General features: G+C 45.0%; 4 protein-coding genes across 7 annotated transcripts in view; all 4 read left to right on the top strand.

Moving 5' to 3' along the window:
* Positions 1-1,829: 1,829 nt before the first annotated feature.
* On the top strand, positions 1,830-12,470 carry CTSK (cathepsin K). 2 transcript variants are annotated; one of them, XM_067569544.1, is made up of 8 exons: positions 1,830-2,180; positions 4,193-4,322; positions 5,807-5,929; positions 7,132-7,287; positions 7,643-7,861; positions 9,570-9,735; positions 11,172-11,277; positions 11,469-12,470. In XM_067569544.1, exons 2-8 carry the CDS (start codon positions 4,194-4,196, stop codon positions 11,566-11,568), a joined length of 999 nt encoding a protein of 332 aa, XP_067425645.1. In that variant the 5' UTR covers positions 1,830-2,180; position 4,193; the 3' UTR covers positions 11,569-12,470. The 2 variants fall into 2 exon arrangements, with proteins under 2 accessions (XP_067425645.1, XP_067425646.1); XM_067569545.1 differs by lacking the exon at positions 1,830-2,180 and adding an exon at positions 3,817-3,836.
* An 8,296-nt stretch (positions 12,471-20,766) lies between these two features.
* CTSS (cathepsin S) lies at positions 20,767-29,493 on the top strand. The gene is made up of 8 exons (XM_067569514.1): positions 20,767-20,923; positions 21,642-21,779; positions 22,821-22,943; positions 24,164-24,313; positions 24,391-24,615; positions 26,741-26,906; positions 28,132-28,234; positions 28,481-29,493. Exons 2-8 carry the CDS (start codon positions 21,651-21,653, stop codon positions 28,578-28,580), a joined length of 996 nt encoding a protein of 331 aa, XP_067425615.1. The 5' UTR covers positions 20,767-20,923; positions 21,642-21,650; the 3' UTR covers positions 28,581-29,493.
* A 9,777-nt stretch (positions 29,494-39,270) lies between these two features.
* On the top strand, positions 39,271-55,226 carry HORMAD1 (HORMA domain containing 1). Of its 3 annotated transcripts, XM_067569452.1 has the most exons (14): positions 39,271-39,324; positions 39,926-40,070; positions 40,219-40,282; positions 41,567-41,603; positions 42,141-42,161; positions 42,266-42,292; positions 43,041-43,108; positions 46,503-46,654; positions 47,406-47,662; positions 48,910-48,976; positions 50,350-50,426; positions 51,649-51,732; positions 52,923-53,021; positions 53,893-55,226. In XM_067569452.1, exons 1-14 carry the CDS (start codon positions 39,292-39,294, stop codon positions 53,971-53,973), a joined length of 1,212 nt encoding a protein of 403 aa, XP_067425553.1. In that variant the 5' UTR covers positions 39,271-39,291; the 3' UTR covers positions 53,974-55,226. The 3 variants fall into 3 exon arrangements, with proteins under 3 accessions (XP_067425553.1, XP_067425552.1, XP_067425554.1); XM_067569451.1 differs by lacking the exon at positions 53,893-55,226 and having other exon boundaries at positions 52,923-53,128; XM_067569453.1 differs by lacking the exons at positions 48,910-48,976; positions 50,350-50,426; positions 53,893-55,226 and having other exon boundaries at positions 52,923-53,128.
* Positions 55,227-58,319: 3,093 nt separating this feature from the next.
* The window catches only part of GOLPH3L (golgi phosphoprotein 3 like), a 16,292-nt gene continuing 13,663 nt past the window's right edge, over positions 58,320-60,948 (top strand). The window contains exons 1-2 of the mRNA XM_067569458.1: positions 58,320-58,455; positions 59,943-60,143. Coding sequence (XP_067425559.1) covers positions 59,955-60,143 — 189 coding nt within the window. The 5' untranslated portion in view covers positions 58,320-58,455; positions 59,943-59,954. The remainder of the gene's footprint in view (positions 58,456-59,942; positions 60,144-60,948) is intronic.

Raw genomic sequence — 60,948 nt, 5'->3', positions numbered from 1 at the left:
ACCCTGCATTATAGAGCAGCCTGAGAGAGGTTGTAGCTCATGCCGTCATTTACAGCAGTGTGAGAAAGGTGTCAAATGCTGCCAGCTTAATACGGCAGCATTTTTGCACTGGTAGAAATGATTCCACAAGGTGTAGAGCAATGACGTATCGGACCCATGAGAGAAGATAGGCCAGAGGCAATGTGACCTAGCGAGAAGGGCGCCGGGCTGCAACTCGAGAGACCTGGGTTCTATGACCTGGCTCTGCCGGCTGGGTGACCTTGGGTGAGTTGCATTCTGGCTCTGTGCCTCAGTTTCCCCATTTGTACAATGGGGATCATGATACTGACCCCCTCTGAAAAAGTGCTTTGAGACCTACTGGTGAAAAGCACAAGAGAAGATGAGCCAGGCCGATGACATTCGGGTCACCTTGAGGTGCTCGTGTCTGCATGGAACGCTGTACTTTTGTATGAATAAGAGGAAGGTTTTCTGAGCAATTCGAAGGGGAAGCCACGTGACGCATGGCTTAGAGCCGTTGAGGCTGGGGTGATGCGCAATGAGTTGGTCGCCAGGTTCCTGTTAAATTTAATCCAATCCCTGGGGTAGCTCTGAAATTCCCAGGCACAGAGTTTCTAGCTAATGCATTTAGTTAGGTGGGAAGCTCTTTGGGGATGGGACAGTCTATTTGTTCTACGTTCGTGCAGCACCTAGCGCCATGGGAGCCTGGCTTCTAGGTATTACTGTAGTGCACCTAATAAATAAGAGGGATACACATTTGCTGGGTCTCTGTCTGGTTCCTTCTCTTGCTACAACCAGCCTGAAAGGCACCAGCTGACATGTTCTGCAGGGAGACCCAGGCTTCCGCTAGCCATGAAACCTGAATCCTGCCCTTGGAGGCACATCTGTCCAGAGCAGATCTGGGCAAATACCACTTGGCCTTGAGTCCGATCCTCCCTCGCACCTGTGACAACGTCAACCCCACCAGGGGAGCAGCAAGCGACGCAACTGAGTCAACTGTTGGGCAACCCCTTGGCCAGGGCTGGGGACTGAACCTGGGCCCTGCCCTCGCTAGGCGTCTGCGTTGCTACAGTCTGACCTAAGAAGCCTGGGCCTGGAGCAGCTTCAGCAGAGCAGGCACAGAGGGGGACATGTAATGCCTGTTGACCTGCAGGTTATACGTGCCTCCATGGCTGTAATTGGTGGGTTCAATCCCCGGTCCTGCAGCTGGGGGGAGAGGGGGGTGTGCGTGTTTTACATGCCCCCCCCCCCCAGGGCACACGCACAGAGGAGAGGCGTTTGGCACAGCCCTGGCTAGCCAGTTTTACCTCAACCTGTAGCCGCTCCTGCCCTTAGCTCCCGCGGTCCCTGGTTCAATCCCCCAGGGCCTCAGCCAAGAGGTGCCATCACGTGAGCAGCCTGCTGACCCCTGGGGGGCAACACTGAGTCTCGTGTTGAGCCAAGTGACTCCTACAGCTGGTTAGGGGGTTAAATAACCCAGGTGCTGAGCGCCCACAGCTCCCATCGACCGCAGCTGGAATGAGGCCCTTCTGGGACTAATCCAGCCAAGGGGCTGATCTGCCCCAAAGTCAGTGGAAAGGGAGGGTGCTCAGGACCTCCCTGACGTGGACCCTTCACGGGTGGCTCATGGATTCTGCAGAGGATGGGGGTGGTACCGGTGACTCTTAAGGGGCAGCATTAAAAGCAAAGTGTCCTTAGAGCTCCCTAGGTGCCGAGAAGCGCCCTCCCATTCTGGGGCCGGGAGGGAACTGTGCGTTCTGTGACGGGCAGGGAGCTCAGGAAACCGGAGCCTTGGCGGGAGGGAGAGACACAGGCCCCCCGGATTCTCTTCTGCGCCCACTTTGCCCAGGCAGAAATTGCTGCGCAAGGGGCAAGGCCGGGCGTGACTGGGGCCTGCAAAGTCTAAAGTTCTGCAGGCAGCTGCAGGTCATGTGAAACAGACACCCAGCCAGCACCTCTCCCTGCTCTCCTCCACCCCCCTCGTATGCAAATCTGAGTAAACCCTGCCTGAAACTGACAGCCCAGATTTTCCAGCCGCCTGCCTGACTTCCTCAATCCAGCCGGCATAAAACGAAATAGCAGGCGATCGCTGCAGCATCCCGGCTCTGATCTCGGCTCGGCATCTCTCCGGAGCACAGAAGAGGCTAAGAACTTAGGTATCCGAGAGCAGCCACGACTTACAGGTGAGCCTCGCTTTCCCCTTTGCTTCTGGTACTGACTCCTCCATTTGAGGGGGGGATCTCATGGTTCCCCAGACAGAGCAACCAGGGCTGGGTCTGCTTGCTCCTAAATGCAATCCGTGCCTGTGGCATTTGATGCAGAGGCGTTGATTAAAGAGCTTTCCCTGAGGGCCAGGAGAGGCTTTGTAGCCCCTGAGTGGTAGGTTTTACTGCTCTGAGAATAGGTTCTTTGTTCACTTTCACTTCCTTCTCCTCAAGCTTCAGGACTAGCCAGCAGAGGCCCAGGGGAATGGATGCAGGTTAGAAGCCCACAGCCAAAGAACCCAGAGGCCTGGTTGATAGCCCGGCTGTTCAGCCGAACTGGGGGCCTGGCTTGTCGGCAGTGTTACGGGAGACCAAGGCTTCCCTTGGGTTCAGTCCTGTACATACTTGGAGTGAAAAACAGCCCCCGCCCTGAAGGGCTTCCACTCACACCAGGCAGAACAAAGGTGAGAGGGGAAATGAGGCAAGGAGTGGGAGACGTGACTTCCCCTAGGGTCACCCAGCAGCTCCACGCCAGAGACAGAACCCAGGTGCTCTGCGCCCAGTCCAGTGCTCTAGCCATTAGCCCGCGCTGGTGGCCGCTGACTCCTAGAGAGAGGGTTAGCAGGTGGAGCCCAGCATGGAGGAAGCAGGTTGTGGCAGAGCGGGAGGGGCCGTCAGTTCATCCCTGGGTACTTGCAGGCTGGGGGCCAGGCAGGGTTGGAGGGCAGACGTGAGTAGAGGGAGCAGACGAGTTGAGGCTAGCGTAACTGAGCGGTGATCATGCTGGCTGTGATGTCAGACCTCGGGGCTTGATCCTGGGAGCTGTCGAGGGCAGGAGCGACTGACGGGACGCCTGAATTCTGCACCCAGCTCCGTGGCCCTGGGGCGTGTCCTGTCCCCGCACTGCCCCTGCGTGTCCTAGGTTGGGAGATGGAGATAGCAGCGTTAAGGGGAGGCTGGGTGGCCCAGCGGTTAGGCCAGCTGCACTGGGAGCCAGGACACCTGGCAGCTGTTCCCAGCCAGGCCGCTGACTTGATGCCAGACCTTGGGCCAGTCTGGGCCTCCTTCCGTGCCTCAGTTTCCCCGTTTGTAACACGGGGATAACAGTATCCGCCTGTGGGAAGTGCCTTGAACGGAGGGGAGCTGAGGCAGCCGGGAGCTGCGGCGGCTTTAATTCCAGGCCAGCCTTCTCCAGGCGGCGCAGAGTGAACAAGGCTGGGCAGCTCTGCTCTGCATTCCTCCTGAATCTCCCAGGAGCCCTTCAAAGGGCTCTAATGCAAAACAGCTGCTGGGGCTCATGTGATGGCAGCTGGCGCATCCAGCCGGCTGGGATCCAGCTTGTGAAAAAAGAGCCTGGCTTGTGCTGATGTTTTCATTGAACTGCCCCATATTAACACCCCGCCCCCCGCTTTGCGGTTGTCTTCAGGGGAGCGGAGAGCTTCGGAGGGGCTCCACGTAGCCAGAATTCAGGAGCAAAGTCCTCGCTCCACTCCTGGAGCAGGCACAGTGCATGATGGAGCAGGACCGTTTCCCTTCCCCCTGCTCCCAGCAAGGCTAGGCCTCCGGGGAGCTTGCTGCGTTGGCTGCCTGGAGCCTCAAGGGGAGTGCACAGATGGGCGAGCGCTCACGCTGCAGGTGGGATAGAACGGGATATTAACGCCTGCAGGTGTCGTGACACCCCCGCCCCTGTGGTCGTCAGCCGGGTTTGAACCCAAACTTTCAGCACGGTCTTCCGCCGCTTGAGCTAAAAGGGCAGCTCTGTTAGCTGGTAGCTGTAGTAGGCTGTTATCCTCTATGTGAACTAGCCACTAGAGGGGGACCTAGCCCACATTTTGCCCTGTGTTATGCATGCAGGGTGTGCAACTTACTCTGTGTCAAGTGCCAGGGGAATCTGTACTGACCCTGTATGGCTGGAGGTCGTCCTGGAGGGGCCTCGTATCACTTTCACCTGTCCACTGGTGCCCTGTTCATGGCTTTCCCCTCTGTCTTAGCATGATGTGGTGGATCGGCCTCCTGTCTCTGTTGCTGCCGGTGGTGAAAACCAGCGTGTACCCAGAGGAGATGCTGGATTCCCAGTGGGAGCTGTGGAAGAAAACCTACCACAAACAGTACAATGGCAAGGTACCAAGAGGGAGGCTGGCAGTTCCTTAGGGGTCAGGAAGCTGGGGGGAGCGGGGTGCAGCATAGCTGAGGGGCTGAACGCTCAGCGGGCCGGGCCCCCAAAGCAGCAGCGGTACTGCTCGCACGCAGAGAGATCTAGATCCAGAGCTGAGGTCTGCTAAACCCTGTGGGGCTGATTTGCCCTCATGCAGTCGCTTGCACCACTGCAGAGATCCGCCGCTTTCCACCCACTCTGCCCCAGCGTAAGCGGGTGTGGCGAGTCGGGCCCCCTGGTTTCCTGCAGCCGGCGCACTGAGGTTTTACTGAGAATGGGGCAGCTGGTTTTTGGGTGGCCGATCACGTACTTTGGGGAGGGGCGTGTCTGTTGGAAAGCGCTTCTCACGGGCAGTGAGATTCCACTTCCCCAAAGGGGTACGGGGTGGGAGGGATAAGTGGCATAGGCAGAGCGTGTCTTGTGGGGCTTGCAGCTCAGTGACAGGGAGATTAGGGGAGACCCCAGAACGGGTGTAGGAGCTAGCAATGGGGAAAGGCCGAGTGGCTCATCCAGTCCTATCGCCCGGAGGCCAATGCTGCATGACCTTGGAGGGACGTATTCATAGCGTTTAACGCTAGACTGGACCCTGGAGAGCTGCTAAGCCCTGACCTCCTGCACAAGAGGCCCCAAATTATCCCCAGCATGAGGAATATCCAGGACGTTAGCCTGGCCCCATTGCAAGGGCCATCCGCTGCACCACCCAGCTTCTTTTTACAGTTCTGGCCAGCCTGGGGAATTCTAAGGCAGCTTGAAAGCCTCCAGGACATGGCATGGATGTTGGCTGGCCTGTACCGGCCAGGATATGGGTGCTCAGGTCTAGTGGTGGAGCAGGCGTACAGGTCTGGGAACAAAGCTAAGGGTCGGCACTGGAGGTCAGCTGCCAGTTCCCAGAGCCAGGGGTCCGAGCCAGGACTGGTCGCTGAGGATTGGAGGCGAGCACAGTGGGAATGGGAGTGAAGGGGGAGGGCGGGGGGCTGAGGCAGGAGCAGAGCAGGAACCAGGCACAAACAGGGTCCCATGCAGCCAGAACAGGAAACCACATTGTTGCTCAGACAAACGTCCTGTTCCTCCTGGCTTAAATCGCAGTGTTGTTCCAACTGGGGGGAGCCTGGCGAGCCTCCAGTCAGAGCTCCTGTGCGTGCTGCCTTGGCTGGGGCTAGAGCCCTGGTAGCTTCTGGTTTCCACAGCCATTGGGTGGAGACCAGGGCATGGCTGCTGCCAGGGGGCTCCCAGGCCTGGGTTCAAGACCCAGGACATCACGTCATCTACCCCGGGGCAATATGGGAGGCCCAATTCCAGGGCTCTCAATTTCTGCTATGCCCTGGGACAGCGATACCTCTTCCACCCACCACGTGGGCTTCGACGCCAGCACTGGAGCCCAAGCAGGGTCAGGCCGTTGGCGCCCGATAGTCCGGAGCGTTTCCGTTCATCCATCCTCTCTGCCCTGCAGATGGACGAGCTCTCACGGCGGCTGATCTGGGAGAAGAACCTCAAGTACATCAACACCCACAACCTGGAGTTCTCTCTGGGCACCCACACCTACGAACTGGCCATGAACCACCTGGGGGACATGGTAGGTGGAGATGCCAGGGTAGTTCCTGGCCCTCTGGGAATGAGCTCCTTGGCGCTGTAGCCATGTCACCGGCCGTCTGTCTGTCCTGCAGTCATCGCCGGGGTGTCCGGCTGCCTTCCAGGCTATGTGTGTTTCTCTTCCTCTTTCTCCTTCTGCACCGAATGCTGTAGACTGGCCATTTTTACCCAACGCCCGCTGGAGTCCTGGAAAGTTTCCCACTGACTTCCCCTGGTGCATGGCACTCCGCACAGCGCATACAGACCCCTTGGGCTGGCCCTGCCCTGAGGAGCTAGGGCTCAAGGAGCTAGGGTCTGGAAGGGCTCTTGGAAAGGACAGATGGTCCCATGCTCAGGGCACCAGCCTGGCCCACAAGAGACCTTGCTTCCATCCCCTGCTCTGCTACAGAGTCCCTGTGTGACCTTGGACAAGTCACTTAACCTTTCTGTGCCTCAGTTTTCCCATCTGTACAATGGGGTAACAGCACTGCCCTGCCACACAAAGGGTTGGTAGGGTAAATATATTAAATATACTACGGTAACGGGGGTTCTGATTCAGGTAGAACTCTCTATGACATTAATTCCCCAGCATCTCATCTTCTGTTCCCCTTTGACTTCCTCTTTGGGGGCTGTGGTGCTTGGTTCCCATAGCAATGGGTGCTGCAGGTAGATGAACGGAGATTTCCTGCTTATTGTATCACAACTTATTGCTACCTCGTCCTCCTCCACGCCCCCTGGCACAGTAGGGCCCTGATCCTGGCTTGGTGCCTCCAGGTGCCAGCAATAAGGCAAGGAAGACGATCTCACCAAGCGTCTGAGCATTGGGGTTTGCTCCTTTCTGAGCCTGACTGCCAGATTCTAGCCATGCAACCTGCCTCCGTGTCTGTGCACATTGACCCCTGCCTCCGTGCCGCACCAGCTTAAAAACTCTGTGTTCATGGCAGGGCGAGAGGGGAATTCTCTCTGGGGGGGACCTTGTTTTTCTCTCCACCCAGACACTTTCCCCAGGGCATGTGCCAGCCTGACAGGCTTAGCTGCGCTAAAGTTCTCTTCTACTGTGCAATTCCCCAGGCAGTACCTCTGGGTCACTGACCTTCCTTTTCCCCATCTCCCGCCCTTGGCAATGCAGCAGCTTTGGCCCAGCGGTGACGACAAAATTGTACACCAGTGCCCAGCTTGGCCAAATGTCTCTCTCTCCCTCCCTAGACCAGCGAGGAGGTGGTGCAGAAGATGATGGGGCTGAAGGTCCCTCTGTCGCGCCGGCCCGGCAATGACACTGTCTACGTTCCCGACTGGGAGGAGAGGGTGCCGGACTCCATGGACTGGAGAAAGAAGGGCTACGTTACACCCGTGAAGAACCAGGTAAGGGGCGCTGATCTCCGAAGTTGGTGCTTCTTTTTTCACCTGGCTGCTCGCACCAGTCTGAACCGTACGACTGCCCCACGCCACACTTGGCTTGTCGCCCAGGACTTTTCAGTACCTGCTCAGGCAGCCAGTGGCTGGATTCGGGGCTTGTTTACACGGAGGTAGAGCGGCTCCGGATTTACGTCCGAGTAACAGAGATCAAATTCTGACTCCTGTAAGATCCCAGTGGGGAATAACCACAAATGCTGGCTTCTTTCTGCTGTCCCTCTCGCGTCCTGCCCCATCTTTGGCACTGCCCCTCAGGCTAGGAACAGCCTCCCACTTCCGACCATCTCTCTCTCCTCTGTGTCAGGGCCAGTGCGGCTCCTGTTGGGCTTTCAGCTCCGTCGGGGCCCTGGAGGGGCAGCTCAAGCGGCAGACCGGGAAGTTGCTGTCTCTCAGCCCACAGAACCTGGTCGACTGCGTGACCAACAACGATGGTTGCGGGGGCGGCTACATGACCAACGCCTTCGAGTACGTGAAGGAGAACAGGGGTATCGACTCGGACGACGCCTACCCCTACATCGGCCAGGTCAGTGCTCCACCTCTCATCTTGGTGACAGAGATGAGAGCAGATGGGGGGGGGGGAAATGATGGCCGTGCACCAGCCCAGGCGTGAGGTCGGCTCCCCGGCGCTTTCCTGTGACACGGAGGGCAACACAGCCACTAACACCTGAGAGTAGAATTTTGCAAGGCTGGGTGAGAGGGACTCATACTTTCTTGTCCTGAGGACGGCGGTAAGTGGAGCGGGCTTGACCCTGTGATCCAGCCCAAATAAGGGGCAGCTGGTAGCTTGCACTGCCCCAAGAGCAGGGCAGTCACTAGATGGTGACTCTACTGACCATTGGTTTCCTGCTTCCCCCATTGCTCCAGCTGGGGAAGCAACCCTGTGCCAGCCCGGCACAGCTCACTAGGCGCAGCGTCGAGACACCTCCCACTCCCTGCCCACCTGTGCAGGAGGGGGAGGGGCTCCGTTGGCGGCTGCTCTGACACTCCTGCAGGCGCCCGATGCAGGGAGCTGTACCAGGATATACGGAGGAGCTCCTGGCCCCTGTGCAAGCGCGTAGCAGGGCTCCCGTCTAGAGCTGGGCAGAACTTCCAGGGGACCTAATTTATTCCAGGAAAAACGCAGTTTTGGTCGAGCCAAACCGAGTCCCGATTTTGACATGAAGTGTTTCGGCCGGTCACCAAGCAGCTAGAAGAGGTGGTGGGGGCGATGGGGGTGCTGTGCCCCCCTTTATAACTTCGAGCCCCGCGAGGACACTCTCCTGGCGGGCGGGAGCCCCGGTTTCCAGGCCTTGCTCTGGAACAGACCCACCCTGGACTGTTTTGATTCATCAGAAACACCGAAAAATTCTAGATTTGGTGCGATCTGAATTGAAAAATCAGTTGTTCGCCCAGCTTGACTCTCACTGAGCCTCCTGGCTACACACCAGCCAGTGCTACCACTGCCCTGCCCCAGCCTGACAGCCCTTGACCTCTCAGTCCTAGCTCCCATGCCATCTGGCCTTCCCTCTGCAGCCAGCTACCAAAAGGGTTCTGCCTCCAGCCTGCTATTTCCTCCTAAGCCAAGCCCCCTCTGGTCGCATTATTCTCTTCTGTGCTTCGTTCCAGAGCTAACAGTTTTCTCCAGTGCATCCAGGCCACTGGCACTGACCAATCGAAATGCCCCAGCAGGGCAGTTCTCACTGAAAACCCAGGATGGGGTCTGCAGGCATCCTCGTCTCCCTGGTTCGGTTGTTCCAAACTCCTGGCCAGGATGACGGAGGAGGATGTTTTTCTGGGGCATCCGGGGCAGAAAGCAAAGCCCAGGTGTTTTGCCCTTGCCTGGCTCTAATCGCAAGAACAGGCTGGGAAACTATTTATATAGCTTATCTCCCCCTGCACAACGTTTGGATGAAATGAAAAAGGTTTTTTGTTGTCCACAAAGTTTTCCAAGTTTTTGTTGAAAACCAAAATTTAAACATGTTGGGCTTTTTGCAACCGGAAACTGGTAAACGTCAGCCAATCGGGCAAACCTGTTGGTTTTTAATCAAACCGGCCAAAACTTTTCAGGTTTGCTTGCCAAAAACTGAAAGAAAAAAAATTTTTTTTTTTTTTTTTTTAAATGAAACTTGAAAAATATCCTCAGAACCCCCTGGAAATTTCCAATTCGATGAAGCAGCCAGTTTCCATCCCCGCCAAATCCTCTTTGACAGTGAAATTGCAACTTGCTCTTTTGGTCCCTTTGCCCCCTGCAGGATGAAAGCTGCATGTACAGCCCTACCGGAAAAGCTGCCAAGTGTCGCGGGTACAAGGAAATCCCAGAAGGGAATGAAAAGGCCTTGAAGAGAGCCGTGGCCAGGGTGGGGCCTGTAGCTGTGGGCATTGATGCCAGCCTGTCCTCTTTCCAGTTCTACAGCAGAGGTAGGAAGGCTGGAACCTCATGAGCCCCCGGTGATGGTGAGAGGAGAATGGGTGTTGCCCAGATGGTGCGGTCTGCTCCACCTTTAGATTTTGCGGGTGGGAAGGGGCCTCAGGGGTGCTGGGCATTGAGGGGAAGGTAAGACCCCATTCTTTGCATTTCATTCCACTCAATTAATAATCATCGCACCTTCCAGCCTGCAGAGTCCTAATGCTGTGTGCACATGCCATGGAAAATGCAGCCACCTCTGGGGTGGAAGGCAGCAGCTGGGCAGACAAATGAGGAGGAAGAGGGAGAAGTTTTGACCAAGGGCATCCCTTGGTCTAATGCAAAGTCTCAGCAGATTTTTAATGCACAGGCAGAGCAGACAAGAGCTGGGCTCTGACAGCCTCTCCCACACAGCGAGTTGTGTAGAGAGTCCCACCATCTATGCTAGTGGTGCTGGAGCTGTCCCGTGAAGGACACCCTGGGAAGGGGGCAGAGGTGGTATTTGAATGCTTGCATGTCAAAGTTGCCTTCAGGGTTAGAATCCTTCCTTTACAATGAATTTATTCGTGAGAATCCGAATAACAACTAACGACACTTAGCACTGGTTATAATGCTTTGCATGGACAGTTGATGATATTTAAAGGTGACCAAGTTTGAAACTGATTAATAGGAAATAGATTCCAAGACCAGATCGTTGTGATCATCTAGTCTGACCTCCTGTGTAACTCAAGCCGGAGAACTTCCCTGAATTCACTCCTGTTTGGCTGTCTTACTGAGAGAGGCTCTAGTTCAATCTTGATTGTAAAATTGCTTGTGAGGGAGAATCCACCATCCACCTTGGTACGTTGTTTCATTTGTTAATTACCCTCAGAATTTACACTTCACTTCCAGTCTGAGATACTTTTTCACACACAGTGTAAATTAGGCTGTGGAACTCATTGCCACAGGAAGTCATTGAGAGCAAGAACTTAAAAAGATCCAAAAAAGAGATTAGATCTTTATATAGATAACATGAGTAACCAGAGCTGTCATTATTAACACTCATCATTTTTGGAAGGGATATTAAACCTTGTGCTTCAAGATTTAATAATAATAATAGGCACTAAATAAGAGCGAGGGATTGTCATCTGTAGACCACAAAGATTTTACAAAGGAGGTAAGTATCATTATCCCCATTATACAGATGAGGAAACTGAGGCAGTGAGAGGGAATGGGTTTAAGCCTTTCTCTAGCTATTAGAGACCAGGATGATAACTGACATGGCTGGCAGATTCTCACATCTGCCTAACGTGGGGTTCTTACACTTGCCTCTGACACTTCTGATGCTGGCTGCTGTCAGAGTCAGGATTCTGGGCTAGCTGGGCCATGGAGCTGGTCCAGTCTGGCAATTTCGATGTCCCAAAGTGCGGTTTCATTCACCCACAAGTGACTCCTGCCTTCTGTCCCCCAGGTGTGTATTACGATGAAAACTGCAACCCTGAGAATGTCAACCACGCAGTGCTGGCTGTGGGGTATGGGACCCAGAAGGGCAGCAAACACTGGATCATCAAGAACAGGTAACGCCATGCCAGCCAGTGCCTTCGAAGGGCACCTGCCTCCGAGTGCAGCCGCAGCCTCTTCCAGGCGCCCCATGGCGAGGATAGCTGGCACGGGGCCAGAGTGGCCTTACAGAGCTGGGGAAGGGCCACGTGCTTTTAGCCAGTGAATTCTGGCGGAGCTTTTCACTTCCTCTCCTTTCTCGCTGCAGCTGGGGAGAGGACTGGGGCAACAAGGGTTATATCCTGATGGCCCGGAACATGAACAACGCCTGCGGCATTGCCAACCTGGCCAGCTTCCCCAAGATGTGAGTCCACCACCCTGCACCCTGTTCCGAAGAATCGGCTGGATTCCTGAGCTGGCATCGTGGAGTATCAGCATCTCTGGCCACTGAGCAGACTCGACGTCTGGCTCTCTCTTACTCGGCTTCTCCCCCATTTGTAGCCTTTCGTACTTGTCATTTTTTTAATACTCTGCCCTTCTACTCTCTTGACTTGCAAAGTGAGACACAGGATCGTCCCTTGCCTAGGAGCCTCCCCCACCAAAGTGTAGACGCCCCTCTTCCCCCTGGGATGAGCAGGGGAAAGAATCCGTGTCTGCGGACAACAGGCACGATTGTTAATCGCCGCCCTTCCCTCCGTGGGGAGTGGGGACTCGACCTCTCACCCAGCAGTTCTGGAGGAGCAGGCCTCTACTCCCATGAGCTGTAGAGCTTCAGCCACCACTTCCCCTAAATCCTGGAGCTGCTCTGCAGACCCAGCATCCCTCATTTGTGTGCACCAGTCCATTACGGCATGCCTGACGCACGCTCTACTGCTGAGTTCTGTCCTGCCCCATTCCCCCCCCCCCCCACAGTGGGGACAGACGGACACACCCAGACAGCGGAGAGGGATAGCGTTAGCTTCCATTCTGAAACCTTGGGACACAGCCGCAAAGGGGGCAGGTTGCCTGAACTCCATCTCCTGGGGGGAGGAGGGGAGTTTCTGTGTGTGGGCTTCATGTGCCCCTGGCCCGTCTGTCCTTTGTGCTGCTTGAGATTTTGCCTCTCTGGGTCTGGAGTGGGGCGGGTGCTTCGCATGTGTTTTGTCGTATACGGTAGCAGCTGTGCACACTCCGTATCCCAAGCACACTCGGAGCCTTCCCCCAGCGTGACAGGTTCCGGTGAGACTGACGTGTTTTTATTTTTAAATAAACCCAGCTGGGAATAACCTGTGCCTCGCTTGGTGCTTTTCTCTATATCCCGACTGAATTGTCACGGGGGACATTGATGCAATCAGCGTTGCCAACACCGTCTACAAATACAGGCCTCCCGGCCCGGTGTCACTTGCTCAGCGTGAGGGGACACCTCAGCCCTGTTCACTGCCTGCCCGCCCTGCTGTTAAACCTCCGCCGTTCCCTAGGAGCACAGGAGCATCTCCGTGCTCTTTGAAAGCAATAAAACAACCTTGTAGCCCCTCCTTCCTCCTCACCCCAAGATGAGGTGCCTAACACGGCTGGTCAAAAACTTTGCATCCAAACTGTAGGTGGAGAATTGGATGTCTGACACCATGAAATGTTTTGCAAAGAGTCTGTCTGCTTCCTGTGGCAAGTTTTGATTTTACATCAGAAAACCAAATGCCTGAAAATGGCAAAATATAGATTCTCACCCCTGCTACAGTGCCCCATGGGAGTTGTAGTCCAGATGCCTCATGTGCTCGTTCTCCTCTATGGGGCAGGTTCCCCAGCAGGACTTCATCTCCCATGATGCACCGTGGCCGTGGGACTCCTACGATGCCCCGCCTCACCACTCCAAGAGTGCATCATGGGATATGTAGTCTGACTTATAGAGGAGAGTGGGGGCAAGAGGCCTCTGAACTCCGCAGAAGCATTTCTGAATTGAACTATTTTGCCTTTTGCTTTTTTTTATGAAATTGTTGAATTTTATGTGGATTAGGGAGAAAACCATTATTCCAATGTTACAGACCCAAAAGACTGGGCAGCCTAGAGGAAGAGCCAGAGAAAACCACAGGGTCCTCTCTGCAGCCAGCAGCCTCAATAACGATCCCCTTTGTGCTCATGACAGGCCAGTCTCTTCTGCATGTGACAGCACCTATACTGGGCTTGCTTCACCCATTGGTGCAATGCAGCTGCTTGTGGAGGACCCTTTGGAAGCATCCCAGGGCTGTTCAAAAGGCAAGAGGGCTACAGCTCAAGAAAAAGGATTTGCACTGGGTTGTTTTACTGATGAAGCTGCAAACCTGGGCAGCACTGATGAGAGAGCGAGCGACCCAGACAGACTGGGGCAACAGAGAGAGAGAGAGAGAGAGAGAATTAGACCATTGCACCAAATGCAATCCCCTCCCCAACTCATTACACTTACACGTAAGCAGCTAAAACTCCATTGTAAGCAAGACAGGGAAGTAATTCTTCCACTCTACACCGCACTGATAAAGCCTCAGCTGGAGTAATGCATGCAGTTCTGGGCTTTGGGAAAGATGTGGCCAAATGGGTGGGAGGCCAGAGGGGAGGAACAAAAATGATTAAATGTCTAGAACACCTGACCTATGAGAAAAGATGGGAAAAAGTAGGTTTGTTTAGCCTGGAGAGGAGATGACTGAGGGGGGACGCGATAACAGTTTTCTAGTACATAAAAGGTTTTTTGTTTGTTTGTTTTGTTTTGTTGTTTTTTTTTTAACTAAGAGGAGGGTGAAATATTTTTCTTGTTAACCTCTGTGGACTGGACAAGAAGCAATGGGCTTAGACTGCAGCCAGGGTAGTTAATCACTGGAACAAATTGCCTAGGGAGGTGGTGGAATCTCTGCCACTGGAGGTTTTAAAGAACAGGTTAGACAAACACCTGTCGGATGATCAGTTATTATGTAGTCCTACCTGAAGTGCAGGGGACTGATCTACTGAGGTCCCTTGCAGTCCTACGATTCTATGATTCTATCATGTAATAGCTGCAGGAGCCCAGCTGGCAGGAGGAAGTGATAATCAGGCCTGATAAAGCTGCAGCTGGCTTGTGTTTTATGCTGGGTTCCTCTTTCTGGGTGGGCATGGACCAGTTTTGTGTTTATTTTTGCACTGAGCGTGAAACTAGGTTGAGATTGATAACAGGGGAGGGACGGAAAGAAGCTTTGGCAGAAGTGGAAATTGACGCCCAGTACACCAGCTCCAACCAGAGCGAAGGTGCTGTTTGCCCAGCAGTCTTTCGTCTGGCCTGTGCTGGTTTTATTGCAACCTATACTTCCTGATAAGCAATGGATGGCTCAATACCAGGTAGGCTGACCATTTCCCATCATGCTCAGCACCTAGATGTGTTTATGCAGATACAGTGCAATCATGCTGAGTACTTAATTGTACTCATGCAAACACAAAGCCCATGCAGATAAAATGTCCCCGCCCTCTTTCAGCTGCTGAGCAGGGAGAGTGCTACTCAGAGCTTGCTTACACTTGCTTTTTAAATCATGAAGGGGTCACATTTTCAAGTTTTTCTCTGCAATCACAACGGGCGGGAAACTGATGCTTTGGTTTTTTAAACGTAAGATGAAATTCTCATGGGATCCCCTGACTCCAGGAGCTGGGGCTTAAAGAAAAACACCACATATGGCGAGGCCTGTGATAAAATTGTAAGAGTGGGTGATGCTGGGCCGGCGCACGTTCCCACGGCATGAGGTTGTAACGAGCTCACAGGGTGAGGTGAACGTTGCCATGTCTTGATGCAAAGAATCGTCCCTTGAGGCAAATTCCAAGAGAGGCAGCTTGATCTTTTCCCAAGCTCAGTAAGGGAGCCGGAGATCCCAGTGCAACACTTAAATTAAACAGGTACATCAACATAAGGGATGAAATTGGGCCTCTGGGTCTGCAAAACACCAGCCACCACATGTCTCCAGGTCCTGCTTCCTCTTAGATGCCAGCAGGGCCCAGCAGATGGTGCTACATCACATGATATATGTGCATACCCAGAGCCTGATTTTTCAGCCCCTGTGATGTCAGCAGAACTTTCACTGGGACCTTCTTAAACCATTTCAAGCTGTCTTAAAACAGGGTGAGCTTTATGTCACAGCTGAGAGCTAGCTGCACCTCTGACCTCTCCCCTGGCCTCTCTGAGTGCACCTTACATTGTGCCCGTTCCTTTTTGGAGGTGGAATCCTGCAGTTTTTCCACTCTTAGGCAGGTCCTGGGCTACTGTCCTCTGTATGTCAACCATGCTCACAGCACGTCCAACTGGGGTCAGGTCCCAGCGGTTCTTCCCCTTGGGAGCTGTGATGAGTGGTAAATAACCAGACAGTCTTCCAGAAACAAAGTGTGGTTTAAATTTAACAATGGGAACAAAGCATCGCATAAGAGAACAGGATCTAAATCCAGCAAAAGGCCTCCATGCGTGTCTCGCCTTCCCTTGGAAGAGACCTGTGATGGGGTGACTTGCTTGTGGGCTGGAGATCCTGGGGCTAAGCCAGGCCTGATGTGAGACTCACCTGAGTGGAATCAGGTGCTGCCAATATAAAAGGTGGCAGGAAGCTGCAGGAGGGGGCCAGGCGTCTGCTCAGCAGAATAAGTTCCCTGTGGATGGCAGGAGTTTAGAAAATGGCTATGAACTATGGGGCCACTGTGCTGGACGTTTGGGACACTGAGGAGTCTTTCGAATTATTCTGGGGTACTGAGCAAGTTGCAGGGGAGGGCTGGCGTTAGCCCTGAGAGAGACCATCCAATGGCTCTGAACGGCCCTCTCAGAGACAGAGCAGAGGGAGAGCCCTACAGAAACACCTGAGGGCACCTGGGCGAATGGTCATCTTGTTACAAGGCCCTATGCTGGTCCAACGTCTCGTCATGACGAACTCTCTGGGGTCGCACTCCTCCTGTCCTTGAGTCTCCTTTTAAATCGAGCCAAAGTTCCTTGGTTCTGCGTTTTCTGAGCCCGGCTAGGAGCAACAGTCTTGTCAGTCGTCCTGGGTGTTTGCTGAGCAACCGTTACCTGGGCTACAGTCTGCCTGTCTTTCCTGATCAGCCTGTTCTTGCGTCAGCTTGGTAGCAGTACGTTACGCACGGTAGCCTACAGTAAGCATTCAAATAAGCAGGTCACATACTGCATTCATAAATTATTACAGAGCAGCTCCAAAGTGGTCACACTTTACACTGTAGACGCCTGTAGCCCAGAAGGGACCCGTTCTGATCATCCAGTCTGACCTCCCTGCATAACCCAGGGCAGAGAACCTCAGCCATAATTTCCAGGTTTGCCAACCCCGAAAGTTAAAAAAATCAAGAGCCAGACACCAAAAAAAAAAAAAGAAAGAAAGAAAGAAAAGAAAACATGAAATAAAATAAAATAAAAATCATGAGATTGACCCTAAAAATATGAGGGTTTTTTTCCAAAGTTTTTCAAAATTCAGCAGATTTTTCTCGTGTGGTTTTCTCTGGCTCTTCCTCTAGGCTGCCCAGTCTTCCCAGGACTGATGTCCGAAGGGGTGGAGGGACTGATTCACAGGAGGGGAGTGGGGTGGAGGGAGCAGAGCTGTCTCTGTTGCCGGCTCATTCTGCTCCATCTCCCCTTCCTCTCTCCAAAAACGCCTTTTGTCTCCTGACGGGAGGGGGAGGAGGGGAGGAGAGTTCTGCCCACCTCTTGCAGCAGTGTGGATTGGCTGTTCTTCCTTGGAGGTGGGGCAGTGGGGAAGGGCAGCCAATCAGAAAGAGGGGTTTTATTCCTCGCCCCTCCCCCCCCAACCAGGACTGAAATTCATGAGAATGTTGGATTTTCTCCTGTCATCCTGAGACTGGCTCCGGACCCGGCCAAAATCCCATGATTGGTCATGCAATTATGGGAATTGGCATCAAGCCCTGCTTCTGGTTGAGCTACAGCAACTTTTACAGCCAGGCTGGATTTAAAGACCACAGATGTTAGAGAATCTGCCACATCCCGAGGTGAGCTGTTCCAATGGTTAATTCCTCTTGCTGCTAAGAAAATTGTGCCTTCCTTCTAGGCGTGACAGAACTCGATTTTCATTATAATGTCAGTGGATGATATTGATGTTTATTTTTAACCAAGATTCTTTTTCTCTATATTTAAATTTTCACAGTTGTGCAAAATTAAGGGTTTAATACATTTTTTTTTTTTTTTTAGTTCCTTTAAATTTTCACCATTGCGAGACATTCTGGGAGGGTCGGACAGAAATTATTTAATGGCAATAGACGTTAAGATTCAGAAAGTTGAAGCCTTATAACTTAAACACAAATTGTCAACATCACATGTCAAATAAAGTAAATCGTCTTAAATCAAACCGTGGCTCTCAAGCAGCACTGTTTTCTTTCTTTGCCTGTCTGTAAATTTCCGTTATTGATGGAAATGTTTTTTTAATCCATTTGTGTACACAGTAAAATTGGCAATTACCAGAAAGCTAATCACAGAACATGGAAGTGTAGGACTGGAAGGGACCTCAATAAGTCATGTAGTCCAGTCCCCTGCACTCAAGGCAGCACACATCTACTTATTTCCAGTCCTAATTTGTCCAGCCTCATCGTCCAGCCATTGGATCTGGCTGTGCTTTTTGCTGCTCAATTATAGAGTCATTAACTCTCGGAATTCTTTTCCCCATATAGGTGCTTGTAGGTAGTGATCAAGCCATGACTTCTTACCCGTCTCTTGGATAAACTGAATAGATTGAGTTTCTTAAATCTTAAGGCAGATTGTCCTGTCCTTGTTTTCCTAGAGCAGAGGGGAGCCCACCATTGTGATCTGACAGGCTGCTAGTGAGGATCAGGAAAAAATGGTTGGTATATTTAATGAAAAATAATTTTCTCTAATTTTGTTCAGAACACTTGGACACGTTCTCATTTTTCTCAGTGAAAAATCTTAAATTTTTTAAAAAACAAATGTATTTCCCCTCCCCACCAGCTTTCCTTTTTGCCAATTGCAACTGAATAAGGGAGTTCAGGGGAGGTGAAAAAACATCCCAAACTGAAAAAGCTTTTGGTTTCTGTTCTTTCTTTTGAGAAAAAAACAAAGCTAAATTCCAACACATGGTGAGAAACAGCTCCTGCCACACAGAGGATGGAAGGGGAAACTGAGTCACAAAGAAGGGCTGTCACTTGTCCAGTGGATCGTCGGTTGAGACAGGACTAGAACCTAAGCGTCCTGATTTGCCAGGGCCTGTGATTTCAAAGCAGGTAGATCAAAGCTTAGTCTTTGCGCCTATGATGGTCTGAAGGGCCCATGGAGCGCCAAGGAGCGAGAACTAGGTGTTTTATCATACAATTTGGGGTCAAGTTCGGTTACTTAGGGCCATGACTCAGCCCCCTTTGATGAGCAGTTTTTGGTTCCAGTTGCTCGTCTTTGTGTTTTTCAAACCAAGAGTTCTCAGAATTTGAGCTCATTTCTACTCTGTTTCCAAGCAGCTGTTGTGTAATTCAGAGAAGTGATTAGCAGCTGCTGACTTTGGTGTTTATGTGGCGCCTCGAGGGTGCCTGACACTTCCCAGACAAAATTAAACGGGCCTCCCCACTGAGGAGCCTAAAATCTTGTCCAGATTGAGGATTGGACCCTATTATAGCCCTCAGGGCCAGGGTAGCTAGACAGCAGCAAACCCTTATTGTAGATAGCCAAAGCTGTCATTTGCACCAGTGCAATTACTGCAGTAACCGGCCAGCAGTGTCCGAACTTTCCAGTGTAGACAATGCCTAAGCATGCGTATGACCAGCTTGAGGGTAGGATTTTCAGAAGAACCTCCGAGACAGATTTTCCCAGGTATTTAGGTACCTAAGGATGCAAATCAGCATCTAGTGGGCTTTACAAACACGCCTAAGCAAGCTGGGCGCTTGAGTCCCATTGAAAAATTATCCTAGATACCTCTTCATTCTAGGGTGACCATATGTCCCATTGTGGCCGGGACAGTCCCTTTTTTAAGCCCTGTCCCAGCTGTCTTGACTCTTTTGGCAATTTGTCCCATTTGCTCTTGCCAACTTGATCAATGAGTAAGAGCAAACAGGACAAATGCCCACTTTTGCCAAAAAAGCAGGGTGCCGAGGAACATGCATGGGGGCGAGCGGTGATGCCCTGCATAGGGTGGGGGGGCTCAGACCCGCTCCACGTGGGGGTGAGGGGCATGGCCCAGCCCCAAGTGGTGTATTTGGGAAGTATAGTCACCCTGTTTAATTCACCCTTCAATCACCTTTGAAAATTGACTTAGGTACTCCAGAGCCGAAGTCTCATTTCAATGGGGCTTAAGTTCCTTTGTGCCTACATCACTTTTGAAAATGGGACTGAGACTGCTAAGGCACATGGGCCCTTTTGAAAATTGGACCCCCTAGCGCTTCCTGCCTTCGTCAGCAGGCTGTTCCCAGCTGCTGCTGTTTATTATTTGCATAGCACCTAGGACAGGGATACTCAGACTTGAGGCTCGTGAGCAAGCAGCAAGTGGCTCTTTAATGTGTCTCCTGCGGCTCTTTGCAGCACATGATATTAAAACGCTGGGTGATTTAGTTATTAACTAATCCAGGAGGCTTTTACTATGTTATTAACCAATTGTAGTTGATAAAATAATTCTTGGTCAGTCATTTTGCTTTGAGAAGTGTATATACCCACACTAAATATTTCCCCCGTCATACTGTTTACATATGAATATATAGCACTATAGTAAATGAAACAATGAATTCACCCTACTGTGGCTCTTTTGGGTAATGTTGATAGTTAAGTTGGCTTCTGAACCATTGAGATGTGAGTATCACTCACTTAGGACCTCATTGTGCTAGGTGCTGTACATCAGGAGTGCCAGAACCTCAGTAGGAGTGGGGGGGAGGCCCCACCCCCTCTGTGGCCCCGGCCCCTGCTCTTCCTCTCTGCCTGAGGACCCGCTCCCTGGCCAGGCCGGTAGCTGGAGCTGGGCTGTGATAAGTCCTGGAAAGTCCTGGACCATCCACCTGCCCTAGGAAAACCTGTCACAATATTATATTATATTTACACTTAGAAATGAGCAAATCAAAACAAAATGTTTTGAAACTCTTCTGCTGACAATTTAATGGAAATCGTCACATTCCCGCAAAATGTTTCAATTTCAACCGACCTTTTCCAATGAAAAATTGTTCCAGAGAGAATTTTTCAACTGGCTCTAACCATTGCACCATCCTAATGTAGCAAACAGTGGAGGAGGGTGGTGGGAAGATGACATCCTGCTCTTATCCAGGTGCTGTCTTTCTCTCTGTGTTCATACAGACCCCTGCACAAGAAAGCTGGGATCGCTAGGTGTTACCTTAATGCTGGTTGTAACTTACATGGGGGCCCCAGTGACTGTTTGGACCCTGTCTCAGCTTTTGAAAATATTGACCCTGCTAGTTTATTTTTTAACTCTCCGAATCATGCGGTGCAGGTTCCAGAAAGGGAAGGAAAACCCCCTGATTTTAGTGCTCTGGGGCTGGAGAATGAAAATCAGCTTGCAACTGTAGCGAGTATCTCTATTTTGATACAGTCACAACAAAAGTGAAACCAGAGGTCCTGCCATTTCCTCATTCACCATCTCATGTGACTAGCATGGCAGGGCAAACTGAAATCCTTCGTCTCAGCATACAGTCAGAGCAGGAAGGGTGTTAGGGTTCACTCAAGGAGACATCTTCGGTAGGAGAATTTGGGGGAATTCTTGCTACTTGCTGATCAGTTCTTGATTCCTGCCTAGAAATATCCACCGAGAGAACGCCCATCAGGTATGTTTGGCTTTTGCTTTTTCCCTTTGTCCTGTTTGGAACAATGTGTTTAAGGAAGTAAAAGCAAGAAATGGCGTTTTGTATTTTGCTTGTATTTTGCATCCACAGACACCCGGGTGTATCGGTCTTATCTTTCTGTCCCCATATACGCCTCTCTCCCTCTTCCCATACATCCTTCCTCTGCCCCTCTCTCTGTCTTTCTAGCCCCGTACACTGCTCTCTCTAGGCTGGAATGTTCAAAGAAGCCTAGGGGAGTTAGGTGAAAGTCAATGGGGTTTGGGTGCCTAACTCCCTTTGAAAATCACTTGGGCTCCTTTGAAAATCCAAGCCCTCTTCACCTAAATATCTCTGGGCCAGATCCTCAGCTGGTGCTCCAGCGACCACAATGACACCAGTGACCTCAGTGAAGCTACATCAATTCTCACCCCAGCTGAGACTATCTCTGACTTTCTCTAGCTCTATCCCGACCTCCCCGCTGTATCACCTCAATACCAGGCTCCGATGCTCATGTCCAGGTACAAGATTCAGCTCCTGCAGGGGCAGTGCTTGCATGACACTTTGCTCACGGCAGAGAGAGTGAAGAAATCTCAGCAAGTCAGTGTCTGATCTTTTGCAACATCGCTGAGTGGAGGAAATGGAGACACTTGATTTAACCATGCAGACATTTGTCACCAATGTGCTCTTTTTATTTTATTTCTTTTTTTTTTTTTTTTTTTAGCTGAGCAGAATGAAGCTGTTGGGTTGTATCTTCTTGGCCTCTCTTTCTGCTGCTACTGCACATCTACACACAGACCCGACGCTGGATAACCACTGGGAGCTCTGGAAGAAAACCTATGGCAAGCAATACAGCCACAAGGTAGAGTCTGGGTAGCTGTGTGTTTAAAGTTGGGGGAGAGGGGTTTCCATCACCAACTCCCCTCAGTTCAGCAGGTATTCAGGATCTTTAGTATGCTAGCCCTATGCCAGCTCTTACTGAGAACACTTCTCCATTGCAAAGATCTCTCTGCTTTCAGAGGTATGTTCCATTGTAATGAATATTGGGCCCTGTATATACCCTCCACCTTGCCAAAACCATCCCATGGGGTTAGCTTATATTTTAAAGAGTGTTTTGTTTGGGATATGTTAGAGCCAGATGACATTTTTCACGCAACTCTCTCTCTCTTTTTTTTTTTTTTTTTTTTTTTTTGTGGAAAAATGCAGACTCGGGTTGGAATTTTCCTCAGTTCAATACAAAAATAAAAGGTGTAAAAAGCCCCAAATGAAACAAAATATTCGACCCAAATCAAAACATTTTCAGCTGATTTTTAAAACATTTCTTTGGTTTGGCTGCCAAACAGAACAATCAGTTATTTGCACAGCTGTAGGAGGCTTTGTGAATGTTTGATTATTAATATTGTGTTGCATCCTAATTGTATGTGCAGCTCCTTAATTACTTTGGCTTAGTTGAAGGCTCCGACCTCTTGGGGTCATTAGAGAATCTCCCAGCACTTTTCTCCTAAATTACAGGATGTTATCACTGTCCTGGGGAGCAGTTACATTCTGCCTTTCTTTAACTGGATACAGTGTGATTCTTCTCTTCTTGTCCTAACCTGCTGTGTAACGTTGCTGTGTGCTGTTAAAAAGCTGCTGCACACCACTCCAGGACTGGCTGCATTTTGGTAGTGATGAAGGACCCATGTTTAACTTGTTAAGCCATGTTTAACTTGTTAAGACTCCACTTGATTTCCTCCTAGGGAGCTTTGCTTGAGTGAGTGCTGCAGGAGCTGGGCAGCATTTTGCAAAGCACTTGTGGTTTCTTGGGAATGAAAAAGTGCTGTGGAACTATAACCCATGTGTACTGCAGATGGCTTCCTCTGGGCTTCCACATAACAACATGGGGGCTGTGCTTTTATTCCAGAAAGAGGAAGGGGAACGGCGTGTGACCTGGGAAAAGAACCTCAAGCTTGTTATGCTGCATAACCTCGAGCACTCCCTGGGGCTGCATTCCTATGAGCTGGGCATGAACCACCTGGGAGACATGGTACGTTAAAAAAATATTGCTACAGATCAAGTGACCGAGCATCTCCGCATTATCTCTTTCCCTGGGGGTGCAGTGACCAGAGAAAGTAACTGAATCAGGGGCAGAATAAGCTCCAACCAATGATGAGCCCTGCAGAGGTAGTCCTGCAAAGCATAGCACCACTATGCATCCTCCAACAGCAGCCTACCCCCATCACAGCTCCCGAGAGCTGTGCAAATCTTTGTGCTACTTGCCTGAGTCAGTGGTGTGTTTGGGAAATCTGCCACCAGGGGAGGAGTCCTGATTTTTTAAAATCCTTAAAATCATGAGTGGCTTAAAAATCCTGGGATGTAAAAAAGTGTAGGTTTGGAGGCTCTTTTTATTTGCCTCTGAGATTTGCACCTATAAGGATTATGTTTTCCTTCAGTTCTCCACAGCTATATGAGAGATGGAAACTTTAAAAGAAAAAAAAAGAGCAGAAATTCTTATGCAATCTCAAGACTCCACCCAAGTTGGTGCTTTATGGAAAACACCAGATATTGTGACACACTCAATAAAATCAAGAGGCTTGGCAACAATTGCTCTTGGGTAGAGCTATGTGAAGAAAAGATCTGTTTTGGTTTGGTGGCTGACCCAAAAAATCAAAACCAAAAAAAAAAGTTAGTGTCAGGTGATCCTGAAATGGTGCTGGTGAAATGAAAAGGACAAAAACGATTCATTTCAGATCGAATGACACATTTTGTTTAGTTTTCTAGGTGAATTGATCTTTTAAATTTTTTTAAAATAAAATGGAAAGTAAAATTTGAAATGAAAAATCATTTGGAATCACACTTTGACTAGTTTTGAATTATTTTTTCCCATCTGAAACAATTTGGCAAATCCGATAGGGATTTGCACCATGTTTCAGTCAACCCAAATATGCATTTTTCTTGTCTGAAAACTTTCCCACAGCGCTAGTCCTGAGTTCTGTCCCCACTAATGTCCTGTGATAGGCGGGTTCATACATGAAGAATCAGGAAATCCAGTGTTCCCGGCAAACAAAGCTACAGCCCGGGCTATTGTGGCACCCATCATTCAGGCATGCTCATATTTTTCACTGCACAAAGGAAAACAAAACCTCAGTGAACAAGAGTTGAACCTGAGCCACAGAGTTTGTATCTGAATTTCCCTGTGTCTGGGGCCAACCTGTACAACAACAGGCATGTCCGTCTAAAGTGGGGTGTGTGTGTTCTTTTAACTAGACCAGCGAGGAAGTGGCTGCTTTGTTAACTGGAGTGAAAATTCCCCACCGACCTGATCGGAATTCCACCTACAGGCCACGCCCTGGCAGCAACGTGCCTGACTCCATGGACTGGAGGGACAAAGGATGTGTGACTGATGTGAAAAATCAGGTGGGAGGCTCAATCTATTCCCGTACTGACATGGGTGCCCATCACCGCAGTGGCTGAGCGCATCTCTGCTTTTTCAGGGGGCCTGTGGCGCCTGCTGGGCTTTCAGTGCTGTCGGTGCCCTAGAAGCCCAGGTGAAACTGAAAACTGGAAACCTGGTATCTCTCAGCACACAGAACCTAGTCGACTGCTCCTCTATGTACGGGAACCACGGCTGCAGGGGCGGATTTATGACCCATGCCTTCCAGTACATCATCGATAATAATGGCATTGATTCAGATGCTTCCTATCCATACACAGCTCAGGTTGGTATCCAAATTTAAGATTTACACAGAGAGGGTGTGTCTACACTGCACACTAAGCCCAGGTTCTGACTCAAGTTTGAGCCCAAGCTCCCCTTCTGTCCACACACAAATCACTCTGACTCAGGTCAGCAAGTACTCAGGCCCAAGTCCAGGGACTCTGCTAGAGGGGTGGGTCAGAGTCCAAGCCCTGTCATTTTGCAATATGGGCACAGCTCAGGCCGCAGACCCGAGTCAGAAGGTCTATGTCGTGCAGTATGGACATGTCAGCACAGCTGTGAGACCGGAGAAGCCCAGGTTTACAATGCAGTTTGGATGCTCAGGTGTGGGCTTGGAAACACCGAGTCCACAAGCTCAAGTCCCACAGACTCAGGCTTACAATCATAGAATCGTAGGGCTGGAAGGGACCTTGAGAGGTCAACTAGTTCAGTCCCCTGCACTTATGGCAGGACCAAGCATTATCTAGACCATCCCTGACAGGTGTTTGTCTAACCTGCTCTTAAAAATCTCCAATGACGGAGATTCCACAACCTCCCTAGGCAATTTATTCCAGTGCTTAACTACCCTGACAATCAGGAATTTTTTCCTAATGTCCAACCTGAACTGCCCTTGCTACAATTTAAGCCCATTGCTTCTTGTTCTGTCCTCAGAGGTTAAGGAGAAGAATTTTTCTCCCTCTTCCTTGTAACAAACTTTCATGTACTTGAAAATTGTTATCATGTCCTGTCTCAGTCTTCTCTTCTCCAAACTAAACAAACCCAGATTTTTCAATTGTCCTACATAGGTCATGTTTTCTAGACCTTTAATCGTTTTTGTTGCTCTTCTCTGGACTTTCTCCAACTTGTCCACATCTTTCCTGAAATGTGGCGCCCAGAACTGGACACAGTACTCCAATTGAGGCCTAATCAATGCAGAGTAGAGTGGAAGAATTACTTCTCATGTGTTGCTTACAACACTCCTGCTAATACAGCCCAGAATGATGTTTGCTTTTTTTTGCAACAGTGTGCCTCTGTTGACTCATATTTAGCTTGTGATCCACTATGACCCCCAGACTCATTTCCATAGCAGTACTCTTTTCTAGGCGTCATTTCCACTATGCAGTGTAGACATCCCCCATAACACAGACTCTATAGTTCCTTTTATATTTTATTGGTGGCATCTCTTCCTGCAAGTGTGTAGCATTCTGTTCTTTTTGTGGCCTGTTTTACTGGGTCTTCCTTTGCTGTTTGTGTCAGCACAAAGTACAAGAGAAGAGGTCTTCAGGCAGCGTTCACTAGTGGTTAGAGCAGTAGACCTTGGAGTCAGGACTCCTGGCTGCTAATCCTAGTGTTGGATAGAGAGTGGTGCCTAGTGGCTAGAGCAGAGGGACTTGGAGTCAGGTCTTAGCTCTGTGTGTTCCTCACTCTTCTCCTCTGTGAAACCCAGAGAATGATCACAGGGGCATGGAGGCTTTTAATTAATTAATGTTTGTATAATTCTCATAAATCCATAGGTGAAAGATGTGCTGCAGACTTTTATTGCTGTCATTGTTGGCTGAGTCCTCATATTTTTTCTTCTTCTTCTGAGTGAAAGGAAAGGAGAGATCTCAATTAGAGCTGGATAAAAAATATTTGGCCAATAGTAAATTGGCCAAAAAATGCATTTTCAGGGCACCAAAACTGTTGGTGAATTTGACCTAAATTTGGCAAATATTTGTGGCCAAAATCAAATGAACCATTTTGACAGCTCATTCTGAAATGAAACGTCAATTTGAAATGACATTCAAAATGTTTCATTTGACCCAAATTAATTTTTTTTCAATTTTTTGTGTGTGTTTGTTTCAGTGAAAAAACTTGAAAAATAATTTCCGCTTTGGTTTGAAACAAACCAATGTTGTGTTTTGTTTTTGTTTTTTGATTTTCCCGTTGAATCACTGAACTGAAAAAAATCCCTTAGTCACCCAGCTCCAATCTCCATGCCCAGAGGCCGAAGGAATGCCCCAGGGGGAGCAGCAGTGTTCTAAGAAATGTGGGGATTCAGACAATGGAGGGGAATAAAAGGGAGATTAAAAACAAATGTTGTGAGCGGGTTGGATGTTCATGCCAGAGACTGAAATGTTCCTGCTTCATCCAATCTTTGCTGCCGTCAGGACGGATCGTGTCATTACAACCAAACCATGCGAGCTGCCACCTGTTCCAAGTTCGTTGAGCTGCCGTACGCTAATGAAGCAGCCCTGAAGGAAGCCATAGCCAATATCGGCCCTGTGTCTGTTGCCATAGATGCGACACAGCCTACATTTTTCCTGTACAGATCAGGTACGTGCTCTAACCTACCACACCTCACGCCTGGTGTTATACGTCGTTTGAAGCAGTGATGCCTTTGCTTCCTGTGGACTGCCCCTTTAAATGTAAAGAGGAATGTGGAGGCAGTTGCTATTTGTTCTGCAGCATGTTACTGAGAAGACACGCACATTGTGCTCTTCCCATGGAGACTTGGCTTTTGTTTTCTTGTTTTTTCAATAAATTACAGTAATTATAAAACAAAAGCCACAGGCGGCTGGAAGCACGTGTTTTGCTCTTTGTGAGCGGTCCATCATGTAACCCCTTGGTTCAATGTGTGTTATATGTCCCCTTCTAGCAGCAGGCAAGAGGATAAAAACCTACTACTGCTAGAAGCTAATGTCACTCATCTTATATGTAGGGTATGTCTATACTGCACATCACTAGTGGCGGCAGGTTGGGTAGGTGTAGCTACATACAGCAGTGAAAAACAGGATGTGTTCACGCTGCGCTGTGTGCCTATGCACAGCAGTGAAAGGCTCTGGCAGAGGGGAGGCAGTGGGAGCTGTTGGACTATTTTCCTGATAGCTCCTGCTGCTGGAGTCTTTCCATACGGCAGAAAAAAGCCACAGCAGTGGGGAGGTAGCGGCATATGACGTGGATTTGGGAATTTTAAGGTAACATTGTGAAGGGACCATAATGGGAGAAAAATTCCCTCCCCGTGTATATGGGAGTAGGGGTATGGAAATAGCTCAAGGAATAGGTGGGATAATGGAGTCTTTCACTGTTCGGGCAATATAGCTCAGCTCTGCCAGTCAGACATCCTTTTCTAGCTGCCATTTCTTTGGTGGCAGATAAAGAGTCTGAGTCCAGTTTTTGAGGGCAGGTACCCACCTCACACAAGCCACGTTGGCCACCTCAGTAGGAGAGCCAATGATTGTACAGGCCATGTAAACTAAAGTTCCCAATGGCACAGCACACTGGACTGGGGCTTAAGAGAGCTGGGTTCTATTCCCAGGGCAAGTCACTTCCCTCTCTGTGCCTCAGTTTCCCCATCTGCACAATGAAGATAATAAGACTGATCCACTTTTTGGTCTACTGACGAAAAGAATGAGGGATTGTTGTTATTACCTCCCTGATAGGGGATCAGGTTAGAGGTACATTGATACCATGTGGATGCTGTTGCTCACAACTTTTCAGAGCAGAGAAATCCCTGCAGGCTTTTCTTCCTCCCATGTGATTGTGCATGCTTTCCTTCCAGGAGTCTACGATGACCCAAAGTGCACTCAGGAAGTGAATCATGGGGTTCTAGCTGTCGGCTATGGCACCTTGAATGGGAAGGACTTTTGGCTTGTGAAAAACAGGTAAAAGAAAATCCACCCCTGAGCTATATTTATCCATACAGTTGCACATCCCAGGAGCAGGTCTAGGGCATGAGTAAGCTGCGTAGAGCTGTGCATGTATGTGTCTGTACTAGTATGAATGGGACTGTACTTTACTAAACATCGTGAAACGCATGAAAAAATGGGGGAGGGGAACTCTGCTTATAAAAAAAAAATAGCGTTTTATTCTTTTAATGTTTAATTCTGCATTATTTCTCCTTCCAACAGCTGGGGCGTTTATTTCGGTGACAAAGGGTTCATTCGAATGTCGAGGAACAACGGAAACCACTGTGGGATTGCCAGCTATGGGTGTTATCCACAAATATAAAGGGATGCGCCACTTCAGAATGCACTCTTGAGATGTGGTCTGTTAAACTGCTAATTTTAGGCTTGCTGTAATCTAACTGCTCTGTTTGAGAACAATGTGCGGGCTCTAAGTGCAAAATCCTCCCATCAGATCCATCTGACGTATCTGAGATAAGCAGCAGAAATGATGAATGACCATGGCTGGTTGGTCCAGAATTTGAGCACTTTTAGCTCCCTCTCCATAATCCCCCAGTGGTGTTTTTAATTGGTTAATGTCTATACATTGCTTTGCACATGTGAAGTGTTATTTAAGTGCTAACTGTTGTCCCTGACAACTGCATTGGAGTGAAGGACGGGTCACATGGATGAAACTAGTACGTGCCCATTGGGGAAGCAGTAGAGTTGCAGAAATCACCTCAGCGGTGGAGAGGCTAAGTAGATGGATCAATACATCCTTAACCACATGTATAGATTTTCCACAATACAGGTCACAAAAAATTATTAGCAACCTGGGATATCAGGTGTACTGTGGACATTTCTTGGAGGGGGAACTTATTTTCCATGCTTACACAAAATTGGGTTGGTATCTTGCAGTGCTGCTCCCATAAGCCTTATGAAAAGACATTAGCACCCATGTTACTCACACCAGCAGTCAGAAATGACCTGAGATCGTCTGGTGGCATGGAGAAGGCCAGCCACAGGGAACCAAGTGCTACTGTTGTTGTAAAATGTGACCTACAGAGCAAAGTCTGCCTTTGCCACCTGCAGTGCAGCCCTCAGACCAAGGACACAGTGCAGAGATGAAAGGCCTGATTTGTTCTTCCACTGCATAGTCATTTGCACCTATGCAAAGTAGGTGTATAATGTTGCTGAATCAGGATAGCAGCAGTTTTCAACCTACGTATAAATGACAGCACATGATGCACAGTAGCAGGGAACCAGGCCCAAAGGCTGTAAATCTAGCTGCAGGTATGGGGCAAGCTATCGAATGAGCAAATACACAGGGAAAGGGTGAACCTAGAATCCTCATCCCCTGCTGCAACTGCCAGCTGTGAATGGTAGTCACAGGAGCATTGTGAATCACACCTGGTGCCTTGCTCTACTCCACAGGCCGTGGGGGAGCCTTAGTTCTGGATCTGGCAGGAGGATAATTGCCTTACTTTGGAATATGATTTGCAGGAACGTATTGACTGAATCATTGCAGGATACAGTTTCGGAGTGAAAACACAGATTTCTACAGCGCATTAAATGCATTCTCTTCTCTCCAATTCAGCACTGAGGTTGCTATGAAGATCCCAGCTCTAATCTCATCTGTAAACAATGCATGTAATAGAAATGACACATCCTCTTCCAAAAGGAAAAATATATTCAATTGTCTGAAAAGTTTTGGCTCAGTCTGATCAGCAGGCCCAGGTCTGGTCTGGGTTACTTAGCCTGCGACAGAAATGCAAAGCCACACTAATTGGAGATGAAACAAACTCTTAGGTCCTGATGTTGCAAAATCTGATTCATGAGGGAGGAGCCCTGAATCTCTGCAAAGCCTCAGGAAGCACGTGAGCACAGGGGCCCACTTGAATTAATCAGATTACAAGGTCAGGACCTTAGTTAATCAAAGGGAAGCAGCAAAAGTGCGGGATCCATCATTGTGTCACAGGGCCATGTGGAAAAACGATCACCAGTGGGACAGAAGTGAGAAATCACATCTTTGTGAAAATGTAACCATTTGGGGAGCTTGTGGTTGGTTTTAGCAAAATACAATCTGTCAGTTGCAACAAAAACCAACCAAACCCACAAAAGCCCCCCACCAATGGATGAATGTGGAGCAACTGAGAAATGTCGCCTCATGGTGAAATTTTATGTGATTTGCAACCACCACCAAAGCGGTATTTGCCAGTGAAAGGAGCTAACTTTTGCCCTTGGCTAAATTTGCCACTGTGCCTGGGTGCTTTCATGCAGTTGTCTTGTGTCACTGCTTCGCCTTGTTTGGGGAGAGCACCAAGTGAGTGACTAATGGATCTTGGGTACCCCGGTTGCTAGGCAATGTCACTCTCTCTGTAGTGTTTGTTATCTGCACTTTTACGAAATTCAGCCCCGTGCAGGGGGCCAACACAAGGTCTAGAGACACCACTCACACCCCACCTAAATCCTCAAAACAGATGGGGAGCCCCCAGCTCCCACTACTCCAGCATAGGGTGTAGGATCCCCTCCACAGCTCTGATTCACCATTCACTCTTCTTCTAGAGTGTAAGGATGAAGGGGGGTGGGAGCCCAGAGGATTGATGGAATGGCAGGGTCCACTGGTCATCCATTTTAAGCTTTGGTTCATTCACCATTGAACGGTGGGGTTCTTCTAGAGTGTAAGGATGACCCCCTAGAAGCAGGTGTCCCTGAGGTGGGTACCATAGTCACTAGCACATTGTTGCAGCAGGGGTTCCTCTGAGAGCAGAGGATCTCATGGAATGGCTGGAAGGTCGTTGGGGATCTCTCTCTCTCCCTCTCTCTCTCCCTCACACACCCACACACACCCCTCTGTAGGGTGGACCCAGCCACATTATGGCCCATTGGCCCTGACTCCCATTTGCACTACGGCCTCTGTGCACAGGTAGAGCAGTGCGCAGGGCCCTCAATGTAAACAAGGATTAGGCTCTTGTTTGAGGAGGGTCGAGCCCCGGATGGAGGTCAGCCTAGCATCGAGGTGAGGAGCCAGGCCACCAGCCCAACACATGACTCTTATATGGGCAGTTCCTAGCCCTTCTAGTGGGTGCAGTGGCCACAGCATGGGGAGAAGGGGGGAGTGGGACCAGGACATGGGGCCTGAGATGGATAATCCAATTATGGCTACATCATGGTGCTCTCTGATCTGAGGGGTTAAAGGCAGGCTCAAGGGCTCGAGACCGGGGCAGAGCAGATAGGCGGGCGTTTGTAATTCCACCAGCCAGATGTTTTCGGTGCCCGGTTCCGTTACTCAGGGAAATGATTTGTTCTGTTTGTTTAGCAGGTGCGGAATTTTCTTCGTTGTTGCTGCATGTGTCTTTTTCCTTCGTTAATCAGCAGGAGTTCTTAACACTTGAAAAACTGAAGTCGAAATGAGACTGGGGAGGGACCATCCACTGGGGAAGTGATGAGCTACCAATGATGACTTTAAATATGCTGCAGGGGCACAGGGTGCTTAACAGATGAACAAAACTGCCAGGTTCTTGCCCCAGTAGCTTGCAATCCACGGCATCCATCCTGCTGCACTGGTTTTGACTCTCCATTGCCGCCCACCATTGCACAGATACAAAATGGGGAATCACTGGCCAGGTGGTAGTACTGCTGAAAAGCACTGCTGGGGTTAGAGTGGTTCACAAATTGAATATGAGTCAACAGTGCAATGCGGCTGCGAAAACATCTAATATCTTTCTGTAGTGTGTTAACAGGAGTGTCGGATATAAGAGACAGGAGGTAACTGTCCTTCTCTAATTGGCACTGGTGAGGCCTCAGCTGGAGTACTGCGTCCAGTTCTGGGGGCCAGACTTTAAAAAAGAGGTGGCCAAATTGGAAAGAGTCCAGAGGAGAGCAACAGAAATGACAAAAGGTTTATCCATCCTGACCTACGAGGAAAAGTTAAAAAAACTGGGCATGTTTAGTAGTGAGAAAAGGATACTGAGGTGGGAACCTGAGACCAGTCTTCAAATAAATTAAGGGCTGTTATGAAAAGGATGGTGCTTAGTTGTTCTCCGTGTCCACTGAAGGAAGGAGAAGAAGTAATGGGCTTAATCTGCAGCTAGGAAGATTTAGATTAGACATTAGGAAAAACTTTCTTACATTAAGGATGACTTAGCACTGGAACAGGTAACCAAGGGAGGTTGTGCATTCCCTGTCATTGGAGGTTTTTAAGAACAGGTTGAGCACACGCCTGTCAGGGATGATTTAGGTTTATATTTTGCCCTGCCTCAGCGCAGGTGGCTGGACTAGATGACCTCTCCAGGTCTCTTCCAGCCTGCCACTTCTCTGATTCTATGACTGTGCAGTCATTTGCACCGGTGCAAAGTGGATGAAAAACCCTGCAGGATCAATGTTCTGATAGCACTTTCCTCCCACTTTGAGGTGGTGTAAATCACACACAAAGGGCAGGGCAATGGGGAATCACGCCTACCACAGATATTTTATTTTACTTCTTTCAATGCTGGTCTCTGAAGAACTCCACCTCAAGGGGCACTGGTCTAAAGCACCAGGAAGCCTGGAAGTTCATATAAAATCACAAGATAATTAACAACATTTTATTTTTCTTAAGGCTAATTCTAGGTTATTTTTCCTTCCAAAGCCAGGGGTATATACTTGAGTGACCAAGGGTGTATTTGCATAATAAGAACAATAGAACCACTGTAGCATTGCTACCCACAAACATAGATCTCTGTACTCCAAAATGGACTCTGGAGAGCTGGAAACATGGCTTGCTAAAATACCAATTGCTATGCATCCCTTTAAATAAATTGCAAGCCCTCGAGCAGCCCTGACTTTTCTATTTAAAGGGAGTCTACTCTAGCCCTACACATTATGCTAACCTTAGGCATGTTTTAATCTAATTGCTTTGTGTAAGAATGTTGTATAGTCTTTCAGGGGAAGATCCTCCCATCTGATCTGTCTGGTGGATCTGAGATAAGCTGCAGAAATTAGAACTTATTGCAGCAGGCCTCACCAAGGAGGAAAATATTTTAGTTCACTCTCCAAAACAGAGGTGTCATGAGGCTTAATTGCTCTCTGTCTATACTGCTTTGAACATGGTAAGTGCTATATAAGGGCTAAGTATCTCCATCATTGTTGCTGTCTCAAATGGAGTTGGAATGAAGGCTGCGTCAGGTGGGAAAGACACCCTACTCCCCTGATGCAGCTGTTGTGTGCCAGGGGCCACACTGATGGATCAGCATATCTGCCCTGCCCACGTGCGTCGATTTTTTTTAACACAAAGGCTACAAAGCAAACATTAGCAACCTGGGATATCCATGAATTATGGACACTCCTTGTGGTTCTGCAGCACGCTCCACTAGCACTGCATTCAGTAAAAGGGGGGGAGAGGGAGAATGGAGAGAAGCAGACAGAATAAGATGAAACATCCAGATACATTTCCAAGCAGCCCAGATGTATCTTTGTACTTGTGTGGAACTCATTGCAGAATTGGGGCATTAAACTGTAACCTCTTTGGGGCACAGACTTTGTCTTACTATGTGTTTATAGAATGCCCCACTCAGGCGCACAATGCTCCTGATTGGAGCTTCTGGGCACTGCTGTTTCAGAAATAAATAAATAATACATTTTCAGGTGTGTACTATGATCCACAGTGCAGTTCTTCAAATATAAACCATGCCATTCTTGTTGTGGGATACAGTGTGGACAGAGGTGTGCCACACTGGCTCATCAAAAACAGGTTAAGGATGAGGTTTTTTAAATTAAAATACTTTTCCTAAAAATTCTTTAAAATATAATTTCATCTTAAGGAACTGGTTTGATACTTTACAAGGACAGCATCAAAATAAATAAAGCATGTTTTAAAAGTCTTTAATTATTCTGTTAGCAATATCTCTGATTATTAAAAATGAAAGAATATTTTAAAAGTCTAATTTACATTTCACTGTTTATTCTGTTTATGGTTTTGCACATGACAGGCAGCTTGACACAAACTAGTTTAATTAATTTCACTTTCTTTTTCTAGCCAGTTTTGCTTTCCGGTTCTCATGGACCAGCACAAGGTTAATGTGTTTGAGTTTCAAAAACAGAATGGAATAGTTCATTCCAAAAGACAAGTATGCATTTTCAATGGAACCTGTGATTTCATTGAATTCTTTCAGTTACAAAAACCATATATTCAGATTGTGATCCATTCATGCCTAGGGTAGCCCACCTGAAAATGCCAAGGTTAGGGCAGGCTGCAAAAAGGAGAACAGATTCTTCCAAAACTGGTGGCTAACACTGAAGTTAGATTCCCCAACCAGTTACAAACAGTGCTCTTGATTCCCCACATTGGTTATCAAGATGCCTCAAAAAGGTAATACACAGACCCCTTTATTGCATTTCAGTCTCAGGCTCCCAATTAGCAACTAGGTCCATTAAAATGACAGGTTATTTAACAGCTCTGCTCACTGTATAAAATGTTCTGATTCCCAAAAGGTCAGCCATATTGGTCAGATCATTGGTCATAAAGATCAGATCAATATTGGTTTGAATCTTACCCAAAATCCCATGCTGCCACAGCCAATCCTTTAGTAACTAAAACTAAAGGTTTATTATAAAAGGAAAGAAACAAACAAGATGAGATATGTTAAATAGTCAAAGCAATCAGATACATACAAATGACTTCAAAGTCCATATATATCAGATTCTCAGCAGTATTGGAATTTGCAGGCTTGTACAGTTCCTCTGGTGTACATCCAGTACCTGGATGGGTCTTGATCCTTTGTTTCACAGCTTCAGATGTAGAATAGTTGATCCAGAGGTAGGAAGCAGGAATGAAGACAAAATGGAGATGGTGAAGCTGCATTTCATAGTTTCTGCCATGAGGTTTTTATGTCCTTTGTCCCAAACACAGCCACATAGCAAATGAAATGGCATGAAAAAGCCTCAGAGTCTCCTGTCCATAGGCATGTTCCTACATATCCTGTTGACTCATAAGGTGTAGCCACTGGGTTCATTGTATAGTTGATGATCCTTTATTGGACCTCAGTCAGGCTAGCCAGTGCTGAGGCTAATTTGTTTGGGGTGTCCAGTAGCACAGCACAAGTTTTAGATACAGAAATATCAAACATATTCATAGCTTACAATACAAAGATTATACACACATATAGATGAGCTTATCATATTCAGTAAATCATAATTTTTCTGATTCCTTAAATAGCATATTTTGCAAGATTTATTCTAACTTTGCAATCTTGATATCAATAATATTATAAATGGTCACCCCTAACCCAGACAGTGTCATATACATGATTGGCTTTAGATCTAGATTTTGGCCCTGAACTCTGATAGTATGCTTTTGAAATTACTTCCACTGTGTAATAATTTTGACATCTAGCTGGGCTAGTGGCCTGCAAAGAGGAAATAAATACATCATGCGTGTGTATATGTGAAGTAAAAGCCCACATGGGAGAGTAAGTATGAGACAATTCTCCAAAATTCTCAAATGCAAAGCAAACAGATGATAAATATGGAACTCACGGGCATGTCCTGTACTCTCTTCGCAAGAAGGTTGTTGAAGTCTTTCCCTCATTTTAGTCTTTCCTTGAGTGTGGATGTGAGCTTATTACCATTAGGCCAGCTTGATGTATCTGACTATTGAGCATTAGAAGGGCATCTGTGTTCTGACAAAGATAACAACAGTTACGTGTTTATCATTGCATCCCTGCCTGTGAAGTGGAATTCTGGGTATGCTTATTTGCATTTCTTATTACTCAGAATGCACTTCCAATTTGCAATGGTTTTAGAGAAGTGCTGCTTTCTGAGTTCCAGGAACACACTTCTATTTTTGCCAGGGCTTATGCTTAATTTAAAAACTTACTTTTCCTGGAGACCCATCCTTTTATAAAACATTCAGACCCTGATCTGTAAAAATGCTCTGTGTCTGCAGCTCCCATTCAGTCACAACTGAAAAGGAATTGTAACAATTAAATTTTGTATCAGGAACTCCAGAAACAAAGATTGCCCTGCTAAGATTTTCATACTATGAAAATTCAATAGCAAGAAAAAAAAATCAGGGAACCTGTCTTAAGATTTAAGATTATATATATATTATATAAAAATAGATATATTGTTTGTTTCTCTTCTGCAGCTGGGGAACCAGATGGGGTGATCGAGTTTATATCTGGATGGCAAAAAACAGAGGCAACCTTTGTGGAATAGCTTCATTTGCCACTTATCCAATGATGTGAAACATAGACTTAATCCTGGTGTGCAGGAATGAAGAGTCAGACATGCTTTTTAATTCATTTTAAATGCGAGATTTACTGAGAGTAATCTCAAAATTTTATCCTAAGTATCACAATATTTGGTATTTTTCTCAAAGATCCTGGATTCTTGTGATAATGAGAGAAGCTCAACCTTTTTTTTTCTTTTTTAAAATGTATTTCTAGCGCTCATGGTTGTGGAGAAAAGGTTGAAAAAAGTGTCCTCTACAGACTGAAAGACCAGAGGGCAAATAAAAGCACCCCAAATGTATTTTTTAGTCTCATGATTTTTAAACCAATCTCATTACTTTTGAGGAGCGTGACTCGTCATTTTTGAATGCTTGGGGCTGGCACTACTCATATTATAATCTCGTAGGGTGATGTATAATCTTGGAGGGTGATGCAGAAAGCTGCATGCATGATGATTCAAAACCTATGGTAGGTAGTCTAGTGTCCTTGTCCCGCCTCCTGAGTTTCTTGGGAACTAATGTCTTAGTATGGTAATTCCCCAAGAATTGTATTGGGGTAACAGCTGGTATAATCTTTCGGTATGATGTGGTTTTATTAATTTTAAATTATGTATTGTTAAATGACAATCAAAGACGTTTTCTCAAAACTTGCTTAAAAGGCTGATTGTAAAATTTTGCATGCATTACTTCCCATAGAAATTTAGTCAGTGTCTGTACAGTATTGTGTAGATAACTCCATACCAGTAAAGGACACTTAGGGTGCTTATTAGCTGATACTTTGATATTTTTGTCCCTTTTTACTAAATAAAAGCAAAAAAACCTGACAGATAAGGCTTGTTTTGGCTAGTTTAATTTTTAACTTAGATTATGTTGGCTTTTAAATATTGCACAATAAATATTTTTTCAAAATACAATTCACAAAATTAGTTAAAAAACAAAACAACAACAACAACCCAAATCTATGTGTGGCAAAGAAATGTAGAACGATGAAAAAATAACAGGGAATGTGTTCTTTTCTCAATACTTTTCCTCAGAAATTGCCATCTGTATTTGGCTGTATTTGTGTCTTGTCTGACAGATAAGCGCTAACTCCAGGTGTGAGGCGAAAAGGCGGGAAAGCTTTTGCACACGGCACCCAGATCGGAGCGGGTGGGGGAGGGGGGTGGAAAGGCGGTGATGCTGCACACGGCCCCGCTCAGGTCGAGGTAAGGCGCGGGGCGACAGCCCAGCGCGAGAGGAAAAGGCGGGAAAGTTGTGAGCGCGCGGGCTAGGGGAGGCGTGCAACTCGCCTGCAGGCGGGGGGTTGGTGGCTGTGCGCGCGCGCGCCCCTGCGGCGCGGTGGGGCGATTGGGCGGGGCCAGGTAGCGGCGCGCGCGCCTGGGGGCGCCTCCCGAGTCCGACCCGCGCGCTGACTCTGAGGAGACTGGCCGGCACTCGACGACAGCCGAGGGCGGGCCGGGCAAGGGGGGAGCGTTCCCGGATCTGGCACGGCCCGCGGTGGCCCATGAGGCGGCTCGGTTTATCCTCTTCTCTTGCGATCCCTGTTTGTCCAACCCTCCCCGCAGCCCTGGGTCTCAGTTTCCCCACTGGCTCTAACTCCTCGGATGTCAGGCGCTCCTGCCCCTCCCCCTCCTCTTGATTCTTGGGCACTGTAAAGGCCTGGGTGGCGGGTCTCCCCAGCTTAGATGGTGGGTGGGAAGCTGTGCTGCCTGTGGCTGGTGAGTATCTTTGCCTTGCCCAGCTGTGCACCTCCCCCTCCGTTTTGGCTGTGGAGCATCCAACCCTAAAGGAGCCTTTGAAAGTAAGGGCACGTCTGCACTGCAGTGGCACAGCTGCCGGTAGCGCTGTGGTGTGGACGTGTGTTGCGTTGATGGGAATGGGCTCTCCATTGGTGTGGTTAATCCATCTCCCCGAGGGACAGTAGCTAGGTCAGTGGAAGAATTCTGCCGTCCTGGCCGTGGCTCTGCATTGGTGGTTACATTGATCTAACCAGAGCGCGCAGGTTGTGGGATGTTTCACAGGCCTCTGCGACAAAGCTAGGATGAGCTAATTTTTAAGTGGAGACCAGACCTAAGGTCGCCACTACATTGGGAGCCCTTTACTGGCTTCCTGTCTGGCAAAGCTCCCCTAGGGCTTGGCCACACTTGAAATGCTATAGTGTAGACATTATCTATACCAACGGAGCGGGTTCTTTTCTTGGCAAAGGTAATGTCATTAGGTAGGTCAGCTGAAGAATTCTTCCATCAACCTAGCCCGGGGACCTAGACTGGCTTAACTATGCCACTTCGGTGTGGATTTTTCACACGCCGGAGTGATGGGTAGACCAGCCCAGGGTGTGGATGCAGCAATACTAGTGTAGCTGTTTTGTACCTTCAGTAAAATCACTTACCTTGAGCAAAACAAGCTGTATCAATAAAAGTGCAGTTTTGTCAGTGTAGTTGCATTTATGCTAGGAAATTCTGCGTGCACAGCTATGTCAGTCAGGGATAACAACTCATCACACTCCTGACTGACACAGCTGTCAACCAAAGTCTGTAGTGTAGACCAGGCTGAAGACTGTAGATCTTTACTCACATGAGTAATCCTCATTCACACAGGTAGTTACATTGAACTCAATGGGATTATGTGCATGAATAAAAATTATATACGTGAGTAAAGGTTTTCATTTAGGCTCCTGATTTGCACTGATTTCAATGGAAGTTAGGAGCCTAACTACCTTTGTGGATCTGGGCCTGTGTTCTGAAAACTGAATGGATAGGATCTACATATGTATGTGTCATAAGGTGCAAACTAAGCGTACTAACATTCCAATTTTATTAACAGATAGGAAAAGACCGACCATATCAATATGGCAACTGCCCAGATGCAGAGAAATTCTATGGTATGGTTCCATTTATTTCTGTGTATTTTTTGGCATACTTGATTACAGCAGTCAGAAATACAAAGTAAATGTTAGGTCTGTTATATTGCCCAGAATTACCCTTGCAGCTAAATACACTTGAAAAGAATAGTTCAGATTCATCTGATTTGTCCTTGTATAAACAAGATTTTATTTAGGTGTACTTCTTATTTTCATAAATAGTCTCACTGAACTATGCACAGTAGTAAAAATTCACAGGGATCAGTTAAACACTAAAGTCTTGAAACTGTAAAGAGTTAAGCATGTGCTTTCTGCACAATGACTATTCACATTCAAGTCAGCAGAACTATTTATAGTGCAAAAAGTTAAATATACACTGCATAACTCTTTACATGATTGGAGGCTTTGATATAACGTGACTGATGTTCAACAAGGAGGTGAACAAAAGAAGGATGGAGATTGCTTATATCTGCTTCATGTTAGTTCCCTTTAACATTAAAATAAAATCGATGGACCTGGATACATTTGGCTAGTGAGATAAGATGTTTGATTTGTTTTCAACATTTGAAAGGCAAATGAATGAAAATAAAATGATTAATTCCCTCCTCTCTCTAAATTTTAGAGTGCAGTAATATTTCCTAATAAAATATCTACTGAACAGCAATCTTTGATATTAGTGAAGAGACTCCTAGCAGTATCAGTATCCTGCATTACTTACCTAAGAGGAATTTTTCCAGAATGTGCCTATGGAACAAGATATCTAGATGGTAACATGCTGTATCTAAGATTCCTTTGACATAAGCTATTTCTCTGTTCTTGTGACAAAGAATTTTAGATAACTTATTTGTGCTAACTTAATTTTTTTTTAGTGTTGTAACTATACTTTTCTAACTAGAATTTTTTTGTTTGTTTGAGACCTCTGTGTCAAAATTCTGAGGGAAGACAAAAACTGTCCTGGGTCCACTCAGTTGGTGAAATGGTATGTCGATTTTAGAATATATGTAACAGTATTGTAACATGTAAAGTCTGAAAATTAGATCTCTAGTCAAAGAAAAATTGTTCACTCACTGTTAGTGGGTAATAACTGGTCATGTGATGTATTTAATGCTTAATATTTACTGTTTTGGTATACAGACTTTGCACATTGAAAAATCAGAATTTATACATTTCAGTATCATGTGATGGACTTAATTTGCACGTTTGGTTTTATGGAAAGATTTACGATTTTGGGACTCAGATTAGCAAGATATTTGAGCATGTTTGTGACTTGAAACATATGAATAGTCTCCTAACGTTTTAAGTTATGCACATCCTTAAGCATCCTGCTGAACTGGGGTAAAACAAGTTAATGCAAACTTTATTTTCATGCCAAGAATGTGTCCCCCTATATCTCTTCTCATGGTTCTCTCAGGACCTGATTCTTTGTTGCTCTGCATCTTGCATTGTAGTTATTTCCACAGTACAAAGTGGATGTAAAATGCTACCAAATTAGAATAATAGTGCTTTACACTCACTTTTCACTGGTGTAAATGACTGGCCAAAGTGTAGGGGAATGTAGAATTCAGCCCTCATTCTTTATTGGTTGAGGTTGGGACACAGTATTTTCATTAACATTACATTTATTGTATTTTTGTAACTTCTAAATTTGAGGACTATGTTCTCAAGAGTGACAAAAGAAGAGTTTGTTCAGTTTTTAAAATTCTGTAGCTGAATAGGTATTAGTAAGTATCTTGTATATATTGCGTAAAACTCATTTACTCTTTTTTCTAATGTTCCATTGGCTTATGGTAAATAATAGATGAGTTCTTAGTTAATTACATATTTTGGTATCTCATTTTCTATATTTTTTATGTAAAATGCAATTAAAACTTTTAAATAAACAGCACCAAGAATAAAAATTCTATTGATTTTGTACTTAAAAGATGCATAGACTTAAGTGAAACAGACAGTTAAACTTATCAACTGATGTATGAACAAATCTTAGAAAGTCTTTGAAAATGGCAGTCATACAATTTAATTACATTTATACTTGTTCTGTAAAGAGCCTGGGATGTTTTTGGAGTGTTGCAAACATAGTTAATTGTGTCTCTTAACTATGAATAAAAGGATATAAATAATGGAATAAGCATTGTTTGTCACTTCTGTATTTTTAAATTAAGAAGTATAAACACAAGAATTTCATTTTGTAGGAATTTTTATGTAATCAGACGCAAATCAAAATGATGATTAGTAGTAGATAGACAATATTATTTGATTTTTGCAGGATGTTAGGATGCTATGATGCTTTGCAGAAAAAATATGTAAGTCTTTCAATAAAATTTTGTTATATTTTTATATACTGTAACATTGTGCATTTTTATAATTCTAATCGCTGCCTCTTTTGGTTTTGGGGGGCTACTGTTTACAAATTAACAGCATTTTATCTAGATGTGACAGTTAATGGGAGTTCCAGGTGCTTAGCATATCACAGGATGTGGCCCATAATACTTGATGGTAAAGACTTTTGTCCAGTTTATACCAGTTGAGAATCTGGCGCTAGATGTCTGAGATATGACTTTGGGTAAGTTTTTGATGCCCTGATTCAGGAAAGCATTCCTATTCAGCAAAGCACTGAAGTCAATGGTACTTAAGCATCTGCTTAGAGTTAAGCACATGCATATATCCTTTGTTAAATAGAGATGGATGTAAAGATGTGCTTAAGGCCCTCCTAAACCAGAGCCCTAATTTCTACCTCTTATAGTGCAGATTCAAAATGACAAAATAAATTGATATGCAGGAGTATTTTATAGGACATATTTAATTTATTGTTTTTCTTTCCTTAATTACATTTTAAACAGCTAAGAATGGTTGTCCTAGCAGTAAGTATCTTTAAAATGTTTACACAACTCTCAAAATAAGTGTACTTATACTTGTAGTGTACTTTATATTCTCATATTTGCAATTATTTATTTTTAAAATATAGGTCTACACACATCCAGAAGACCCTCAGGTAAGCTTAATATAATATTTAAGGTTGACCGATGATAGTAACATTCACATTAAAATATGCATATACAGGCATATAGAATACTTCACATTTGGTCCAAATTCACACTATTATATATCTAAAGAAGATAGATCCCAACATAAGAATTACCATACCTGCTAGTCATAAGAATTGTCATAAGAATTACCATACCTGTTGTCCAGTATCTTGTCTCTGACAGTAACCAGTACCAGATGCTTCAGAGGAAAGTGCAAAAAAAACCCCATAGTGAACAATTAGGTTCCATGAATTCTTTCAAGCAAAACATAATATTACTAACTAGCTACTGGGTGTAACCCTAGCTCTGTATGGTGTATATGGAATTTCTTGGGTGGTGACTAAGAATATTACAGAATTTGAATTGAAATTAAAAAAAACCCAAAAACTTCAACTCAGACTTGTGGGTTTTTTTCTTATAATATATGGCTGCTGAAAGAGACGACTGACATTGATTTTATTTCATGGTGACAACAATTGTATAAATAAGCCATGCATAAAAAAGTCAGAATGAATCATAATGACACTAGAAAATTATAATCAATGGAAATGTCATTGTAGTGATGAATTATAACTTTTGCTTGACATGTAGACATCAGTTTAAAAAGCATGCAAGGTTAGTATGTTTCCAGACAAAGGAAACAATATTACATTTCACTTCTTAATAATTGGAACTGTATGTGCTAAATCCATAATTACTGTGTTTTGTGTTTAGACAGTTACAGAATGTTATCAGTTCAAATTCAAGTACACCAACAAAGGGCCAGTAATGGATTTCACCAGGTATTGTCCTCTTGGTTTCTCAGCTATGCAGTTAACAATATCTTTCTATAGTAGGTTGAGCTACCATATTGGTGTAATTTCTTATCTGTTGTTTGATTTTGGAAGCTGAATCTTAAGATTAAGTTCAGTAAGGAAACATACTTTCCAGCTATACCTATCTTGAAGATATAGTACAATTTTAGCAGGATATATTACTGAGTACGCTAGTTAATGTACAGATTTCACAGTGCTCTGTCTGCCCTTTCTGGATTCCCTTACACAAGTGTGCACACAGAGGAGAGATGGTTTGGGGTGACTACTTTTTAAAAAGTGGTGTCTAGATTTATGAATATGCATATTTTAAGACAAATAATTAAAAATGTAGGAAGCACTTATTTAACACAAATCCCCCGCATTCTCTCCCACCCCAGGACACAAACTGCTCATTCATTTAACACACTTGGGCCCTGGTCCTCCAAAGACTTACACATATGCTCAACTTTATGCACTGTGAGTAGTCCCATTGAAATCAATAGCACTACTCACAGTGCATAAGGTTAAGTATGTGTGTAAGTCTTTGTAGGATTGGAGTCTTGAAATGTACCAGTTTCTTTCTCTCAGATATTGGAGGGGTAAGGGTTTTTCAAACAATATGTATAATATAAAGTACAGTATGCAGTATAGTTGTAGCCATGTCAGTCCCAGGTTATTAGAGAAACAAGGAGGGTGTTATTGGGCCAACTTCTGTTGATGAAAGAGAGAGGCTTTCAAACCAAACAGAGCTCTGGGAGAAACAATACTACACAACACCTGGACATCATCAGTTTATCAAGATTATCCTTCGCTGGAGCTGAATTAGCTTTACTCGCTAAGGGACTGAACTGCCCAACCACAGCAGCTGATACCATAGTAACATGGAGAATTAGAAGAATTCTTCTGCCATTTTCACCTCAAAGAATTATTTCATAACCATGATGACACCAGTCACAATTACCATGTCCCCACCGACAATCATAAGAAAAAAGAATCGTGATTAGGCACCAAAGAGTGGACCAAACCACGGTCTTGATCATTAAAGAAGTATGGGTTGGAAGAATGGACTATAAAATGGATAGAGAACTGGCTAGAGCATAGGGCTCAACGAGTAGTGATCAATGGCTTCATGTCTAGCTGGCAACCGGTCACAAGCGGAGTGCCCCAGGGGTCGGTCCTGGGGCCGGTTTTGTTCAACATCTTCATTAATGATCTGAAGGATGGGGTAGATTGCACCCTCAGCAAGTTTGCGGATGACACTAAGCTGGGGGGAGTGATAGATACCCTGGAAGGTAGGGATAGGATACAGAAGGACCTAAACAAACTGGAGGATTGGGCCAAAAGAAATCTGATGAGGTTTAACAAAGAAAAGTGCAGAGTCCTCCACTTAGGAAGGAAGAATCCCATGCACAGCTATAGACTGGGGACCGATGAGCTAGGCAGCAGTTCTGCAGAAAAGGACCTGTGGGTAACAGTGGATAAAAAGCTGGATATGAGTCAGCAGTGTGCCCTGGTTGTCAAGAAGGCTAATAGCATATTGGACTGCATTAAGAGGGGCATTGCCAGCAGGTCACGGGAAGTGATTATTCCCCTCTATTTGGCATTGGTGAGGCCGCATTTAGAATATTGTGTCCAGTTTTGGGCCCCCCACTACAAAAAGGATGTGGACAAGTTGGAGAGAGTACAGCGGAGGGCAACAAAAATGATTAGGGTGCTGGAGCACAGGACTTATGAGGAGAGGCTAAGGGAACTGGGCTTGTTTAGTCTGCAAAAGAGAAGAATGAGGGGGGATTTGATAGCAGCCCTTAACTACCTGAAAGGGAGTTCCAGGGAGGATGGGGCTAGGCTGTTCTCGGTGGTGGCAGATGACAGAACAAGAAGCAACGGTCTCAAGTTAACGGGGGGGGAAGTCTAGGTTGGACATTAGGAAAAAGTTTTTCACTAGGAGGGTGGTGAAGCACTGGAATGGGTTACCTAGGGAGGTGGTGGAATCTCCATCCATAGAGGTTTTTAAGCTGAGGCTTGACAAAGCCCTGGCTGGGATGATATAGCTGAGGTTAGTCCTGCTTTGAGCAGGGGGTTGGACTAGATGACCTCCTGAGGTCCTTTCCAACTCTAATATTCTGTGATTCTAATCCATACTTCTTTAACTTGCTGATAAGAATACTGTGAGAGACCGTATCAAAAGCTTTGCTAAAGTCAAGGTATATCACATCCACCGCTTTCCCCACATCCACAAAGCCAGTCACTTCTTCATAGAAAGCAATCAGATTGGTCAGGCATGACTTTCCCGTGGTGAATCCATGTTGACTGTTCCTGATCACCTTCCTCTCTTCTAAGTGCCTTAAAATGGATTTCTTGAGGACCTGCACCATGATTTTTCCAGGGATTGAGGTGAGGCTGACCGGTCTGTAGTCCCCTGGATCCTCTTTCCTCCCTTTCTTGAAGATGGGCACTATATTTGCTTTTTTCCAGTCATCAGGGACCTCCCCCAGTTGCCACGAGCTTTCAAAGATCATAGCCAATGGCTCTGAAATCACATCAGCCAACTCTCTCAGCTCCCTCGGGTACTTTGCATCTGGCCCCATGGACTTGTGTATGTCCAATCTTTCTAAATAGTCTTGGACCTGTTCCTTCAGCACGGTGGGATGTTTACCTCCTTCCCATTCTGTGCTGCCCAGTGCAGTAATCTGGGAGCTGACCTTGTCTGTGAAGACAGAGGCAAAAAAGGCATTGAGTACCTCAGCTTTCTCCACATCCTCTGTCACTAGGTTGCCTCTCCCATTCTGTAAGAGGCCCATACTTTCCCTAATCTTCCTCTTGTTGGTAACATACTTGTAGAAACCCTTCTTGTTCCTTCTTGTTATCATAAACATTTCTCTCTCCTGTATCTCACTTATACAATGGAACAAGGAGTCTACATCTGATTTGTTTGCACAACTCCTGGGGAGGGCTCACACTTATGCCAAGCAAACTGTTCCACTGTGTATTTTGCTGTGATACTGGGAGTACCTTTCTCAGACCTGAAGAAGAGCTCTGTGTGGTTTGAAAGTTTGTCTCTCCAATAGAATTGGTCCAATAAAAGATATTACTTCATACACCTTGTCTCTCTAATAAAATACAGTAGTTGGTTTCATAACTAGTTGAACGAAGCTCCTGATTTAGGACTTGATCCTAAGAAGTGCTGAGAATACACAAGTTTCATTTACTTTATGAGGATTTAAATGTGCTCATTGCCTCTCAGAATCAGGTCTTTAGGTAATAGCGTGATATTCACTTGCCTGAAATATTTATAATAATTTATAAGTAATTAATGGTATGTTTATAACATTAAGAACAATTTTGTTTCCAAAAAAGATCTGACCACTTTGTTCATTCCTAGTAAGAATAAAGGAAACGATTCCATCATCACATGTACAGACACCAAGAAAGCAAGTATCCTCCTCATTCGTAAGATTTATGTTCTGATGCAGAATCTGGGCCCTTTACCTAATGATGTCTGCTTGACCATGAAGCTTTTTTATTATGATGAAGGTACTATTTCCACATTATCTTGATTTATCTAGTATATAAATAAACATTTTTAAATGATTGAAACAGCATTTCATATAATTTTTATGGATGTTAGAGCAAAACAGATGTTAGCTGTCCCATACGTGCTTACCTCTTCATAGTCCTGAATTTTCAAAGTTCTTGGGGTAAAATCCTGGATATATTGAAATTGTTGGGAGATTTGCCATTGAATTCAGTGGAGTCAAGATTTCACCTTAGATATTTAAAAATTGCAACTCAGCATGTTCATTCGAAAATTAAAACTGAGAGAAATTAGACTATATGAAATTTTCAGAAGCCTTCTGAACATGACACGTTTTTAAAGGGAAAATGCAGGAGTGTATTCCAAAGGTTTAAAAAGGAACAATTGACCAAACTCTAGATGGGAAAGTTAGACCTAGTTTTGTATACCACTTAAATGGCTATTATAACTTAGATTTTTTTAAAATATATCTGTTTTATATCAGTAATTCTTTTTTTGAGGTTAACTTTTTGTGCACATTAAATGTTCTAATCAGATTTTTTTCTATTGTGTTTAAAAAAAAAAGGTTTTATTTAGTACAAACTGAATATGGAAAATAAAAAGAACAAAAATAAAAAGGCTGTTTTGGAGTGACACTCTTTGTTCAAAGGAAAAAAATCTGTTTAATTCAGATACATATAAAACATTTTTTTCCAAAAGCAAGAACACACTTCATCATATAACAGCATATTTAATGAATTCTTTTTGCAGTTACACCACCTGATTACCAACCTCCTGGTTTTAAAGAGGGTGATTGTGACACGATGGTATTTGAAGGGGAGCCTATGTACCTAAATGTGGGTGAGGTGCCAACCCCTTTTCACATGCTGAAAGTTAAAGTGACAACTGAGAAACAACGAATGGAAAATATTGATAAAAGCCTGCTAAAGCAAGGAGACTCTAAGGTGCCTACACAATTAATCAGACTGGACAAAGATGATCCAGAAGAACAAAACCAGCAAATAAATGTAAGGGCTCAGACATCGCTATGTGCTATTTATGTCTAAAACGTTTTACAATTTGAACTCTATTGAAAAGGGTCACTAACCATTTATATTGTCCACTATTACAGAGTTTTAATAAAACATCTAGTTGCCAAATATATTCAGATAAAATTACTTATAGTTCAGATTTTTTTGTCTTAATTTTACTGCTCAAACTAGAGCAATCAGTTTATTTTATTTTTGTAATAGAAATCTACATTGAACTAGTGCGACAGTATGGTGCTGATGGGCTGCGGTGTCTTTAGTATGAAATCTCACACCGTGTTTCATAAGGTGGAAGGGAGTGCATGATAGTCATGATATCCTGGATAAATTCCAACTCAATTACATTATGTCTACCTAAATCATCTCCCCAATGATTTTAATTGAACAAGTTATTCTTCATTTTATGTCCTAAATTAATATATAGTGTTACTAGCATTGGTAAATTTTGTGCAGCATGTAGTAGTAGATGGGAGATTGTGTCTAAATTTGGGTTTCCTTGCAATATAGGGCATTGATCCTGCAAACACTTATGCACATGATTAACATAAGTGAATTTAATGGGACTAGTCACATGAATAATGTTACTCACATGCATAACCATTTGCAAGATTGGGGTCAAAATGTGAGGAATTATTTGTAATCCTTAACACAGACTAAACTATTTTTTTGTGGAAAAATAGTTATGCATAGTTAAAGTTGCAGCAAAGTTTTTATTTGACAGCAACCTCAACAAAAACCAAGGTAGATTAACTTCCCACAGGCGTGGAATGTATAACAGTCACATGTGCCCAACTGTTGATACTGGAGAGTAAGAGGTTGCCATTAAAGTTTTAAACTAGGTACAGATTGTTTTTTGGTATCAGTTGGAGATGGAAGTGAATACCTTATGGAGTGCTGGAATGTGTTATTGGCTATTTTGTAGGCAATATAAAAGTGACAAGGAATACAAGAGAATTATTCCCTTAACTTCAGATGTTCATGCTTTTAAGATTTTGGGTGAATGGTGGGTGTCCTGATCACTGAGTTAAGTTTTTCTGTTAATAATTATACATGATCATGATTATCCATCACTCTTTGCAGGCGTAAAGAAGACAAGGGCCCTACTCCCAGCAGTTTAGGGCGAAATCTAATTAGTTCAGTTTAATGTTTTTATATGATTATTTTTATTCCACTGAGAATCCAATGTAAAATTTACAAAGTATCCTCTTTATTTTTTTCTTTCATAGGAAGATTTTGTCACAGATAATAAAATGGAAGTTGAGAAAAATGCAAATAGATCTGTAAAAGTTGGAGGTAATAAATATACAGCTCAGGACAGCTCAGCACTTGCCTCCTGGTTCCTATGTTTCTGAAATGAGTTTAATACTGTTACCCTTTTTGATCCACAGGATAGACAAAGTTCAGGGTCCTGTAGGCTGTTTCCCTTAGGAGGAGAAATTGATGAGACAGGGATTTTCTTGATACAATCCTGTTTATTTACAAACATTATACATAAAGCCCTGTTTCCCTGAACACAATAGGAATTAAACAGCAGGAGACAATTATTTGGTTTCTATTAAAAACTTGCCTTTCCAGCCAGCACCCTGTGCCCAAAAATATTTTTCTCGCAGCTTTCTCTCAGGGCACTACTAGCACTTCTGCACATGTGCGTGCATGCACGCACGCACACATGAGAAAGAGAGAGAGAGAGGAGGGGAAAAAAACATTTCCTGTTGGGCCGCATGGTTTAGCTTCTACTCAAGTTTTTCCATGTGCTTGTGTTTTGGGTGCTACTGTTGTTGTTTCAGCCACCTGGATGAAAGGTGGTGGTTATGCCCTAACAGCAAGGTTTTGCTCAACCCACAACAATACTAATATATTTGCTATGCCTTTCTTTGTGTCACTGGTTTGTTTTATGATGTTTTGCATGCTGTTGTCAAATGCACTTTTCATTTTTCTATTTGGAATTTATGTTGTGTTCTATTCATATCTAATCAATTAAAATAGGTTAAATATTTAGAATAGAAGAGTACTATATCACTTGAGATTTTAATCTAAAAAAATACTTTCCCCCTCTGAAACATTATAGAAGCAAAACAGACAGCTACCTGTTATTGCAAATTTGTGATGCAGAATTCTTAGCACATACAAAAAGGGCCAAATCCTGCTTCCATATAATTCGATAGGAGCAGGATTTAGCCTTGACATTTTAATAATAAAATTAATTCAGCAGAAATTTGTCAGCTCTGGCCATTAGTTTTCACAGTCTGATTGCAACAGGACCAAGGGCCTGATCCTGAAATGCTTAATTTTTCAGTCCTTACTAATGTGAGTGAATTCATTAGGACTGTTAATAAGGACTACTTACATGAGTACCAGTTTGCAGAATCAAGCCCAGTAACAGAAGTTAATGGGCCTGATTCTCATTTACACTAAAGCCCCTTTACAGTACTCTGTCAGTATCTCATGTAAATGAGAATCAGGCCCAGTGAGCTAAAGAGATGAGGCACTGTAATTCCCACTAATGTTAATAGTTACTTGCATGCACAGATGGAAGCATAGAGTCTTTTCAAAGTGTCTGTCTGTCTATCACATTTATTAGATACATATTACCCTGATGTCTAAGAACAAAATGTAAAAATGCTGTTAATTTAATGTTAGAATTTGTTTCAACAAACCTTTCACAGAATTAAGTTTAACTTGTGAAGAAAATGAATTTATGAGGGCTGAAGAAAGCCGGAATAAACCTGTTTCCAATTCTCAGGTATAAAAACTATATTCTCTTCCAGTCTCACTCTTACACAAATCCTTGGGAAATGTATTTTGTTTTCTTTGTTACTCAAACTAACATTTTGAATTTTGAGACCTCTTGAGCAATTAATTAATGTATGGGAAATCTATGCATAAAGTTAAGTATACCTATAGCATACAATATCAACAATAAAATGCATGTATATTTTGTCCTGAACACGATGTTTTACAATAAAACATGACTAAAATATTCAAAATTGTAAAAACAGTCAAAAGCAATAGCAAACAGCTGTATCTTTAGTTTTAAAAATTCTAACAGACTGGGTGATATGAGCAGAAAAGGAAAGGAGTTCCATAGTCATAATGCATCAGTAATAAAGACTGTTCCTTTTAGAAACTTTATTTTTTACATTGATAAACCAGAATGCCTATATTCTACATATACTTATTTCTGTTTAAAAAAAAATAGATAGTGAAGAATTACAGTAGTCATCAAATCTTTAAAAATAAAAATATTTGTGACTGATTTCAAGGCTCTCTTGTTAAGCAAAAAGCCCAGCCTGGCAACATTCCAAAGACGGTAAAATAGATGTTAATTATAAAACATATACAAATTCATTGATATTCTGCTGTCAATAAAACACCCTCCAACTCTTCATACAATGAGATAGACTCAAGGAAATACTATCAAATGGAATCTCCAGGTCGGGGACTCGAATCAGCAACCACTTAGAGCCATCTGGCAAAATTTGTTTTATTTGGCTTTAATTTCATAAAATTATGTGACATCCATAATAGCCATTTAGAGTCAGTAGAAATTTATGCTTTTAAATGTTAATGGAAGCTTAAGGTGAATCTGGGTATTGTAACAATGACAGTTCATATTGTACTCTCTGAATACAACAATGAGAGTAGTAACATGTAAATACAGAATACGTGTAGTTATATTACAGATCCTTGAGGCTCAAAGGCAGATTGACCCCTTGGAAATAGTCAGTGACTGACTGGATGACTATAACTGAAAAAAAAATTGTGGCATTGTTTCAGCAAGGTACTTATGCATGTGCCTTCAGTGGGACTATCATTCATGTTTAAAGATAAGCATGTGCTTAAGTGCTGTGATGGATTGGGGCAGAGCAGTTGGCATCTTGCAAGACTGAGTCCTGTGTGTCCTAATTTGCCTCTTAATTCTAAGAGTATTCTTATTTTGGACTAATGCTTATTTTCTCTTTTAGGTTGATCAGTTAGTAAATAAGACATCTGAACTTGATGTGTCTGAGCGCAGGACAAGAAGTGGAAAAATATTTCATATCAACACAGTCAGTATCCTTTTTTAAAAAAAAAACAAAACAAACCCAACAACTCTTTCTATTCCAAATACAAAATGAAACCACGAGTTTAAATACAATTTACAGTCCAGGACTGAAATTCTGGTCCCATTGAAGTCAATAGCAACTCCCATTGACTTCTTTTGGAGCTAGGATTCATCTTAATATTTTTTTAGCTTTTTTATTTTAGGAATATGAACAACACGTTTGTATTCCTAATGTCAAAAATAAATGCCTATTTCTAAAAATTACTTCAATGTTTGGTTTTTAATTATATAGTTTCAGTGGGATTAATGATGATTTATTTGTATTCTCTTGGCCCATCCATGGCCATGTTCTCTGCCGGCTAATTCCATATACTGCAATGGACCTCTGCTAGGAGAGAACTTAATCCATTGAATTGTTTCATATCTCTTCTAAAATATTGGGCCAGAATTCTAATCTTAAATGTTTGATTTGTACGTATCTTTAAAAAAATCCATTATTGCTTGCTTATTCATGCTCGTGTGTAGCCAATTTTTTAAAATCCATTCCACCAACATGGTGCCTGAATATTTTAGCTTTATTCAAGTGGAACAGGAGTTGTTTGGGGGCATGGAAACCTCAAGCCTTAGCCCAGGGGCATGGTGCAGGGCTGCTCTGTGGTCCTTGTGCCCCCCCTTTCTCAGTGGCTATGAACCTGTGGACTGGAAAAGTATCCTTAGCACCCTGCACAAGTTTGTAAGATTTAGGGGGGTCACTGGATCTATGTAAACATGTATTCTATGGCCCTTCGCTGGCCTGAGTCCCTTGCAGCCTTCTTCTCTGGCCTGTATGGGCTCGTACAGAAATGCTTTCCACAGTGCACAGGGGGGACATAAGTATGCCTGCATGGTCATTTCATTCATGGTTCCCCTGAATAGCTCATATACGGATGTTAAATATTACTGGTACTTTTCCTCTTAAAAGTTGTGGGGGAAATGCTGCCAGTCTCAGTAGATAAAGAAACAGCCTTCATCATTTACAGTCAAGAGAGGAAATTACATGTCATGGCAAGAAAATCATGCCCTCCCTGTCCTCATTCTGAAAAACTCTTAATTAATTTTTAACACAGGTTAGGGAACAGCAATAGCATCCACAATGTGCTGCTAAATAGCTGTCTGCACTCTTCTAAAACTAATAGTTAATTTCTTTCTCTAAAGGTTGGTGAAAACCAGACTCAGGAACATGGTAAAAACCGTTTAGAAGCTAAGTGTTCTAAAGAAATCCAGAAGAGAAATAGGTCTGAGTCTGAAAAACTTGTAAGTTTTAAAGTTGCATGCAGAAAGCAAAGGATTGTTGTTATATTTTGTTATATATATATTATATTTATATTTGGTGGCAAGAACTAAATATCTCTAAATGGAAAATAAAATACATAATATAAAACGAAAAGTCTGGTGATTTTTCAAGATGCTTTAATCCAACCCCAATACTTCATTCACTATTTTTGTTATTCGGTGTATGCAATAAGGAAGATAAAATTACATAAGGAAGATAAGATTACATAGTTACTACTTCAGTATTTGTCTGTGAAAATAAACCTTTCATTATTATTACTATTTAAGATTAGAGATATACAAACATCATTACTTTAGATAAGAAAGAGCACAACAAGTTAAGTCAAGACTGAGGGCCAAATTCTAATCTTATTTTATACCTGAGTAAATCAGAAATAACTCCATTGACTTCAGTGGAGTTAATTCAATGAAAACCAATGTACATGTAATCAGAATCAAACCCTGTGTCTTGACATATTGATGATGTGCATTAGCTACTTAGTATTAGCTTTAGCTGTTAAAAGTTGAACTTCTGAGAAAATTTTACTTGCATCTGAAGCAGCATCACAAAGGAGCCTTAGATCATAAATGACATTTAACCTCCTTTCAATAGTGCATGAGAAAGTTCTTGTATTTTAACTGATTACTGTCAAAATATTATCCCAAGCTTTGCAATCCTGAGCACAAATGTCATTGTAAGGATTGGGTATTCTTTGCACAGCTCCTTATGTTTCATATAATTGATTCGTGTTATGAAGTTCTTTTTTCATGTTAAGATACTTAACACAACTGAAAGAGCCACGGTTTGTGAAATACAGTGACCTGTAATGCAGTCTATATTTTCTCTTGGTAGGTTCATCAGTATGAAATCTACTCTAGTCAAGATGCACTGCCAAAAAGGAGAAAATTTAGTGAACCAAAGGAGCAGTTTTAGATATCACCACCCTGCTGTTTATTTGTAGAATTCTTCTCAGCACAGCTTTCATTTGGTGTTTAATATGAATATTTTTAATATTAGAGATAATTTAAGTGTTTTTTTGTTTTTATATGTAGTCAGACGCAGAATTTATACACAAGAAAAACTCTGTCAAGAGAGGCCCCATTTTTTGCAAATTGAAAGTTATTTTTAAAGGGGGTTGTATTTCAATCTAAAAGGATAGACAGGGCATAACCATTCATCTGATCTGAGAAAATCTTTTTAAGGAAGAAGATTTTTAGGAAAGGCCTTCAATAACACCTTTGCTTTAGAGATTTTGATGAAATTCTAATTGTGATACAACTTAGAACTGAAACTATGCAAAACTTCCACTGGTGTCTTTTCCTGGACCGTACTCAGAAGCTTAAGAATTTCTTGTTCAGAACATGCCTTGCAGACTGAACATGAAAATTAAAATCTTAACTGGAATTTTGAGTTTTGGTAGAATTAAATGTCAGGAAATTGGATTAAGAAAATTGTGTAGTCATTTTTATAACAATACTGTAGCATCTCTTTTTCTTTCTTGTAAGAAGCAACAGAAGGAAACTTCAGGTGCCCTCATAGTGTTGATTTTGCACATTGGCACCGTAAAACTTAAAAAAGATAAAGAACAGCATTTACCTCTTTAGTTCCTAAATTTACACTGAAATGCAGAAATCCTTATGCAGCTCTGATGCCAGATAGCTGTTTTTTATAACAGCTAAGTGTTACCATATTGTGTGTGCTAGACAGCTGTGCCATGTATAGTATTACAAATAACAGGCTATAACAACTAAATATCTGAAAAATAGACAGCTCAGTTTTTATGTATGTGAAATGATTAATTGCAACTGTCAGAAATAGTGCTAGTGCATTTTTTTCAAAAAATAATTTTTGTTCTTCATAAACTTTAAATTCACTGGAATAATGCCCTGTATAAATACAGGTAACAACTACTGCTGTATTTATATTAGATATGAACAGCTAAACAATCCATCCTTAAATTTTAACTTTTAAACTAAGAGTAGCTTATTATCCTACTTCCTAATTAAACAATGCTATTTAATAATTTGCTACTGTATATTTTTAAAATATAATGTCCTATAAATTTGATTTGAGTAGATGATTGATTTTTTTAAATGAAAAGTTCATAAAGGCTGAGGACTTTTACTTGGTATGTCTTGATTGTTTTAAAGTCTGCTAGTTTTTCAGCCCAAATAAAATATTTACTGTTGAGGAACAAATTGCCTCTCTACATAGTGCTGTTTATTTTTTATTTTAAGAGAAAAATCAGGATCTGAATGTATTTAAAACCAATTTAATGGACAACATTAGTTAAAATATTGTTTTATAGATTTTGCATAATAATGTAGACTGATACAATATGATTCCTACAATTATTTGCATTCTGAAAGAAACAGGAAAAAACCAAAACCAAACAGACATACTCCTGTCTCCTTCCGGGCTCTCCCATTTCTCCTGTGTTCTACTCCCTGGTTCAGATTTTACTTGTCACACTTCAGGAATTCTGCTCTGCTCCACTCTGGAAGTCAGACCTATGCTGCAGTTTTAAAGGAGAACCACTGCTTACCCCACTTTTCAGCTTACACTTGTACTTTAATATTAGAACATGAATATTACCTGTTAAGTGTTGGTTGTTTCAACCGGAGCATTTTGTATGCACAGATGAATACACATTGCAAGCATTCATACTATATCTGGAGTTGCAGTAGAGTTGCTTAGTTAGGGCTGAATTAAGGTTCCTAAATGCAAAATGGCATTTTGTGTGCCAGGGAGAGAAAGAGGTTCATCTCCTGAGCAGGTGGTGGCTGATGTCTGCAAAGAGCCAGCACAACATGATCCTGGCTGCCACTGGGTGTTTTCTATGCTGCCTTCTCCCCCCAGCCTCTCAATGCTGTCGCTGTGCAGAAATTATGGTTCTTCAAGTGATGTCCTTATGGATGCTCCATTGTAGGTGTGCCTGGGATTGGAGATCAGCAGCAGTGCCCGTCAGATCGCATATGCGCACCTCCCCCCTTTCGCACTGTGCGTGGGATGTATATATAGTGCTGTGTGGTCCAACCACCCCCAGTTCCTTCTCTGCCGCCTTTGGTCTGGGATGGAATCTGCAGCGGAGACCGTTTCTCCTATTCCCTCAGTAGATAGTACCTTTTCTGATAGTGCAGTGTAGTTAGTTTCGTCTTTTCTCCTCAAAAAAACATTTTTTAAGTTTTATTTTGTCTCTACAGTTTTTTCATATCTTAAGTTTCTGTTTCCCCCTACTCCCCCACCCCTTCTCTCCAGGGAAGCCTTTTTCTTAATTTATTATGTGTATTATGGTAGCAGCTAGGGACCCCAGCCAAGACCAGGATCCCACTGTGCTAGGCACTGTACAAACAGAGTCCATGTCCCAAACAGTTTGCCATCTAAACGGACAAGAGAGGCAAAGGGTAGGGGGATAGGGCAATACCATACAAGCAGAGTGAACAACGTGATGGTCACAAATGTGCCATAATTTTTTTTTTAGTTTCTTTTTTTTTAGAGGAGGGAAAGGGGTTGTGGAGAGGGAATTAATTGAAGAGAGAGGAAGATAGAGGAGGAGGGCAAGGGTCAAAGGAAAGGAAGGGAAACAGGTGCAGTGAGGCTGAAGTGGAGAACTGAGGGGCTGGAGGGGAGGAAGTGGGTCATTTGTAGGTCCCTGTTGCAGTTGCTGGTCTCAGCCCCAGCCAGTTGAGCTTCTGGGTGGCCCTTCACAGTTTTCTTTTGGACCTGATCTCACATGGTGGGGGACAGAGTGGGAACTGGTGTCCCTTGAAACAGGGCTCTTCCCTGCATAATTCTGTGTCTGGGGTAGCCCTAGCTGGGTCTGAGATCCCCCTACCCCATGGTATGCCATCATAGTGTTTTTTCAAATGGTCCTATCCCTAAAGCTGTTCTGTGTTCAAGCATAAAAAGAGAGACCAAGACAGTGCAACATTGTCTGTAATCCTTCCTCCCTATATACTTTTCCCATCAAGCAGGTCCTGAAAGTAGAGTTCTCCAAGTTCCTACACAGAACCATACTTTAGTGCCCCCTATTGGAAAACTATGGTAACAAAAACTATCACCAGGGCTCAAGAGTATTTCCTCTGCCTCCGGCCAGCTTTCTATCAGAGTGTCTTCTGTATATAATCCATAGGAATAGTGAAGTTTCTAGTAAAAACAAGAGTCCTGCAGCACTTTAAAGACTAACAAATTTAATTTCTGCAGGCATAAGCTTTCGTGGGCTGCAACCCACTTCGTCAGATGCAAGAAACAGAAATCAGATAGGAGGTATATATAACTAACAGCTAACAAACAGCTATTGTTGCATAGCCTCAGACTTTGCAAATTTTGCAGAAGGCTTTAAGAAGATTTGTCTCCCAAATTTTTTTTACAGCCAGTAGTCTCCTTTCTCTCATTCTGCTGTTCACATGATTTCAAAACAGAAGCTTCCCATCGAATACTGCACAAGTGAAATGCAGATAAATGCTATATTCAACATGCTGGATGACAAATGCAATACATCATTGCATAGCTGCACAGCATACAACATCTAGTTCAATATACAATACGCTAATATATTGCATAGCAGCACAACATGCAATATGATACAGTACTGAACAGCTGCCTAGCAGATGGTATGATATACTGTGCAATATTGCACAGCTGCATGCAACATATGATGCGATAACATGGCACAACTACACAGCATACATGTTGCAAAATGATGCATAACTGCCTTGCTGTAATCTGTATTGGCCAGTACACTGCAACGCTGCATGGCTGGGTAAACAACAGTTGAACCATGCAGTGTTGCACAACTTGCACCCTGTAATGTTGCACAACTGAACAACATGTGGTACAATACCAGGCAAAGCCACTCCACATCAAATACAACGCAATATTCTTCTGCTGCACGGCACAGAATACAGTGCGCTGTTGCACCACGGCACAGCACACAACACAAGGCCACGCAGCACAGGTGCAGTACACAGAATACAACGCTGTGCTCCCAAGCGTCACAACAATACACCTCTATGACTCCTGACTTCACAGTGGTGATTTCTGCTCCTGCCACATTGGTCGGTTGCGTTGGGGGCTGAACCAGCCACCCCATCTCTTTATTGGTTTCCTCAGCTGTCAAAAAAAGAAGCAGTCCCAGCCTCATTCTTTACAAGTTTGTCTGAACCAGCAGGGACCCACCCTTCTGCAATCCGTATTGGAGGAACCTCTGCCACTCCAGCCTCTGATTTGTGCATTAACAAACACCAGGGTAGGTTACCCAGGGATACCAGGAAGCTGATGTGTTTCCTCCTCCTTGCTCCAGCTCAACCAGGAAGTAAAGTTTTTATTCAGTCCGGCTCAGAAGTTTAATGCCAGGCACAGTAGAAGGGCGGGGGAAGTGACGAGGCCTCCCAGAAGAGGGGATCAGAGTCACAGGTAAGGCTGGGAAAATCTCCCCCAAGGGTTAAATTCTTAGGCACCAAGAGCAAATAAATGGGCATTCACTTGTAAATTTCACAGGGGTCTCCCCTTTCGTTTGTAAGTTTCTGCAGGGAGGATGTTCTCTGTCTTAAATTATTTTTGGTTTTTTTTCCCTGCTGGAGTTTGTTTTCTCGGCAGAGAGGTGGTGGGAAGCGAGGGGTGCCTGTGTCTCTTCCCTCACCACATCCAGCATGGAGAAAAGCTCCTGGAAACATTTCTTCCTTTGCCTCTTTTTCTTTAAGTTTAGTGCCTGGGCCCAGTTGGTTTTCTATAGCTCCTTCCTCCCCTAACGAATAGGGCTATGCCATCCCAACAGCCGTGGGACGCAAAAGCCCCTTACAAAGATGAGAGCTAAGGTTTTGGGGGGCTGGCAGGATTAGGCCAGGGTGGGCTGCCCCTCTGGTGTACCTCCATTTTCCCCTTTCCTGTGGTTCCCAACCTTTTTGGCTCGAGGGCCACGAATATAATTTTTACAACCCTGAAGGGCCACCAGTCTCCGCCAGCAGTCCCCCTCCTGCCTCACTGCAGCCAGAGGGAAGGAGTTCAGGGAGGAGGATCTCCCTTCCCCCTGGCTGCAGCAGGGAAACCATTTGCTCCACCTGGGTCCCTGGGCAGCGGCTCCCTCCTGCATCCAGGGGACAGGAGATCAGTGTTCCCCTCCCTCTGGCTCCAGCACGGACTCCAGAGCCCAGAGACTCAGGCTGAGCACTTTGCTATGTTCCCTGCTACAGCCAGGGGGATGGGAGATTTCCCGTCCCCTTGATTGCTGCAAGGAACCCGCACCAGTCACGTGTTCCACTTGGATATTTAGGTAGTGGCTCCCTTCTGCAACCAGCGGGAGGGGAACCATGGGCCACTCTGAAAGGCCATGGGTTGGGAACCACTGCATTACATTTATCCCCTCCCTAAAGGGGTGGGGGGCTCCAGTGACAGCCACAAGCAGCCAAGCCACAACAGCTTGGATCCATGAGGCCAGGAAGGTTGGAAATCTACATGAAGACCTAAGTCTCCATATGGGTTGCCCTGGGCTTCTGCCTGGGGTTGCAAGTTAGGTGCAGATACTAGCTCATCAGTGGGTATGGAGGGGAGAGGCCCCCAGACCCTTCCCATTCTAGGTGGGACTGACCTTGTCTGCTTGATGGAATAACTTGGTGGTAACTCAGTTTGCCAAATTTCTGTCCCCTGCTTGGAGATTTTTATTCCTGCATAACCCGGGATGATCTGGCCCTTTAAACACGCAGCACCAGTGGAATGCAGCCACTCCTGCATTGTGCCTGCTGCTCAGAAGTATTGGACGAAGGCTATCTGCCTTGTAAAGGGGGAGGGCTGTCCTGGCCTGGCCAGGATTCCAGTCTTTTTGTTTCCCTGTAATTTAGTGCTTTAAACCATTCCCCATGGAACTGGTGCACTGGAACGCTTAGTTTGATTACCCTTGCTCCTAGCTGTGGGAGAAGATGACAACGACGCTAACGCACAGAGGGCGGCGAGCTGATGTGGGCAAGAACGCTGATAAGAGGCTGGAGGGTGAGGATGACTCCTTGAAAGACAGAAACCTGGAGGAGGAGGAGGACTCAGGTGACTCCAAAGATATCCGCCTCACCCTCATGGAGGAGGTGCTGCTCCTGGGACTGAAGGATAAGGAGGTAATGGGTCTCTGGCTGCCACTGCCGTTGATAGAAGCACTGCCTCTGCCTTTGCTTGTGGGGATGTGCTGTGGGGGCAATTCCTGGCCCCTTCTCTGCCGATCCAGAGGCCCCTTGCAGAAGCAGTGCCTAAGCACCCTCTGTGTGGCATCAAGCCCAGGTCTGCAAGGCATGGCTGTGCCAGTGGGTTCAGGTGGATCCCCCAGCTCTTTCTCACCTGCCCCAGACGCTGGCTAGATTATCCTCCACGAGGCAGGTCTGCCCCTGCTGTACTGCCTGGTGGTGGGAGGTTCTAGTGGCATTTTGGCATCATGGTTAGTTCTTCGTCTACTTCCTGCCTGACCCTGCTGGGCCTGCTTGTTGGATCAGTGCTGGGTTTAAGAAGTAAACACGGTGTAGCATAAGGAATCAAAATGCCTCTTGGCCTTTTTTGCTCAAGACACTTGTGACAGGGTCCGTATGCAAGAAAGCTGTAAGCCTTTTGGAGAGAGCTGGGGATGGGCCGTGCTCCCAATACAGGGGCAGATTCATCCCTGCACATGGGCAGAGGAAAGGCAATTTACACCTCTCCGATTCAGGGGCCAGAGTAGCCTCCAGTGAAGGGTAGGGCCAGAACAACCCACCCTGTTCACTGGGCTGCTGCAGAGGCATCTGTGGCTCTATGCCAGGTGCAGCGGCTGCCTGCATCAGGGTTGTTAATAGCAGCTCTACAAACCCTCAGTGCCAATCACGTTGTTACAGACGGGCCCTGGGCCAATAGTAAATTAGACCCATGAATTCTCGGCTTCAGCTAAGATTGTTTAAT

The sequence above is a fragment of the Emydura macquarii genome, unplaced genomic scaffold, assembly GCF_026122565.2.
Source record: "Emydura macquarii macquarii isolate MOO-44397 ecotype Brisbane River unplaced genomic scaffold, CSIRO-AGI_Emac_v2 contig_2924, whole genome shotgun sequence".
Lineage (NCBI taxonomy): Eukaryota > Metazoa > Chordata > Testudines > Chelidae > Emydura > Emydura macquarii.
This window is presented reverse-complemented; position numbering and strand designations above follow the sequence as displayed.

Bases quoted from the DNA above. Each gene is read 5' to 3' on its own strand.
- CTSS (XM_067569514.1), top strand. From the start codon at position 21,651: ATGAAGCTGTTGGGTTGTATCTTCTTGGCCTCTCTTTCTGCTGCTACT. The intron at 22,944-24,163 runs GTACGTTAAAAA...TCTTTTAACTAG, and splicing joins TGAACCACCTGGGAGACATG to ACCAGCGAGGAAGTGGCTGC. The intron at 28,235-28,480 runs GTAAAAGAAAAT...TCCTTCCAACAG, and splicing joins TTTTGGCTTGTGAAAAACAG to CTGGGGCGTTTATTTCGGTG.
- HORMAD1 (XM_067569451.1), top strand. From the start codon at position 39,292: ATGGCAACTGCCCAGATGCAGAGAAATTCTATG. The intron at 42,162-42,265 runs GTAAGTATCTTT...TTTAAAATATAG, and splicing joins TAAGAATGGTTGTCCTAGCA to GTCTACACACATCCAGAAGA. The intron at 46,655-47,405 runs GTACTATTTCCA...TTCTTTTTGCAG, and splicing joins GCTTTTTTATTATGATGAAG to TTACACCACCTGATTACCAA.
- CTSK (XM_067569544.1), top strand. From the start codon at position 4,194: ATGATGTGGTGGATCGGCCTCCTGTCTCTGTTGCTGCCGGTGGTGAAA. The intron at 7,288-7,642 runs GTAAGGGGCGCT...CCTCTGTGTCAG, and splicing joins TTACACCCGTGAAGAACCAG to GGCCAGTGCGGCTCCTGTTG. The intron at 9,736-11,171 runs GTAGGAAGGCTG...TCTGTCCCCCAG, and splicing joins TTTCCAGTTCTACAGCAGAG to GTGTGTATTACGATGAAAAC.